This window comes from Drosophila miranda, assembly GCF_003369915.1.
Source record: "Drosophila miranda strain MSH22 chromosome Y unlocalized genomic scaffold, D.miranda_PacBio2.1 Contig_Y2_pilon, whole genome shotgun sequence".
Taxonomy (NCBI): Eukaryota; Metazoa; Arthropoda; class Insecta; order Diptera; family Drosophilidae; genus Drosophila; species Drosophila miranda.
In genome coordinates, this window is record NW_022881614.1 from 7,609,148 (window position 1) to 7,670,095 (window position 60,948).

The 60,948-nt window shown below is 45.1% G+C and overlaps 2 protein-coding genes, 2 long non-coding RNA genes and 1 pseudogene across 4 annotated transcripts; all 5 read right to left on the minus strand.

Moving 5' to 3' along the window:
* Positions 1-8,101: 8,101 nt before the first annotated feature.
* LOC108160831 lies at positions 8,102-9,958 on the minus strand. The gene has a single exon (XM_033397714.1). The coding sequence runs from the start codon at positions 9,956-9,958 to the stop codon at positions 8,102-8,104; it is 1,857 nt and encodes a 618-aa protein (XP_033253605.1).
* A 28,125-nt stretch (positions 9,959-38,083) lies between these two features.
* On the minus strand, positions 38,084-41,058 carry LOC117193735. The gene is made up of 2 exons (XR_004474671.1): positions 40,082-41,058; positions 38,084-38,833 (listed from the first exon to the last, which is right to left on the minus strand). It is a non-coding gene; the product is annotated as an uncharacterized LOC117193735 (long non-coding RNA).
* A 2,502-nt stretch (positions 41,059-43,560) lies between these two features.
* Positions 43,561-45,360, minus strand: LOC117193728 (annotated as a pseudogene).
* An 860-nt stretch (positions 45,361-46,220) lies between these two features.
* Positions 46,221-47,780, minus strand: LOC117192986. Its single transcript, XM_033397715.1, has one exon. It carries the CDS (start codon positions 47,778-47,780, stop codon positions 46,221-46,223), a length of 1,560 nt encoding a protein of 519 aa, XP_033253606.1.
* A 6,636-nt stretch (positions 47,781-54,416) lies between these two features.
* Positions 54,417-55,166, minus strand: LOC117193732. Its single transcript, XR_004474668.1, has 3 exons — positions 54,763-55,166; positions 54,553-54,706; positions 54,417-54,473 (listed from the first exon to the last, which is right to left on the minus strand). It is a non-coding gene; the product is annotated as an uncharacterized LOC117193732 (long non-coding RNA).
* Positions 55,167-60,948: the final 5,782 nt, after the last annotated feature.

A 60,948-nucleotide genomic window follows, 5' to 3' on the forward strand; every position in this document is an offset into this window, starting at 1 on the left:
TCGCAGATTTGCGAGAGAAGTTAAGAGAGCTTGCGTTGCAGACGACGGGACGAAAGCGCGATTTGCAAGATAGACTATTAATACATCACGGCTTTCCAGTTGAGAATGAAGAAGAGTCAGAGGATGAGTCCGTAGTAACAGCAGTTGATGATACCGTAGCAGTTCAACCAGGTACGCGACAGGCAGAGTATAAATCTTGGTTTACGCTAAAAGACGTGAAAGGTAGTGTGTCACAATTTTCTGGTTCTAATAACCCCGACATCAATCAATGGATAGAGGAATTAGAAGAATGCGCAGCTACTGTTCAATGGAGTCAATTACAATTATTCATTTATGCCAAGCAGTTGTTAGTTGGTGCAGCAAAATCTTTCACTCGTAGTTTGCGTGATATTCGTAACTGGAATTCGTTGAAGGCAGCTCTGTTGGTTGAGTTTAGTGTTAAACTGTCGTCCGTAGAAGTACATAGAATGTTGCAAAAGCGCCAGCAGAAAAAAGGAGAGTCGTTGCATGAGTTTTTGTATGCGTTAATGGAGATAGCCAAGCCAATTAAACTAGATGATGAGAGTTTAATCAAATATTTTGTGGATGGTATACCAGACGCTAGGGCAAGTAAGGCAATGCTGTACCAAGCTAGAAACTTAAAGGAGCTTAAATTTCAGATCGATGTTTACCAGAAAGCTAGAGGCGGATCCAAGCCGATGAGTAAGAATTGGCCGCTGAGTAATAAAAGTGAGAATTCGGTGAAAGGGTCGATGGCAGAGAATTTTAGGAAATGTTTTAAGTGTGGAGACAAATCGCATTTGAGGAAAGATTGTCCCAAAAATGATTTTTGTTGTTTCAAATGTGGCCAACCAGGACACCGTGCTGCAAGCTGTAATGTCAAGGTCGAAACCAGACAAGAAAAGAGATCGAATACGAACATTTTTCGAGATAAGGAAGTCGTTGATAAGCCGTCAGGCATTTTCACTCCATCAGGTTTGGAATTAAAGGATATTAAGTACTCGAATTTGGTATTCCAAGGTTTGATTGATACTGGAGCAGATTTGTGTTTAATTCGCAGGAGGGTATTTTTGAAATTTGGAAATCTTGAACTGATCGGCCAGGAGAAATGTTTAACAGGTATTGGAGATAGTCAAGTTGTAACTTTTGGTAGCTTTTCGATACCAGTGAAAATCGATGAGATTGAAATAGAGGTAGAATTTCATGTCATTCCAGACGAGGATATTGGTTTTGAAGCCATTTTAGGAAGGACTATTCTGGATCATGTTGACATGCAAGTTTCTAAGACAGGAACAAGATTTGTTCGTAGAGTTTGTGGAGAGGATAAAGATAAGAAACTTGATCAGGTAGCATCGTCCTCATGCGTGGAATTGTTTAATGAATATAAAGGCATTTGCATGTCAAGTATTGACGAAGTTGAGAAGGAGTTTTTAATTGATGTTGGTCATCTCAGTGAAGCACATGCTAGAGAGGTTAGGGGTATGGTAGGAAAGTACCAACCTCAGAGAAATGTAGATGCGCCGATAAAAATGAAAATTGTATTAGTGGATGAGATACCAGTTTTCCAGCATCCGAGACGATTACCGTTGTGTGAACAGGAAATCGTGGACAAGCAAGTGGAAGAGTGGCTGGCTCAGAAGATTATAAAGCCAAGTACATCGGAGTATGCATCACCAGTAGTGTTGGTACCCAAAAAGAACGGTAGCAAGAGACTATGCTGTGATTACCGAAAGCTGAATGAGAAAATAGTTCGCGATAACTTTCCAATGTCACATATGGATACAGTGTTGGAGAAACTGCAGGGTGCAAAGTATTTCACCACGTTGGATTTAACGAATGTTTTTTTCCATGTGCCTGTAGAAGTCGAGTCTCAAAAATATACGTCTTTTGTGACTCAGAATGGTCAGTTCGAATTTTTATATGTACCATTTGGAATTTCAAATTCTCCAGCGGTGTTTACCAGATTTATAATGGCTGTGTTGAGAGATTTGGTAAAGAATAATGAAGCAGCAGTCTATATGGATGACGTTATTAGTTGTAGTCAAGATATAGAAGAGGGTTTGTTAAAGTTGAAAAAAGTACTGAAGATAGCGGAAATCAAAGGGCTACGTATAAATTGGAGAAAGTGTCAGCTGTTACGACAAAAGGTTAACTTTCTGGGGTATATAATAGAAAATAATACGATAAGACCAAGTTCCCAGTGCCAGTTGATAAAAAAGCAGTGCAGCGTTTCATAGGATTGACTTCTTATTTCCGAAAGTTTATTGAGGGTTATGCTGTTATTGCAAAACCATTGACAGATCTGCTGCGGAAGGATGTTAAATTTCAATTTAAGGAGATACATCAGGTTGCGTTTGAACAACTAAAGGTAGCTTTGATTAGTAGACCTGTTTTAGAAATGTACAACCCGAAGTTGGAGACAGAAATCTATACTGATGCATCAAAATGGGGGTATGGAGCCGTGTTACTGCAAAAGAGTTTGGAAGACAGCCAATTCCATCCAGTTCAATATATGAGCCGTAGGACTAAGCCATGTGAAGAGAAATATCCTGCTTATGACCTTGAGGTTCTGGCAATTATCGAAGCTTTAGCGAAATGGCGTGTATACGTTTTGGGTATAAAGTTCAAAATTGTCACAGATTGTAATGCATTTACAATGACGATCAAAAAGAAAGACGTTCCTTTGAGAGTAGCACGTTGGGCCATGTACCTACAAGATTTTAATTATGTTATAGAACATCGCTCAGGAACGAAGATGAGGCACGTTGACGCGTTGAGTCGTGTATCTTGTTTTATGGTGACCGAAAGTATAGCTCATCGTTTGAAAGAAGCTTAGCTAACCGACGATTGGGTTAAGGCTGTTAAAAGTATTGTGGAGGACAAGAAATATGAGGATTATTATATTCAGAATCAGATTTTATCGTAGTACCAGCTCAGTTGGAAAATGAGATTATATCAATAGCACATAAGCAAGGACATTTTTCAGCTAAAAAGACACAAGATATCATTGATATCGTATTATATTCCGAAGTTAAAAGACAAAGTATGGCGCGTAATAAATAGTTGTGTCGAGTGTATCATTGTCAATGAAAAGACAGGAAAACGTGAGGGTTATTTGCAACCAATAGACAAGGGTGATAGGCCGTTACAAACGTATCACATTGATCACGTTGGACCAATGGAAATGACTAAAAAACAGTACAATTATATACTGGTTGTCGTTGATGGATTTTCTAAGTTTGTTTGGTTATATTCTACACGTAGTACAGGCGTTGAAGAGGTCGTTAAGTGTTTGGAAATTCAGGGGACTAGTTTTGGTAATCCGAACAGAATAGTGACGGATAGGGGTGCAGCGTTTATGTCCAATTTGTTTCGTGAATATTGTGAGAGAGAGAAAATACAGCACTTAATGATTGCCACAGGCGTTCCACGTGGGAATGGTCAAGTCGAAAGGATGCACAAGATAGTGGTGCCTATGTTGTAGAAATTGTGTCAGGGTAATTCCGGTAGTTGGTATAAGCATCTAGGAAAAGTACAGCAAATGATCAACAGGGCTGAGCCGCGAAGTACCAAGGTAACACCTTTCAAGATATTGACTGGGCTAGACATGCGTATAGGAAAATAAAAGAAATATTGGAAGAATCACTTATCGAAGAGTTGACCAAGGACCGCGAAAAAATTAGAAAGGAAGTAGTTGAAAACATTGCACGGTTACAGCAGGAAAACAAGAAGAGTTTTGACTTAAAAAGGAAACTAGATAGACAGTATGAGGTTAATGAGCTAGTAGCTATCAAGCGTACTCAGTATGGTACTGGATTAAAGCTAAAAGGAAAGTATCTAGGGCCGTATAAGGTGGTTAGGGTAAAGAATCATGGAAGGTACGAAGTCGAGAAGATTGGGGATACTGACGGTCCCTATAAAAACTCTACAGTTTCAGAATATATGAAACCTTGGCTAGACCCATCCGAGGCGAATGGTCCGTCAGGACAGCCGAATGTAGGAAACGAAGGAAAGAGAGAGACACGAAGCGGTCGTGTTTTCGTCGTGTCGTCGGGATAGAGCAGTAATCGGCTCTGAGAGAGCCGATAGCAAGAGAGAGAGAGATCAGTCAGTTGTCAGACGTACCAGCATATAATTAGTCACAAAAGTTTTTCCCTTTCTGATGCCCACTGTGCCTGGACCTCCTGTCATAAGCGGCTTTTGGCCAAAAATGGTTTAAATGCGAGAGAGTCTGCTTCAAGCAGTTCCCCTCCCCTCCAGCCCCCTCTAAGCGAACCATCGATTGCGTGTTGCAACAAACGTTGATTATGTAAATCCTAAGCAGCAGGCAGTCCGTATATATATGTAGGAATATAGGCATAATGTGCGCCAGACAGAGGCGGGCGACCACAAAACCCACATGCAATTCCACTCCGATGTTGCACGCAATTAAAATCTTCATTAGCCGTGTTTTGTAAGCTCGTATTTTAAAGCCCGATGCTGTCAGAATAGCGGCCAAGAGCTCATGTCTTACAACCAAGTAGTGGCTATAAGCATAAATAAAATATTTGGGGCAGCCTACACAGTACGCAGTACGCAGACATTCGCTTGAGATAAAGATACATTCTATAGTGGAAATTATTACATATTTATTTGTTTCCTAGTGGCACAGTTCTTTGTTCTCAGGAATTTTTTAATTGGTTTTCTTTTAACACAAAACTTGCTGATGGCCAAAACTTTTTGGCCTACTTCGGACATGTTTATTGCTTTGGCCACAATTAAGCGATATTTCTTAGACAAAAGCTGCAGAAACATCTCCTTCCTGGAGTGACAGACTCCGGCTCCGGCTCTGCCTCCGGCCTGCAGTTGTGGGGCAGTGGATTACTTTTTCAGGCTTCTCGCATTGTTTTAATACCCGATACTCAAAATGAGTATTGGGGTATATTATATTTGTGGTAAAAGTGGATGTGTGTAACGTCCAGAAGGAATCGTTTCCGACCCCATAAAGTATATATATTCTTGATCAACATCAATAGCCGAGTCGATTGACCCATGTCTGTCTGTCCGTCTGTCCGTCCGTCCGTCTTTCCGTCTGTCCGTCCCCTTCAGCGCCTTGTGCTCAAAGACTATAAGAGCTAGAGCAACGATGTTTTGGATCCAGACTTCTGTGATATGTCACTGCTACAAGAATATTTCAAAACTTTGCCCCGCCCACTTCCGCCCCCACAAAAGACGAAAATCTGTGGCATCCACATTTTTAAAGAAACGATAAAAACAAAAACGCAGAATCGTAGAAGATGACTATATCTTCTAGAGTGCAAAATCTGAACCAGATCGTATAATTATTATAGCCAGAATCAAGAAAACAATTTCATTCTTTCTCGCTCTGTCTCTCTCTAACACACAGGTTTCATGGTCTGTTTTGCCAATTGCAAAATATGAGTTCAAGGATCTCAGAACCTATAAGAGCCAGAGCAACCAAATTTGATATCCACACTCCTGTGATATCGGACCTTGACCGTTTCGTGTCCAAATTTCGCCACACCCCTTCCGCCCACGCAAAGTACGAAAATCTGGGGCATCCACAAATCTCAGAGACTATTAAGGCTAGAGTAAGCAAATTTGGTATCCGCACTTCTGTTAGATCTCACTATAAAATGTTTATCTCAGAATTTCGCACCACCCCCTTCCGCCCACACAAAGGACGAAAATCTGTTGCATCCACAATATTGCACATTCGAGAAAACTAAAATCGCAAAATCATAGATAATGACCATATCTACCAGATTGCTGAATCTGGATCAGATCGGATCATTTTTGAGGCCAAAAGCAAGAAATCAATTTGCAGTGGCTACGCAGCGCCCGACGTCACGGGCACGGGGTAGTAGTATCTCCTGTACGGCAAAAGCGTTTATGTAAAGTTGAAATTTGGCCAAAAGCATAAGCTCTTAACAAATGCGCAACAAATTATCTACTCAAGGGATAAGGGGGGGGGGGGGGGGGGGGGGGGGGGGGGGGGGGGAAATGGCAAATTGAGGTTCGTTTTGGCATTCGAAGAGGAAGTTTGCAACTATGATTTATTCTAGAAGATCCAATTCAGAAATGTTCCACCAGCAAAAAGTTCATTAAAAGACCATCGAAACGGGTTGTGGGGATACACCTTTTTTTGTGGAAAAAGATGGTTCTTTATGGTCTAAGAATTCCTTTGCGATTAAAGATGTTTTCAATCAGCAGAGACAAGCTTTTCCAACGGCACTTCCCCAAATAAAACCGACCATCTTGACCATTAAAATTCTATCTATTAATGTGCCCAAAACTCCACACTCCACACTCCATTCGGCTGTGAGATTGCCAAGCCCTGAAGAAAAGCAGCCCCACGTCGTTGGGGCTTGAGTGGAGTGGAGTGGAGTGGAGCCTCCTCCATAAAGCATATATGTTGATGCATATGTAAATAGTTTTACAAACGCTATGCATCATTAAAAATCTTTTCGACTTCATATTAAAGTCAGACAAAAAAACGGCCAGAAACGAACAGATATGAACAGTAAAGAAACCATTTATACTTAGCCAATAAATTTGTCTCACCCGGAGAAATTCGTAAACATTTCCTACTCAAAGTCGTAAAGAAGTCTCAAAAACACAAGAAACCAAAACCAAAACCAAAACCAAAACCGAAACCGAAACGGAAAAAAAAAAGAAGTTAAAGTACTGCCGCCGACCTGCATGGATTTCCAGCTAAACGACAAATAACTTGGCATTTAATAACTCTCCTCTGTGGCCCCTTCTTGCCCCCCAAAGGCTCGCTCCCCGCTCCCTTGCATTTGGAGGCTTCATTATAATGCAGCAAAAGTCTCGACTTTATTTCTGGTTCCATAATTTCTGCGGCAAAGCGAATTTATGCCTTGAAACTAAAGCTCCGGCTGCGGACTTTTCGGCCATGTCTGATCGTTTTAGTGTGTGTGTGTGTGCTTGTGTGTGTGTGGAGGCGAGAGATGATGGGAGTTTCGAGTTGGATAGAGTGCGTGAGGAAGGAAGGAGTACAGAACGTATAGCTAGCAGAAAAGCAGGGAAAGTTGAAGGAAAACTGAGACACTTACCGGCCTTAAGGGGGTTAGGAAAGGGCCTGAAAGGTAGGTCCATAAATGAGAGGGTTTTCTGCTTTAGAATATCTTAAATCTATCAAGACTTTTCCCAGAATCGAGGGCTTCTAATCGAAACTTAGGCTCTAAAAAATATTTCTACCCCACTCTGACTTCTACCCTTACAGGTAGGCGCACCAAATCGATGTCATCTCAGGTTCAGAGTCCCCAAAAAGACATCATTGAACATCAAATTTAATAATCGACCCGTCATGTTCATAATGAAAGCTCTTGGGGGGACGAGTCCTCGGCAAGAAACACATTTCTCAGAAGGCAAAACATGACACATCTCATTATGATGACTCCCAAAAGATCTCGGCCGCAGCACACACACGCTCCAGAGCCAGGGGGCTGTCAGAGCATTTTGTTTATGATTTTGTAGCTGTCATAAAGTTATTAAAAGTATGTGACATTTTTATGGCATTATGACGTCTTGCCAGAGCCACAGGCACAGAGAGAAAGAGAGATGTGTGGCAGGGAAGTGATGCTTGCTGTTTGTTTCGTTTTTCGGTTGCCTGCTTCATCTTGTTATTTGGTGGCTCATAAAACTTGTAAACATCCGACTGATTGTGCCCCTGTCTGGCTTTGGTCTCTCCCTCGCCCTCGCCCCGAGAGTGGGTGCTTGTTTCGATTCGAATTGGTAAGATATTTCCAGATTGGCCCTCGTAATGGTGCACTGAGGGCGTGAGAGATCAAAAGCCGATAAGCGGCCTGCCTGTGCCCGGACCATAGGTCCGAAATGATGGCCCTCTAAAGAAATATTTCAAATGGAAAAAATGGTTAATGGTCCGCCCATAGAGAAGGTGCTGTGGTTAGAGGTGTTCGAGAAGAGAATAGATAACAGATGAGGCTGGTGCTCATATAGATCTAAAGATACAAGTTTTATGAGCGAAAGCTGAACTCCTAGAATGAAAGTGCATCACTTTTTTGTTGTACTCTGGTTTCCGTTTCATTCTTATATACATCATATTATAAACAAAAACTTATTCCTTTTGGAGGGTGAGCTTGGATTTGCGGAAATCGTAGCTGCGGCGCTTGGCTGCCGACTGTGTGGCTGTGCGGCGCAGCACCTTCTGGTCGATGTACTCCTCATCGTCGTCGTCGTCGGCTACGGCAAAGTCCATCAGCTCGTCCTCCTCGCTCATCAAGATCTTCTGCCCTGATTTCTCGTTTTCGTCGGGGAAGACCTCGACATCGGCCTCCTTCATGGACTTCTTGGGCAATGGTTCGTCGCCAGTTTCTCGATCAACTCCCTGCAGACGATTCTTTGTCGTTTTCTGTGCCCTTATCCCTTGGGGCAGCTTTTTTTCCTGCTTGGATTTCTTTACAAACTTGTAGGTGCCGTTGTTCTCGTTCAGAAACAGCTCCAATGACGGGGAAGCTCCTTCGTCTTCGTCTTCGCTGGAACTGGAACCGGAGCTGGAGCTAGACTCCAGGAGCGCGTTCAATTTCGAGCCTTTGTTGTACTTCTTTTTTTTGGACTTGATCGGTTTGGGCTTCTCCTTGGGCTTGGATGTGCTGCCGCTGCCACTGCCGCTGCCGTCGCCATCGTCGTCGCACAGCTGCTGCATGACCTCCTCAAGGTCAAAGGCATCCTTCTTGGCATCTGCGGCAGCATCGTTCTCCTCGTCGGAGTAGTCCACACCAATGGGTAGGTTCTGGTTGAAGTCGCCCGACTTGTTGTGGCCGTCGATCACGATCTGCTTGTAGCCGCTGATCTTGATGCCGTAGCGGGGCATGTACTCCTGGAAGAAGTCCTGCAGCTTCGGGGGCGGCACGTTGCCGTAGTAGCCGGCAAACGAGGGCACCTGCTTGGTGAGTATCTTGGCCACCGACTCGTACGGATTCACGATCTTGTCCGTCTTGGCCACCAGCTGCTGCTCCACGGTGGTCTCCAGGATGGCGGCCGGCCGGCCCCCGCGTTTGGCCACCGGCCTGTTCGAGGCATTGGCGTGTTCCTGCAGCAAAGCCACGTCGGAATGGTAGCTCAGCTCCGTGCGGAGGCGGCAGCGTGCCATCTGCAGGGGCGACAGATAGGAGTTGAAAGAGAAGCAGAGGTCCTTCTGCTGCTGCTTCTGTTGCGGTGTGGGTGTCTCCTTTTTCTCTTGCGGTTGCAGGTTTCTTATGTGGCGGATCTTTTTCGGCACACCCATTACGAAGTTGGGATTCTGGAAGACCAAGACTATAGAGCTCTTGGGCAGATCCTGCAGGTCGTGGTCCAGCACACGCACAAAGCCGTGGTTCAACAGCTGCTTCGTGAACTGGAGGACGCTGTTGCAACGGAACAGGGACCGAGATCCCATCAAATGCTCCTGCAGCGCCACATACTCGAGCAGCAGGTGCTTGCCCTTCTTCGACCAATTGAGGAAGTCAATGCGGCGGCTGTTGGTGGCCAGATACAGCTTCTGGACAAACGAGTAGGCAGCAAGTCGGCGACGCAAGATGCGTCTCGTCACGCGGGACTTCTGCTGTCGCATTCCGGCCGTCCTCTTTTCCTTCAACTTTCCTCCGGCCCGCTTCTTCAACAGCTTCTTTTTCATCTTCTGGCGGACTCTAGTGAGGATTACCTCATCGTCGGCGATAGTTCCCGGCTTTGGGACAATCTCCACCTCCGGGACATCGCCCAGCGCATTCGCACCGTCTTCATCATCGAGGGTGTCCAGAAACTGCCGCAGCTCCTGATCGTGGGCACCTTCGGCCAGCACGATGCCGGGGGTGGGAGGCTCTCCGTGCAGTATCTTCTGCCAGTCGTCCGTGTCGTAGGTGCCACTTCCCGCGTCACGAGCCTCGTCCAGTGCAGCCTGTTCTCCGATGCGCGGAGAATTTTGACGACCGGACATTGCGTTTTGTTCCTTTTTTTTTTTGTTTTTTTGATTACAAATTTATTCCTGGACTTTGATTTTGTCGGCTTGCCGGCACGAAAATAATTGTACACTTTGACGTCAAATGGCAGGAGAAAGCTGCCATACTTTCCAAAGTTAAAGCATCAGTGTTGCAAAACGTTTCTGGTATTTTTAATTTCTCCTTCAAGTGTTGTAGAATTTTGTTGAATTTGATCGTGATATGTCATTAAATTCATAGAAATAAACTTTAACCCTGCAGAGGAGGTGGGGGGGGGGGGGGGGGGGGGCCCTCTATAAATGCAAATTTCCAAAGACACAAAGAATATCAAATACCAAACAAAACTCGAATTTCATTCCATTTGAATGCATTTCATGTATTGTTTGCAATAAATCTATTGTTCCGCAACCCCCCAGTCAGGTAGACCAGTCAGGTAGAAAATTAATTCATCAATCTTATAAAACTATGTGGGCATGGCTAAATGTTCTATCTAGCTAGTAATATTCGACGGATGATAAAAATCAAGGAATATGAATAATTCGTAGGTATATTCTGAAAATGAGACCGTATATTTCGTTATTTATTTAAATTGGTAATAACCGGTTGACAATAATGATTACAGGCAACACTAATTTTTATACCCTAGGGAAAAAGATGTTAAAGACTCCGTAGGTATCAGGATCGAGATGAATACATACAAGATACTAATAATGTACTTGAATATGTCCAAAGAATATCAATTTGAGAAAAGGTCTTCATAAACTACGTTTTATCTTCATATCAAATTAACGAAATAGGGTGTAGGCCTATACACGCATCATGTCTTCAAATACTAGCAGCATTGCGACTGTTTTTTTGTTGAACTATTTTGTTCAAACCTTGTTGTAGCCAATCTTGAAGAAAATGTATTCATCAACGGCATAAAATTATGTGGGCAGAACTAAAGGTTTTAGTTATCCAGAAATTTTCAACGGAATCTCTAAATTGAGCAATATGAACGACTATCTTCTTTCGTTTTTTTCTTTTGACCTATTTCGCTAAAACATCTTTCTGTTTGACCTATTTCGTTAAAACCTTTGTTTAGACAAGATCCAATAAAAGCAAGTATTTAGAATAAGGCAGTTAAGTAAAAAATTGTTCTGGGCGGTTTTGGAGTGAAGCGATAGGTATCAGGGCTGGAGAAGAAAGAGACAGCGGCATCTATAGTGGATGCAAACGAGTCGTGGTGGAGTTGCGTGGGAGAAAAGGAAACGGGCGAGGAAGAAAAAAAGGAAGTTTCCGGTGGAGAATAGTGGAGGCCGCACGTGCCCTGAAAGAAAAAAGGAAACAAAATTGGTGATCGTGGAGACGACGATCCCACCAAGACATCAGCGGCAGGCATCAACATCAGCGGAAGCGGCGGACATCGGCAGCAGCAGCCCGGTACTGGCCAGGCCGGAAAACTGGTGCGAGAACCGTCAGCGGAGCACCGACTGGAGACACGTTTCTGTCCCCACACACCAACCCCCAATAATGTTCAAGAAGATAAATAAGAAAATATAATGGATATAAAATGAAAATTTGAAAAGAGTCATGAGTGAATAGAAAACGGTAGTTGGGTGGGACGAGAGCGAGAAGAAGAGCGGTACCCTGAATATTAAAAGGGAGCGAATTCAAAAGGTGGCGCTCATGGAAGGGTGGGAACCTGCTAGGGATAACGAAACCAACTATCCCCGCTGACGAAAGTGCCAACGAGGACAAGTCTGCCCTATAAATTAGATTTGTTTTTTTTGTATGTTTTTTGTTTGTTTTTGTTTTGTTCAATCCGTCCCCTGGCTTATCGGGTCGGAAGCACCCCTGACTTCCCCGTGAGCTAGCTAGGAACGATAGGCCAGGGTGGCAAAGAGGCGGATCATAGCAAATGGCGCCCAAGGGTAATAGAAGGGATCGATTTTAAGCGCGAGTCTTAAAGACCCGGTGTAAAATGGAACCCTGGTAGAACGAAACTCAGCCGGTCCGAGAGTCCGGGTCCGGGTTATGTCCAGAGGCATTAACGTCGTTGTCCGATTCTGGGGGATCCACGGTGATCTGAGGGAGGAAACAGCAAAAGGAGTTGGCACTCAGAAAAAGTAAGCGAAGGTAAATAGAAAGGGGAAAAGAAGGGGGTCCGCTCACCTGCAAAACAATTAATGCAGTTGTCTCTCGTCCCACCAAACAAATTAAAGGTGAATTTTTGTCTGAAGCAGTTTGGGAATTATATGTTTTTTTTGTTAGTGATTTAGCAGACTATTGGAAAGCCGAAGCAAGAAAACCCAAAGGGAAATCATTTTTTTTTGAGGACTGACGATCCTCGCTAGCATTGTTTGGAAGCAATTTTAGAAGTAGGCATTAGGCAAGTCATCGGAAAAAGAGTTTTTGTTTGGGAGAGGAAGTATTTAGTTATTTAGTGTTGCATTTAATTAGGCGATTAATTGTAGATGTAGGTGTTTATTTATTTGATTGAATCAGTTTGGATATTTAGATTTATCAATTTATTGATTTAAATTAACCGATTTATGTATTTAAATTTATTTATTTGGTTATCTAAACAGGGAATTTATTATTCGCTTATTTATTTATTGCACTATTTATTTATTTGTTTTCTCGTTACGATTGAAGGTATTGAGGATTAATTAGCCAGGAACTAGGTGTTTAGTGGAGTAGGGTAGTCAGATAATAAACAACCCAATTTATTTATCACCAAGACAGTTAAGTAAATAGGGAATAGACGAAGGAAAGGAGTACGTTAGGAAAATTGGTTGATGAGTGACTCGGAGATTTTTAAAGGGTCGGGAAAGACAAGGCGTAGCCCAGAGGCACAGCGCAGGTACCAGCCGTACAACACCGGGGCCGACGACTCGGTCCCAGGACGGTAAAGCCGGCAGTAGGCCGGAAGGGCCGTCGCAAGTGGCGAAAAACGTACATGCGGGGTTGTACCAGGAGGACCCAGAGGCCGGAGCGGTAGGAGGTCAACAGCGAACCCGTAAGGACCTGGTGTTACCGTCCGAGTTAAGCTCAGCCGTGAACGCAGCCTTAGCCCAAGCACAGGAGACCTACCGAGCGTCGCTCGGGCAGCAAATGGAAGCGCTGAGATCGTCAATGCAAGCGGACATGCTAGAGTTCATGCGAGAGATCAACGCTGTGGTGGGTTCGTTAAAAGCGGAGCGAACGGCGAGTGATGCGAATGGAAGGAATGAGAGATCAAATGCAACCAGTCTGGGAGGAGGTCAACAGGAAGCACCCGCGAACCAGCAAGCGCATCCAACGCACTTGTTCGTGGACAACCGAACATTGGAGGCCGATCAGAGGACCCAAGCCGATCAGAGACCCGTGGAGGAGTGGCTGTTCAACGGGATGGGCGCAAGAGCAAACCCTAGCAGGAATCGACCGAGTTTCGGAGAGGCTAGGCAGGAGCAAGTGCAGATACGAAGATGGGGACTTAGCTTCGACGGCGATCCAAAGGGGATGCCGGGTGGAGCATCTACAGACGTCGTATCAGGTACCGTGGGCGGAGGTGTTGAAAGCCTTTCACACATTGGTCAGTGGCCACGCAAGGGATTGGTACTGGATGCATGTTCGGACGGCAGGAATGCCGGACTGGCCGAATCTGAGATATGGTCTCCAGCAGCAGTTTCAAGTTCGTCGGACAGAGTTCGAGCGAGAGCAAGAGCTCAGGGAACGCCGACAACACCACGGGGAGTCGGCGGACCAGTACATCCAGGAGATGTTGGTGTTGAGGTCGAGATTGCTGAATCCGTTCTCGGATTATGATCTAATAAAGATCATAAAGATCAATATTAGGGATGCAATTTCGAGGGTGATTTATCCAATGCAGATACCAAATCTCCAGAAGCTGCGAGAAGAGTGTGCGGACGCCGAGAAACTGCTGGCGACGCGATGGACAAGGAGCGGTCCAGACCATGGGGGTAGTAGGCGCAGGGAAGATCACAAAGTACATGAATTGGATGCGAACACTCACGACCCGGAGGAACAGACCGAGGCATTGGATGCTGTCCATAGGACGAGGGAATCCGGAGGCGACCGCACCCAGCTGAAGTGCTGGAATTGCGCTCAGCCGGGTCACACCTATTTTGAGTGTGAGTCGGCCGTGCGTAACCTGTTCTGCTACAAGTGTGAGTCGGCCGTGCGTAACCTGTTCTGCTACAAGTGCTGGCCCGGGCTGGCCGGGGTCATCCTCCCTAAATGCCCTAAATGTCGGCCCGGAAACGCGAAAAGGAGCACGACGCAATTGGAGGAGTCGAGTACCACGTCGCCGCGAAGCAGCCAATAGAAAGGCCCTCCAACGTTAAATTAGATACCCCTAAGGAAAGAAGTAGCAATAAAAATATTTACACTACCATATATAAGATTAACCAAGCGGTATTACCCGAAGCTAGATGGTCCGAGCGCAAGCCGATAAAGGAAAGACAGCGGCAGTACGAACAGGCCAGGAATCGGATAATGGGGGACGAACTCGATGAAAGTTTCTGAACGGGAGCAGTCAGAGCACAGCGGGCTCGGGACAGGTTTCAGGGGCGCAAGAGGAGGCGGCTCCAGGTGTGTGCTGCAGTCCATTTGGCAATTCGTCAGGATGACAGGCCATTCGCACGAGGGAAGTTGGGCCCGAGGACGCTGATGGGACTACTGGATACAGGGGCATCGGTGAGCCTTCTGGGGAAAGGTGGCCTGGAACTGATAGGAGAATTGGAGCTGAAACTTCAAGACATAAAGAAATTCTCAGTACAAACAGCGGGCGGCACTCCTCATAAAATACTGGGACATGTGTCGACGGTGATGACGTATGGAGGCCAGAAGCAGACTATGGAGTTGTTCCTGTGTCCGTGTCCCTCGCTGAAACAACCGCTGTACCTAGGGGTCGATTTCTGGCGGAAGTTTGGTCTGGCTCCGCATATAGTAGGCCTAGAACGACACAAGGAATTAGCCGAAATTGATGCTGAGGTGCTGACTAGGAGTAGACCAACGGAACCGCACGAGTTGACGCACACGCAGCAGACACGTCTGGACCAGGTGAAGAACAACTTCAGGGCATTCGACACACATGGTTTGGGAAGAACGACGCTCGAAAGGATCGAAATTCAATTAATCGAGGGAGCCGTACCCGTAAAGGAGCGATTCTACCCGGTATCTCCCGCGGTGCAAGAGCTGTTGTTTGCCGAGGTGGACGAAATGTTGCGTCTCGGAGTCATCGAAACCAGCGAGAGCCCGTGGAGCAACCGCGTGACGCTGGAACGGAAGCCGGGAAAAAACCGATTGTGTCTGGATGCGCGGAAACTAAACAAATTAATCGTGAAGGATGCTTACCCGCTGCATAGCATTGAGTCAATTCTGAGCCGCGTAGAGGATACTGTGCATCGATTTAAAGCACGCATTTTGGCAGATAGAGCTGGAGCCTGAAAGTCGGAAGTACACAGCATTCACGGTGCCGGGCAGACCACTCTATCAATTTAAATCGATGCCCTTCGGGTTGTGCAATGCAGCCCAACGGCTGTGTCGGTTGATGGATCGAGTAATTCCACAACGTCTCCGCAGGCTGGAGCGAAGCCGGACAAACTAAGCCAGAAAGATGACCCCACAGCCCGCACCGCGAAGTAATGCCTAGCGGCATTTATATATAAAAGAAAAAAAATGTAACTAAATTATATATATATACATTATATATGATGATAATTATTGTTTAAACTGAGCATTAAATATATATATATATATAGTGACATATCTATAGTCCATGCTCCGCATACCCTTGTCTATGTCTATTACCCTGCACCCACAATACTATAAACAATACGACACCCTCAGCTTCGAACCCTCATAAACAATCTCACGCTCGAAATGGACCACGCGCAGCCGATTGCAGGCAATGTAAACAAACACCCTAAACTGGAAGTTGAACATAAAACAATAGATGCCGCCCTAGAACCCCGCCGCACTAGAACCCAGCCGCACCAGAATCACGCCACTCTTCAGAGATCAATTACGAATCGATTCTCAAGAATCACACCATCCTAGCTGACCAATCAGAGGCCCTATTCTCAGCCACCCCCAAGTAATGCAACACCGATCATACGCAGCGGAAGCCTTTCATCAAAAGCCGCCTTTCCCACATATCGATCGAGTCACGTACTCCATCTCCGAAGCCGAAGTCGAAGCCAACGCCTCCGAATCCAAATCCGAATCCCAAACCGAGCATCATAATATAAATAGTCTGCATCTAAGAAGCCAACTCAGTTCTGTTCAAGACAAACGTCAATCGCGACACCGTCGGAGAATTCAACCAAAGTTAATTCCGTTCAAGACTTCAGACCTCAGTCATCGTCGGGGAAATAACTAATCAATGTACGCTAAAGTTTAAGTGAAGAATAAAACCTTTTTTAAAACGTAAGCTGAAGTGTCGCATATTTAATTGGCGCAGCCGGTAGGATCTCAGTTAAAAGTGAATCCTTTTTTTTAAGACGATCAATTGGGGTAGTGACAGTTACAGTGCGTAATAACCTACAGTGATCAGAGAAAAAAGTAACGCTAATACTAAAGAGATCCGCCAAAGAATCTACACACGATTGAACTCAATTAATATTAGGAAAAAAAGCAAATAAATAAAAAGAAATCAACATGCCGCTAACAGAAATACACCTGAACCAAGCCTTGAAGTCAATCAGGCAAATTCCACCATACGACGGATGCCAAGAACGCCTAAGCTCGTTCATAAGTAGGATCGAGTACATCTCCGAATTGTACTCAACAGAAAACATCCGGCAACAAAGCATCATGTACGGAGCCACTGAGGGTCAACTGTGCGGACGAGCACAACTTTTATCACAAAGCCTTCAACCCAACACCTGGACCGATCTAAAAGCAGCCCTAATCAGCAAATTCAACAACCACACTCCATACGAAACGCTGCTACAACAATTACACGACACCAAATTCAATGGGAATATTCGTAAGTTCGTAGAGGAACTAGAAATTAAGTCAAATGTTATAGTAAGTAAACTAAATCTGGAGACTAGCCCAGAAAATAAGATAATCTTTAAAAACGCTCTGGCAAATGCCACCAGACATACCATAGAAGATGCTCTACCCAATAAACTGTTCATCATTTTAGCAAAGAAAGACATTTCTACTATGGCTAATCTAGAAAAATCAGCTCAAGAGTTAGGAATCTACGAAAATTTCGTAACTGATAACAAGAATCACGAGCATTCAAGAAACGGAAATAACAATCGTAGGAATGTTAGAACTTATTACCCTCGCTATAGTAGTAACGATTATAACAATCAAAACCCAAGTACTTCCAGAAATAATCATGGTTCGAATCGAAATAATTCAGGAAATAATGCCGTAAATAATAAAGGATTATTTAACGAATTTAGAAATTCCTTAAACCAGGGCAGAGTACAGAATCCCAAAAACTATCAAATCAATCAGACACAGGCAGGTAGCAGTGCACCAATTCAGCCAGTCAAACGATCTAGGGAAAGCCAAAGCGGACAAATGAAAATGGATGTAAATTTTCAGCAGAGTGCCTCGGAAGAAATCGAGGAAGACCATATATAGAAATAATCGTAAATAATAAAAAATTAAGAGGTATCGCGGACTCGGGATCGTCAATAAATATAATAAAAGAAAACTATACAGATTCCAAAGTCGATAGCGACAACCTCACCGTCCATACCATCAATGGACCCGTCCGTCTGACTCAGAGCATTACACGTAATGCAACCAAAAACTGTCCGACAAAACAAAAATTTTATATTCATAATTTTTCTGAAAATTATGACATACTCTTAGGCAGAGAATATTTGATGGCCAGCAAAGCCGTCATCGATTACCGAAATGAAACGGTAACGTTAGGAGAAAGGTCATACCCAATCATCCAAAGTGGAGAAGCAATTGCCGTCGGCAAGACCGCACACAAAGGTGTTAAGCCATCTTCAAAGGAAGATATAACTACACCTAAGTGCCTTGACCCATCTCCTGAAGGAGAGCAATACTTCGCTTCCGCATTAGAGAATGAATTAAGGGAATGCAACCAGCTAAGGTTGGAACATTTAAATGACGAAGAAAAGGAGAAACTAAAGAAAGTTCTCTATGAATTTAAAGACGTGCAGTATAAAGAAGGTGACATTTTGACCTTCACTAGTACTATAAAGCACGAAATTAAAACCTATCACGAAGATCCTGTATATCGTCGACCATATAAATATGCTCAAATACACGATCAAGAAGTTACTCAACAAATCAAAGATATGATTAGACAGGGAATCATTCGTAAGTCGAACTCTCCCTATTGTGCACCCATCGCTATGATACCAAAGAAAATAGATGCTTCAGGAAAGCAGAAATATCGTATGGTAGTAGATTATAGAAGTCTAAACGAGGTGACAATAAAGGATAAATTTCCTACACCCAGAATGGATGAAATACTAGATAAACTAGGTAGGTGCCAATATTTCACAACAATCGATTTAGCTAAGGGATTCCATCAAATTCCTATGGAACCTAGCTCAATCCCAAAAACAGCTTTCTCCACGAAGCATGGTCATTACGAGTTCACTCGTATGCCCTTTGGGCTAACCACTGCCCCCGCTACCTTCCAAAGATGTATGAACAATCTGCTAGAAGAGTTAATCTTCAAAGATTGCCTCGTATACTTAGACGACATCATTATATTTTCCACTTCATTGGAAGAACACCTGTTGTCACTAAGGAGAGTATTTGGAAAGTTGAGAGACGCCAACTTAAAGCTACAAATGGATAAGTGTGAATTCCTGAAGAAAGAAACGGAATTCCTAGGCCATGTAGTAACAACTAACGGCATAGTTCCTAATCCAAAGAAAACATCTGCCATAATAAACTTCCCAATACCCAATACAACCACAAAAATAAAATCATTCATAGGTTTATGTGGATTCTATAGGAAATTCATTCCCAACTTCGCTAATATAGCAAAACCTATGACACTCAAATTAAAGAAACGAGCAGTCATAGACCCAACAGAGGAAAAATACGTCGAGGCCTTCGAAAAATTGAAAGTACTTATCACCTCAGACCCCATCCTCGCATTCCCAGATTTCAACAAAATGTTCACGGTAACAACCGATGCAAGTAACATTGCATTAGGAGCAGTGTTGTCGCAAGACCACAAACCAATCTGCTATGCAAGTAGAACCTTAAACGAACACGAAATCAATTATTCAGCAATAGAAAAGGAATTACTAGCTATAGTTTGGGCAACTAAGTATTTCAGATCATACCTGTTTGGTAGAACGTTTGAGATATTAAGTGATCACAAACCCTTGATTTGGTTGAATAACCTCAAGGAACCAAATATGAAGCTACAACGATGGAAGATCAAATTAAATGAATTTGACTTCAAAATAAAATATTTACCCGGAAAGGAGAACCATGTAGCCGATGCGCTATCAAGAGTAAAGATTAACGAAAACCTACTCGGGGAAACCATTAATAGTGATTGTGCAACGGTCCATAGCGCGCAAGAAGATAATACAAATTATATTCCACTTACAGAGAGACCAATCAATTACTATAATAGGCAAATATAACTGATTAAAGGTAATGAGGATAAGGTAGAAACATCCCACTATTTCCACAAGATACTGATAAAAATCACATATACCGAAATGACAGAATCATTAGCAAAAGATATAATAAAGGAATATGTGTGTACCAAAAAGAGTGCACTATATTTCCATAACGAAGTAGACTTCCCACTGTTCCAAAGGGCATTCCTGGAGATAATCAGTCCAAATCACTTCACTAAACTGATTAAATCCAGTACCAAACTCATAAATATTCCGAACTACTCCGAATTCAAAGAACAAATATTGAAGAATCATAAGGAGCTACTTCACCCAGGTATCGAAAAGACCACTAATTGGTTTAAAGGAAAATTCTACTACCCCGATTATCAAAAGTTAATCCAAAATATTATCAATGAGTGTCCTACGTGCAACGTTGCTAAAACTGAGCATCGTAACACCAATCTAACCTTCGAAATCACCCCTGAAATACAAAATATCAGAGAAAAGTATGTCATGGATTTCTATTTGGTAGGCAATCAACAATTCCTATCATGCATTGATGTATATTCTAAATTCGCTACCCTTGTAGAAGTTAAGAGTCGCGACTGGTTAGAAACCAAGAGAGCCATCATAAAAGTCTTTAACGAAATGGGCAAGCCACAGGGAATTAAAGCCGACAAAGATTCAGCCTTTATGTGCGCAGCATTGCAAGCATGGTTGAATGCGGAAAATGTGAAAATCGAAATCACCACCAGTAAAAACGGAGTTTCTGATGTAGAACGACTACATAAAACGATCAATGAAAAATTAAGAATCATTTCAAGTGAGGATAACATAGAAAACAAGCTCACAAAATTCGAGTTAATTCTATACACTTATAACCATAAAACGGTTCATAATACTACAAAAAGATCCCCAGCTGATATCTTCCTGTACGCCGGACTACCAGATTATAACACTCAACTGAATAAAGTTAGGAAGATCAATCATTTGAAAAACGATAGAATCGACTTTGAAGTAGACACACGCTACAAGAATGCACCCCTAGTTAAAACAAAAACAACCAACCCGTTCAAAAGAACAGGGGAAATTAGGCAGGTAGACGAAAAGCACTTTGAAGAGAAAAATAGAGGGAGGAAAATCACCCACTATAAAACGAAATTCAAAAGAAAGAAAAAATCGAATACAAGTAAATACGATAATTGCAGAGTACCCGAAGAGAGTACTGGGAATCCGGAGCTACAACATGATTAAGATTATAATCTTACTAATGTTCACCGTCCTACAGTCTTCCGGACAGAATATAGAGATAGATCCCATCAACTCAAGGAATGGATATCTCATATTCAAAACAAATACCATTAACATACCCATTAATTATGAATACCATTATCTAACAATTAATATAACAAGAACAGATGAAACATATCAGAGTTTACTAGAACAGGCAACCCAATTTAATAACGAAATCCAAGTTCAATATTTAGTCGAGAAATTGCAACGTGAATTCACCGGCATCAAAATAGCCAAAAGAAACAAAAGAGGCCTTATAAATGCAGTAGGCACAGTATATAAATATCTATTTGGAACATTATATCAAGATGATAAAGTCGAATTAGAAGGAAAAATAAACAATCTGGCTAGCCACAGTGTTCAAGCTAACGAATTAAACTTAGTAATTCAAGCAGTAAATTCTGGCATAGAAGTTGTCAATAAATTAAACAAGGATAATGATAGAAGTGAGCAACTAGAGATATTAATATTTAACCTCCAACATTTTACAGAGTACATAGAGGATATTGAATTAGGCATGCAGCTAACAAGATTAGGGATCTTTAATCCAAAATTATTGAGGCAGGATTACCTGAAACACACCGATTCAGAGAAATTATTAAATATCAAAACATCTACCTGGTTGAAAACAGACACTAACGAAATACTAATAATTTCCAACATCCCACGAGAGATCAGAAATATTCCTATCTTTAAAATTGTCCCATATCCAGATGAAGATAATAACATCCTCACTGACCTAACGCAAAACAATTATTACGTTCTAGAAAACGAGGTATATGAAAAAGAATCAAAACGAAAAATAAATGACGAATGTATTTCAGGAATAGTCAAACAAGTAGAAACAAAATGTCCATACACCAAAGCACACCAAAACTTTCAAATAAGTTTCATAGAACCCAACCCAATTAACTTGGAAATTACCAAAAACCATATTAAACCAAGATTGCCTAAACCAAGAAATAAAAGTAGAAGGTAACGCATTTGTTCGGAGCAGAACCCAGCCGATTAGCTGCTTGCCAAATAGAACCTAATTCTTCGGCCCTCAGCCGCTTATTTTGTTTGTTACTTATGTCTATGTCACTCATTTGTTTGTTAAAGCTCTGCGCTTGCTTGCCCTGCTAAACGCTCTCTGCCAGCTCGCTCTTCGCTATCTCCGCTTTGCGTCTGCCTACCGACGTCGGCCGAGCGAAGCTGCGCTTAACGATCGGAGCGGCAATGTAAAGGGCAGGCAAGCCACACTTGCAATTTGGATGTCACGCATTAAAGAACATATCGTAATTTTATTTCTGCGCCGAGTTTTATTTAATTCGAAATATTGGGGATTGGGGCCGATTGGGGATAAAAAACATTATCTCCACATAAAATTTGGTGACCCCGACGTGATCTCTGAGTTGCAGTGTCAATTAATAATCATTCGCGATCGACATTCGTTAGCCCTAGCAAATTTTCGGCGGTTAAGCACAATTCGGTGCTAAAACACACTTACATACACCTACATACACGCATTGCTGGCTATTAATTTCTCTGTCGCGACAATTCGGTCAGTGCAGTGCGGTAGGCAGTGCAGCGAACTCACTAATACACACAAGCGGAGTACAGAGCCGCACAGCTAAAGGCATTAGCTGTAATCCCTTTGCTTTCGGTTCCCACGTTTATACGTATACAGGGTGTCTTTTTCGGTCGTGCTGAGTGACTCTTTTAAAACCTCAACATGGCAGCACCTGAGCCTACCAATGTCGCGAACGCAGCAATGCCGAGTGATGTAGATTTCTACAAGCACAAGGCCGAGTCCATCGCGCGCCAACTAAAGGCCATGGATCGCTTTCTCACCAAGGGAGAGCTTGCCGAGTTAGATGAGGCAGAACTTCAAGCTCGCTTAGAGCAGATCGAGCGAATGAATGCGGATTTCGATGCCGCTCAAACGAGCCTTGAAAGGCTGGATTTCCTGCAGTTAGCCCATGATGCCCGGCTGGACTTTTCGAATGTTTATGTCAAGGTAAGGTCCAGGCTGTCGCGGGAGTTGATGGCTGCTCGCACGGTAAATGTTGCCAATTCAACGGCTCGGCATACTCTCGAGGGGAATTCGTCGTTGTTCGCCTATAATAGTATAGGCCGTTCTCGAATGCCCGAGTTGCAGCTTCCGCGATTCGGTGGGAGCTACATGGATTGGCCAGAATTCCACGCGATGTTTTCGACAATGGTGCACAAAGACCATCGTATACCAATCATCGAAAAATTCCAATATCTTCGTGGATGTCTAGATGGTGCTGCGCTGGATACGATTCGTTCCTTGGAACTTTCTGAGGAGAATTACGACAAGGCGTTGAATTTACTAATTTTGCGATTCGATAATAAACTGTTACATTTTCAGGCACACGTCAAGGCTATTTTCGGGCTGCAAGGGGTGGAGAAGGGCTCGGCTATCGGCTTGCGGCCGCTCAGCGATAAAAAAAATTCGCACTTGCGTGCACTTCAGACCTTGGCGACCCCGCAGGAGATTTCCGATGGGTTGCTGATCTTCATCATAGGCACGAAATTGGACCACAAGACCAAGGAGAAATGGGAAGAGAACTTGCCGACGTCAGGATTGCCTCGGTGGTCAAGCATGGCCTCATTCTTGGAAGCAAGATGTCGGATGCTGGAAAATTTGGGATCGGCTATGGTAACAATTCCTAGCCAGCAGGTGGGAGAAAGTAAACCTAGCACCCTAAACACCTCCATTAACGATCATAATAGCTCAACATGCAAGTATTGCAAATCCTCCGATCGCTACATATCCCGATGCCAGGCATTTATAGATCTCCCTGTTTTTTCTCGATACAAGGAGGTGAAGAAGCGCCATTTATGTCTAAACTGCCTCAACAAAGGCCATTCATTGCAACGCTGCAAGTCAGGGGCATGTAGAAATTGCCAAGCCAAGCATCACACACTGCTCCACATGCAGTCGGGCGCTGACGCTGAGTTGCCGTCGCCGAGCACGGAATCGACCCAGCATGATCCTGCAAGTGCCCTAGGAGCAAGCCCTCCCCCCTCGATTGCCCCTGCAATCGTATATGTCAGGGGCCGTTTTGGATCGCTTATTCCATGTCGTGCCATTTTAGATTCCGCTTCTCAGGTTAACTTTATAACATCGAGACTCGCCAATCAGCTGCAGTTAGATCCTCACCCGTCTCACGTTAAAATCGCCGGTATTGGAGAGTCAATTCTACCATCCAGCAAGGCTGTGGACATCGTCCTGCAATCTCAAGACGAAAGCTATCGCGGTTTCTTCTCTGCAATTATCACTGCCTCAATCACAGGAATGCAGCCTAACTTCGGCCTAGACGCAAAGGATTGGCCAATGCCAAATAATCTAAAACTGGCTGATCCTAATTTCGCCAAGCCCCAGCGTGTCGATCTGTTGATAGGTGCTGGTTTGTTTTTCGAATTAATGTGCGTTGGACAGATTCGACTGTCAGACCAATTGCCAACATTGCAGAAGACGAAACTTGGCTGGATAGTGTCAGGAAGTATTAAAAACTCTGAGAAAGCCCGTGCGGCGCTAGCAGCCGTTGAAGATCCCCCTGTCATCTCCGCTTGCGAGACTAATTTGTGCGATATTGTAAGGCGGTTTTGGGAAGTCGATGGAGATTATTCGCCCTCATCAATTTCGGAGGAAGATGTTCATTGCGAACAGCATTTCGTCACAAACTGCATTCGCCTAGAGTCCGGAGCTTACTCCGTGCTATTGCCAACCAAATTCAGTCTAGAGGAATTAGGAGAATCGTATCAGCAGGCGCTACGTAGATTTCTCAATTTGGAGAGGAAGCTAGCAAAAAATGCACAGCTTAAGGCAAAATATATGGAGTTTCTTCAGGAGTATCGTGATTTAGGACACATGTCGCCAGCTTCGCGGCAGTCAGACCTCCCGCAGTACTTCTTGCCTCACCATTGCGTCCACAAGCAGGATAGTACAACCACCAAATTACGCGTAGTGTTCGATGGATCTGCCAAAACAGCGTCTGGAGTATCACTGAATGATGCGCTTATGGCTGGACCCACCATCCAACCTAAAATTCTGATAACTCTGCTTCGTTTCCGCTTTTTTAAAGTCGCCTTGTGTGGCGATATCTGCAAAATGTACCGCTGTGTACGCGTTTCCCATCCCGATACGCACGTGCAGTGCATCCTATGGCGCAATGACCCGAAGGAGGAGATTCAGGTGTTCAAGTTGGAGACTGTTACTTACGGAACCAAACCTGCCGCTTTCTTAGCAATTCGTGCTATTCATCAATTGGCAATTGATGAAGAGTTGCGTTTTCCGCTTGGCGCTGATGTTGTTCGAAGAGATTTCTATGTCGATGATCTCATATCTGGAGGGGACAGCATTGATTCTGTCATCAAGATTCGTCAGCAGGTAAAGGAGCTACTTTCGAAAGGATGTTTTCCCATACGTAAGTGGTGTTCCAATGAACCCGCTGCTTTGGAAGGCGTATCGGAGGCGGAACGCGAAAAGTTCCTTACCTTTCATGACGGGACTGAAGTAACCAAGGCGCTTGGTCTAGTTTGGGATCCCACCACGGACAATCTTCTGTTTAGCTTCGCTCACGTCGGAACCGCTGCAGGCCCAATATCGAAGCGTTCGGTCCTGTCTACACTAGCTAGGTTCTACGATCCTCTAGGGCTCATCTCTCCCATCATCACAAAAGCTAAAATATTTATGCAGTCGCTATGGAACGAAAGCCTAAAATTGAATTGGGACGAAAGCCTGCCCCAGGATCTACATACGACTTGGATTGAGCTGACTTCGCAGTTGTCGATGGTTAAAAACTTTAAGTTTCCACGTTACGTGCTTCGGCAGCAAGCCAGATTAGAAATGCACGCGTTTTGTGATGCGAGCCAAGCAGCATATGGCGCCTGTGTATACATGCGTTCGGAAGCTCTTGGCATTGTGCAAAGTCATCTCTTATGCTCTAAATCCAGAGTCGCGCCCTTGAAAAGTATGACTATTCCCAAGCTTCAGCTGTCCGCTGCCCTCGTATTAGCCGAACTAGTGTCCACCATAGTTAAGGGATTATCAGCTCGATGCCAAATACATTGCTGGTCGGATTCGTCCATAGCCCTTGCCTGGATTCGAGAATCACCATTGAATTTTATCACGTGCCCACAAAGTTGAATCCTGCCGACATCATATCACGTGGAGCCACGCCCGCTGAACTAATGGATAGCAGCCTTTGGATCTCTGGACCACCATTCTTGCGTCTTGAGAGCTCAGAGTGGCCTGCAGGCTTGCAATTGCCGACCGATGTACCAGAACGTCGTCATGCAGCATTGGTTGTTTCAAACGAAAGGGATGTATCGTACGATTGCAAATTTCAAAACTCATTCGGATCCATGCAGCGCGTCTTTGCTTACATATATCGATTCTACATTCTCAAGGACAAAGGCATAGCGCGGTCGAAGGGTCAACTTACCGTAATCGACATCAAAAATGGTACGCATTTGCTCATAAGGGCAATACAGCAGCAACAATTTTCGGAAGAGATAAGGGCCCTCTCCAGCAAACAGGCCCTACCCCCAAAAAGCACGATGGCCTCACTGAATCCATTTCTGGATAGCTTTGGATTGCTGCGTGTTGGAGGATTGGACTACGACGCGAAGCACCCGATCCTGCTTCCTAAGGGACATCCTGTCACTGTCTCTATTATTATCTTCTTTCACGAAAGGTTTCTCCACGCAGGAGCTCAAGGATTGCTCGGACTGCTTCGGCAAAAATTCTGGCCTATTGGTGGACGCAAATATGTTGCGGGAATCATTCGCAAATGTGTTAGATGCTTTCGTTTGAAGCCAGTGCTGAGGGAACATATCATGGGAAACTTGCCTGCGGATCGCGTAAGGACTAATCCAGCATTCCACACAACGGGCGTTGATTTTTGCGGACCCTTTTATCACAAGTCGGAAGTCAGAAGCAGGCCTCCTATCAAATGTTACATCGCTGTCTTCGTATGCTTTAGCACCAAAGCAACTCATTTGGAAGTCGTTCGGGATCTATCTACAGAATCCTTTCTGGCAGCATTAAGGCGTTTTATAAGTCTACGTCCCAAACCTCGAATCATCTGGTCAGACAACGCTACAAATTTTGTAGGAGCAAAAAATGAGCTTTTGGAGCTTCGGCAAATGTTCCTCAGCGATCCTCATACGTCGGCTGTGTCACATCTCTGCGTTTCTAGTGGAATCGACTGGAAATTCATCCCCCCTCGCTCACCTCATTTTGGGGGTTTGTGGGAGGCGGCTGTTAAAGCAGCTAAATATCATTTTCATCGCATCGTCGGGACCTACATTTTTACTCTTGATGAAATTCAGACCTTGGCTTGTGAAATCTCTGCTTTGTTAAATTCCCGTCCGCTTTATGCAATTACAGAAAGTCCCGATGATCTAGATGTGCTCACGCCAAACCACTTTCTCAATGGAGCCCCGAAAGCTGCATTCGACGAGCCAGATGTGGCGCATCTCCGGGTCAACCTACTTAGTCGATGGCAGCGGCTGTGTCAAATGAAGCAGGCGTTTTGGAGAAAATGGAGCACGGCGTATCTTTCGATTCTTCAGGAGCGGAGCAAGTGGCGGTCATCGTCTCCAAACATCAAGCTAGGAGCGCTCGTCATGATCAAGGAGGAAACGCTGCCACCATTAAGGTGGCCGCTTGGCCGCATTGAGAGCGTCATCCCAGGAAAAGATGGAACCATCAGAGTAGCCGTCATCCGCACTCAAAAAGGCCTTTTCAAGAGGGCCGTTGGAAAAATAGCGGTTCTGCCCCTTCAGGATGGATCTGTTGAAACCCTTTGCCTTCCAACGGGGGGTGAATGTTCGGAGCAGAACCCAGCCGATTAGCTGCTTGCCAAATAGCACCTAATTCTTCGGCCCTCAGCCGCTTATTTTGTTTGTTACTTATGTCTATGTCACTCATTTGTTTGTTAAAGCTCTGCGCTTGCTTGCCCTGCTAAACGCTCTCTGCCAGCTCGCTCTTCGCTATCTCCGCTTTGCGTCTGCCTACCGACGTCGGCCGAGCGAAGCTGCTCTTAGCGATCGGAGCGGCAATGTAAAGGCCAGGCAATCCACACTTGCAATTTGGATGTCACGCATTAAAGAATTTTGTTTGTTACTTATGTCTTTGTCACTCATTTGTTTGTTAAAGCTCTGCGCTTGCTTGCCCTGCTAAACGCTCTCTGCCAGCTCGCTCTTCGCTATCTCCGCTTTGCGTCTGCCTACCGACGTCGGCCGAGCGAAGCTGCGCTTAGCGATCGGAGCGGCAATGTAAAGGGCAGGCAAGCCACACTTGCAATTTGGATGTCACGCATTAATTATCGTAATTTTATTTCTGCGCCGAGTTTTATTTAATTCGAAATAATTAGTCGGCCGATTGGGGATAAAAAACATTATCTCCACATAAAATTTGGTGACCCCGACGTGATCTCTGAGTTGCAGTGTCAATTAATAATCATTCGCGATCGACATTCGTTAGCCCTAGCAAATTTTCGGCGGTTAAGCACAATTCGGTGCTAAAACACACTTACATACACCTACATACACGCATTGCTGGCTATTAATTTCTCTGTCGCGACAATTCGGTCAGTGCAGTGCGGTAGGCAGTGCAGCGAACTCACTAATACACACAAGCGGAGTACAAAGCGGAATCGGACAGCTCGCACAGCCGCACAGCTAAAGGCATTAGCTGTAATCCCTTTGCTTTCGGTTCCCACGTTTATACGTATACAGGGTGTCTTTTTCGGTCGTGCTGAGTGACTCTTTTAAAACCTCAACATGGCAGCACCTGAGCCTACCAATGTCGCGAACGCAGCAATGCCGAGTGATGTAGATTTCTACAAGCACAAGGCCGAGTCCATCGCGCGCCAACTAAAGGCCATGGATCGCTTTCTCACCAAGGGAGAGCTTGCCGAGTTAGATGAGGCAGAACTTCAAGCTCGCTTAGAGCAGATCGAGCGAATGAATGCGGATTTCGATGCCGCTCAAACGAGCCTTGAAAGGCTGGATTTCCTGCAGTTAGCCCATGATGCCCGGCTGGACTTTTCGAATGTTTATGTCAAGGTTAGGTCCAGGCTGTCGCGGGAGTTGATGGCTGCTCGCACGGTAAATGTTGCCAATTCAACGGCTCGGCATACTCTCGAGGGGAATTCGTCGTTGTTCGCCTATAATAGTATAGGCCGTTCTCGAATGCCCGAGTTGCAGCTTCCGCGATTCGGTGGGAGCTACATGGATTGGCCAGAATTCCACGCGATGTTTTCGACAATGGTGCACAAAGACCATCGTATACCAATCATCGAAAAATTCCAATATCTTCGTGGATGTCTAGATGGTGCTGCGCTGGATACGATTCGTTCCTTGGAACTTTCTGAGGAAAATTACGACAAGGCGTTGAATTTACTAATGTTGCGATTCGATAATAAACTGTTACATTTTCAGGCACACGTCAAGGCTATTTTCGGGCTGCAAGGGGTGGAGAAGGGCTCGGCTATCGGCTTGCGCGCGCTCAGCGATAAAATCAATTCGCACTTGCGTGCACTTCAGACCTTGGCGACCCGGCAGGAGATTTCCGATGGGTTGCTGATCTTCATCATAGGCACGAAATTGGACCACAAGACCAAGGAGAAATGGGAAGAGAACTTGCCGACGTCAGGATTGCCTCGGTGGTCAAGCATGGCCTCATTCTTGGAAGCAAGATGTCGGATGCTGGAAAATTTGGGATCGGCTATGGTAACAATTCCTAGCCAGCAGGTGGGAGAAAGTAAACCTAGCACCCTAAACACCTCCATTAACGATCATAATAGCTCAACATGCAGGTATTGCAAATCCTCCGATCGCTACATATCCCGATGCCAGGCATTTATAGATCTCCCTGTTTTTTCTCGATACAAGGAGGTGAAGAAGCGCCATTTATGTCTAAACTGCCTCAACAAAGGCCATTCATTGCAACGCTGCAAGTCAGGGGCATGTAGAAATTGCCAAGCCAAGCATCACACACTGCTCCACATGCAGTCGGGCGCTGACGCTGAGTTGCCGTCGCCGAGCACGGAATCGACCCAGCATGATCCTGCAAGTGCCCTAGGAGCAAGCAAATATATTAGCCCTCCCCCTCGATTGCCCCTGCAATCGTATATGTCAGGGGCCGTTTTGGATCGCTTATTCCATGTCGTGCCATTTTAGATTCCGCTTCTCAGGTTAACTTTATAACATCGAGACTCGCCAATCAGCTGCAGTTAGATCCTCACCCGTCTCACGTTAAAATCGCCGGTATTGGAGAGTCAATTCTACCATCCAGCAAGGCTGTGGACATCGTCCTGCAATCTCAAGACGAAAGCTATCGCGGTTTCCTCTCTGCAATTATCACTGCCTCAATCACAGGAATGCAGCCTAACTTCGGCCTAGACGCAAAGGATTGGCCAATGCCAAATAATCTAAAACTGGCTGATCCTAATTTCGCCAAGCCCCAGCGTGTCGATCTGTTGATAGGTGCTGGTTTGTTTTTCGAATTAATGTGCGTTGGACAGATTCGACTGTCAGACCAATTGCCAACATTGCAGAAGACGAAACTTGGCTGGATAGTGTCAGGAAGTATTAAAAACTCTGAGAAAGCCCGTGCGGCGCTAGCAGCCGTTGAAGATCCCCCTGTCATCTCCGCTTGCGAGACTAATTTGTGCGATATTGTAAGGCGGTTTTGGGAAGTCGATGGAGATTATTCGCCCTCATCAATTTCGGAGGAAGATGTTCATTGCGAACAGCATTTCGTCACAAACTGCATTCGCCTAGAGTCCGGAGCTTACTCCGTGCGTTTGCCAACCAAATTCAGTCTAGAGGAATTAGGAGAATCGTATCAGCAGGCGCTACGTAGATTTCTCAATTTGGAGAGGAAGCTAGCAAAAAATGCACAGCTTAAGGCAAAATATATGGAGTTTCTTCAGGAGTATCGTGATTTAGGACACATGTCGCCAGCTTCGCGGCAGTCAGACCTCCCGCAGTACTTCTTGTCTCACCATTGCGTCCACAAGCAGGATAGTACAACCACCAAATTACGCGTAGTGTTCGATGGATCTGCCAAAACAGCGTCTGGAGTATCACTGAATGATGCGCTTATGGCTGGACCCACCATCCAACCTAAAATTCTGATAACTCTGCTTCGTTTCCGCTTTTTTAAAGTCGCCTTGTGTGGCGATATCTGCAAAATGTACCGCTGTGTACGCGTTTCCCATCCCGATACGCACGTGCAGTGCATCCTATGGCGCAATGACCCGAAGGAGGAGATTCAGGTGTTCAAGTTGGAGACTGTTACTTACGGAACCAAACCTGCCGCTTTCTTAGCAATTCGTGCTATTCATCAATTGGCAAACGATGAAGAGTTGCGTTTTCCGCTTGGCGCTGATGTTGTTCGAAGAGATTTCTATGTCGATGATCTCATATCTGGAGGGGACAGCATTGATTCTGTCATCAAGATTCGTCAGCAGGTAAAGGAGCTACTTTCGAAAGGATGTTTTCCCATACGTAAATGGTGTTCCAATGAACCCGCTGCTTTGGAAGGCGTATCGGAGGCGGATCGCGAAAAGTTCCTTACCTTTCATGACGGGACTGAAGTAACCAAGGCGCTTGGTCTAGTTTGGGATCCCACCACGGACAATCTTCTGTTTAGCTTCGCTCACGTCGGAACCGCTGCAGGCCCAATATCGAAGCGTTCGGTCCTGTCTACACTAGCTAGGTTCTACGATCCTCTAGGGCTCATCTCTCCCATCATCACAAAAGCTAAAATATTTATGCAGTCGCTATGGAACGAAAGCCTAAAATTGAATTGGGACGAAAGCCTGCCCCAGGATCTACATACGACTTGGATTGAGCTGACTTCGCAGTTGTCGATGGTTAAAAACTTTAAGTTTCCACGTTACGTGCTTCGGCAGCAAGCCAGATTAGAAATGCACGCGTTTTGTGATGCGAGCCAAGCAGCATATGGCGCCTGTGTATACATGCGTTCGGAAGCTCTTGGCATTGTGCAAAGTCCTCTCTTATGCTCTAAATCCAGAGTCACGCCCTTGAAAAGTATGACTATCCCCAAGCTTGAGCTGTCCGCTGCCCTCGTATTAGCCGAACTAGTGTCCACCATAGTTAAGGGATTATCAGCTCGATGCCAAATACATTGCTGGTCGGATTCGTCCATAGCCCTTGCCTGGGTTCGAGAATCACCATTGAATTTTATCACGTGCCCACAAAGTTGAATCCTGCCGACATCATATCACGTGGAGCCACGCCCGCTGAACTAATGGATAGCAGCCTTTGGATCTCTGGACCACCATTCTTGCGTCTTGAGAGCTCAGAGTGGCCTGCAGGCTTGCAATTGCCGACCGATGTACCAGAACGTCGTCATGCAGCATTGGTTGTTTCAAACGAAAGGGATGTATCGTACGATTGCAAATTTCAAAACTCATTCGGATCCATGCAGCGCGTCTTTGCTTACATATATCGATTCTACATTCTCAAGGACAAAGGCATAGCGCGGTCGAAGGGTCAACTTACCGTAATCGACATCAAAAATGGTACGCATTTGCTCATAAGGGCAATACAGCAGCAACAATTTTCGGAAGAGATAAGGGCCCTCTCCAGCAAACAGGCCCTACCCCCAAAAAGCACGATGGCCTCACTGAATCCATTTCTGGATAGCTTTGGATTGCTGCGTGTTGGAGGATTGGACTACGACGCGAAGCACCCGATCCTGCTTCCTAAGGGACATCCTGTCACTGTCTCTATTATTATCTTCTTTCACGAAAGGTTTCTCCACGCAGGAGCTCAAGGATTGCTCGGACTGCTTCGGCAAAAATTCTGGCCTATTGGTGGACGCAAATATGTTGCGGGAATCATTCGCAAATGTGTTAGATGCTTTCGTTTGAAGCCAGTGCTGAGGGAACATATCATGGGAAACTTGCCTGCGGATCGCGTAAGGACTAATCCAGCATTCCACACAACGGGCGTTGATTTTTGCGGACCCTTTTATCACAAGTCGGAAGTCAGAAGCAGGCCTCCTATCAAATGTTACATCGCTGTCTTCGTATGCTTTAGCACCAAAGCAACTCATTTGGAAGTCGTTCGGGATCTATCTACAGAATCCTTTCTGGCAGCATTAAGGCGTTTTATAAGTCTACGTCCCAAACCTCGAATCATCTGGTCAGACAACGCTACAAATTTTGTAGGAGCAAAAAATGAGCTTTTGGAGCTTCGGCAAATGTTCCTCAGCGATCCTCATACGTCGGCTGTGTCACATCTCTGCGTTTCTAGTGGAATCGACTGGAAATTCATCCCCCCTCGCTCACCTCATTTTGGGGGTTTGTGGGAGGCGGCTGTTAAAGCAGCTAAATATCATTTTCATCGCATCGTCGGGACCTACATTTTTACTCTTGATGAAATTCAGACCTTGGCTTGTGAAATCTCTGCTTTGTTAAATTCCCGTCCGCTTTATGCAATTACAGAAAGTCCCGATGATCTAGATGTGCTCACGCCAAACCACTTTCTCAATGGAGCCCCGAAAGCTGCATTCGACGAGCCAGATGTGGCGCATCTCCGGGTCAACCTACTTAGTCGATGGCAGCGGCTGTGTCAAATGAAGCAGGCGTTTTGGAGAAAATGGAGCACGGCGTATCTTTCGATTCTTCAGGAGCGGAGCAAGTGGCGGTCATCGTCTCCAAACATCAAGCTAGGAGCGCTCGTCATGATCAAGGAGGAAACGCTGCCACCATTAAGGTGGCCGCTTGGCCGCATTGAGAGCGTCATCCCAGGAAAAGATGGAACCATCAGAGTAGCCGTCATCCGCACTCAAAAAGGCCTTTTCAAGAGGGCCGTTGGAAAAATAGCGGTTCTGCCCCTTCAGGATGGATCTGTTGAAACCCTTTGCCTTCCAACGGGGGTGAATGTTCGGAGCAGAACCCAGCCGATTAGCTGCTTGCCAAATAGCACCTAATTCTTCGGCCCTCAGCCGCTTATTTTGTTTGTTACTTATGTCTATGTCACTCATTTGTTTGTTAAAGCTCTGCGCTTGCTTGCCCTGCTAAACGCTCTCTGCCAGCTCGCTATTCGCTATCTCCGCTTTGCGTCTGCCTACCGACGTCGGCCGAGCGAAGCTGCGCTTAGCGATCGGAGCGGCAATGTAAAGGGCAGGCAAGCCACACTTGCAATTTGGATGTCACGCATTAAAGAACATATCGTAATTTTATTTCTGCGCCGAGTTTTATTTAATTCGAAATAATTAGTCGGCCGATTGGGGATAAAAAACATTATCTCCACAGCATTAATAAAAATACATAATTGCAGTGTACAGTTAAACGAATTCTTAATATCCAACTCCATACCAGAATTTGCACAAAGCATCTACATCAACAATAACGTAACAAAAATTAAACCATTGTCTTATTTGCAAACCAAAGAAATCGTAATAGAAAATACGCGATTAAATAATGTATTACATGTAAGCTTATTACTACTATTTGTCATAGTCATAATAGGATTAAACTACAAATTGTTTAATCTAAGTAAAAGCAATAAGCCTAAAACCGACCCGCACATAGAAACACCTTCAGACGAAGACGAGGAATCCCCAGCAGGCACAGTTTTAGACGCACCCGAACTATATCAAAGGATAATCGCCTGTGGACAGGCTTAAATCTAACAATGGGGGAGTGACATATCTATAGTCCATGCTCCGCATACCCTTGTCTATGTCTATTACCCTGCACCCACAATACTATAAACAATACGACACCCTCAGCTTCGAACCCTCATAAACAATCTCACGCTCGAAATGGACCACGCGCAGACGATTGCAGGCAATGCAAACAAACACCCTAAACTGGAAGTTGAACATAAAACAATAGATGCCGCCCTAGAATCCAGCCGCACTAGAATCCAGGCGCACCAGAATCACGCCACTCTTCAGAGATCAATTACGAATCGATTCTCAAGAATCACACCATCCTAGCTGACCAATCAGAGGCCCTATTCTCAGCCACCCCCAAGTAATGCAACACCGATCATACGCAGCGGAAGCCTTTCATCAAAAGCCGCCCTTCCCACATATCGATCGAGTCACGTACTCCATCTCCGAAGCCGAAGTCGAAGCCAACGCCTCCGAATCCAAATCCGAATCCCAAACCGAGCATCATAATATAAATAGTCTGCATCTAAGAAGCCAACTCAGTTCTGTTCAAGACAAACGTCAATCGCGACACCGTCGGAGAATTCAACCAAAGTTAATTCCGTTCAAGACTTCAGACCTCAGTCATCGTCGGGGATATAACTAATCAATGTACGCTAAAGTTTAAGTGAAGAATAAAACCTTTTTTAAAACGTAAACTGAAGTGTCGCATATTTAATTATATATATATATATATATATATATATATATGTATATATTGTTGTTCTAGCTTGTTCAATATTGGTTTTTTGTTTCTTTTTCAACTCGTTTAACTAAGTATTCCATTTGCTTATTTAATGCTCAGTTTCAACAATAATTATCATCATATATAATGTATATATAGATTGGTTGGTTTTCCCTTTCTTTATAAATGATGTGGCATCCAATAAATTCGTTTTGTTGTTGTTATTTGTAATTGTTCTTGGTTTTTTGTTTTTTGTTTTTGTTTTTGAATTCCTTTTCCTTTAGCTAATGGTTCGTTTGAAGCCAGTGCTGAGGGAACATATCATGGGAAACTTGCCTGCGGATCGCGTAAGGACTAATCCAGCATTCCACACAACGGGCGTTGATTTTTGCGGACCCTTTTATCACAAGTCGGAAGTCAGAAGCAGGCCTCCTATCAAATGTTACATCGCTGTCTTCGTATGCTTTAGCACCAAAGCAACTCATTTGGAAGTCGTTCGGGATCTATCTACAGAATCCTTTCTGGCAGCATTAAGGCGTTTTATAAGTCTACGTCCCAAACCTCGAATCATCTGGTCAGACAACGCTACAAATTTTGTAGGAGCAAAAAATGAGCTTTTGGAGCTTCGGCAAATGTTCCTCAGCGATCCTCATACGTCGGCTGTGTCACATCTCTGCGTTTCTAGTGGAATCGACTGGAAATTCATCCCCCCTCGCTCACCTCATTTTGGGGGTTTGTGGGAGGCGGCTGTTAAAGCAGCTAAATATCATTTTCATCGCATCGTCGGGACCTACATTTTTACTCTTGATGAAATTCAGACCTTGGCTTGTGAAATCTCTGCTTTGTTAAATTCCCGTCCGCTTTATGCAATTACAGAAAGTCCCGATGATCTAGATGTGCTCACGCCAAACCACTTTCTCAATGGAGCCCCGAAAGCTGCATTCGACGAGCCAGATGTGGCGCATCTCCGGGTCAACCTACTTAGTCGATGGCAGCGGCTGTGTCAAATGAAGCAGGCGTTTTGGAGAAAATGGAGCACGGCGTATCTTTCGATTCTTCAGGAGCGGAGCAAGTGGCGGTCATCGTCTCCAAACATCAAGCTAGGAGCGCTCGTCATGATCAAGGAGGAAACGCTGCCACCATTAAGGTGGCCGCTTGGCCGCATTGAGAGCGTCATCCCAGGAAAAGATGGAACCATCAGAGTAGCCGTCATCCGCACTCAAAAAGGCCTTTTCAAGAGGGCCGTTGGAAAAATAGCGGTTCTGCCCCTTCAGGATGGATCTGTTGAAACCCTTTGCCTTCCAACGGGGGGTGAATGTTCGGAGCAGAACCCAGCCGATTAGCTGCTTGCCAAATAGCACCTAATTCTTCGGCCCTCAGCCGCTTATTTTGTTTGTTACTTATGTCTATGTCACTCATTTGTTTGTTAAAGCTCTGCGCTTGCTTGCCCTGCTAAACGCTCTCTGCCAGCTCGCTCTTCGCTATCTCCGCTTTGCGTCTGCCTACCGACGTCGGCCGAGCGAAGCTGCGCTTAGCGGTCGGAGCGGCAATGTAAAGGGCAGGCAAGCCACACTTGCAATTTGGATGTCACGCATTAAAGAACATATCGTAATTTTATTTCTGCGCCGAGTTTTATTTAATTCGAAATAATTAGTCGGCCGATTGGGGATAAAAAACATTATCTCCACAGCATTAATAAAAATACATAATTGCAGTGTACAGTTAAACGAATTCTTAATATCCAACTCCATACCAGAATTTGCACAAAGCATCTACATCAACAATAACGTAACAAAAATTAAACCATTGTCTTATTTGCAAACCAAAGAAATCGTAATAGAAAATACGCGATTAAATAATGTATTACATGTAAGCTTAATACTACTATTTGTCATAATCATAATAGGATTAAGCTACAAATTGTTTAATCTAAGTAAAAGCAATAAGCCTAAAACCGACCCGCACATAGAAACACCTTCAGACGAAGACGAGGAATCCCCAGCAGGCACAGTTTTAGACGCACCCGAACTATATCAAAGGATAATCGCCTGAGGACAGGCTTAAATCTAACAATGGGGGAGTGACATATCTATAGTCCATGCTCCGCATACCCTTGTCTATGTCTATTACCCTGCACCCACAATACTATAAACAATACGACACCCTCAGCTTCGAACCCTCATAAACAATCTCACGCTCGAAATGGACCACGCGCAGACGATTGCAGGCAATGCAAACAAACACCCTAAACTGGAAGTTGAACATAAAACAATAGATGCCGCACTAGAATCCAGCCGCACCAGAATCACGCCACTCTTCAGAGATCAATTACGAATCGATTCTCAAGAATCACACCATCCTAGCTGACCAATCAGAGGCCCTATTCTCAGCCACCCCCAAGTAATGCAACACCGATCATACGCAGCGGAAGCCTTTCATCAAAAGCAGCCTTTCCCACATATCGATCGAGTCACGTACTCCATCTCCGAAGCCGAAGTCGAAGCCAACGCCTCCGAATCCAAATCCGAATCCCAAACCGAGCATCATAATATAAATAGTCTGCATCTAAGAAGCCAACTCAGTTCTGTTCAAGACAAACGTCAATCGCGACACCGTCGGAGAATTCAACCAAAGTTAATTCCGTTCAAGACTTCAGACCTCAGTCATCGTCGGGGAAATAACTAATCAATGTACGCTAAAGTTTAAGTGAAGAATAAAACCTTTTTTAAAACGTAAACTGAAGTGTCGCATATTTAATTATATATATATATATATATATATATATGTATATATTGTTGTTCTTGCTTGTTAAATATTGGTTTTTTGTTTCTTTTTCAACTCGTTTAACTAAGTATTCCATTTGCTTATTTAATGCTCAGTTTCAACAATAATTATCATCATATATAATGTATATATAGATTGGTTGGTTTTCCCTTTCTTTATAAATGATGTGGCATCCAATAAATTCGTTTTGTTGTTGTTATTTGTAATTGTTCTTGGTTTTTTGTTTTTTGTTTTTGTTTTTGAATTCCTTTTCCTTTAGCTAATGGTTCTATATATCATTCTGTTCTTGTTTTTTCTTGTGTTGCGTGTTTCTTTTGTTATACATATATATTCATGTTCAATGTTCATGTTCTTTTCACGTCATTCGATCATTGCTTGATCCTCTGCCTATTGGGATAACGCTTATTCTAATTGATTTTAAAGAAAACATTATCTCATAAGTAATATTTGACACAGACACCGGACTCAAGGTGCCGCTTTAGGTGGGAGCTTTGTGAAAATGCTTGCCGCACATCAGACAGCGAAATTTTTTCTGTCCACCACATTCATATCTAGGGAAACGTTGATATAGATAGATAGATATAGACATATGCATATGGTATGCCCGACACTCACCTGATATGTCGTTGCAAGGAGCTGGCGTCCTTGAAGCTCTTCAGGCAATTGAATCTCGGGCACTGATACCGTCCGTCCGGGTTGATGAACGTGAACAGATCGGAGAACTTCAGCTCGTACCAGTAGTCGCGGATCAGGGAGTGCGCCAAAGTGCCAGTCGGCGGCGGGGTCTGGCTCGAGTTGGATGCGTAGCTGCTTGGAGCTTTAAAGGAGGATGTTTAAGCAAATATATAGAAGGAGAAGAAAGAGAGAGATATATATCTTATGAGTCTGGGGCGTTCTGCTTACACAACTACAGAGGAAATTCGTATATTTCGATAAATTCGTATTTATTTTGAAAAATTAACAAGAGTTTCAGTAAAGTTTTTGGTTTTTTTTTTTAAGTTTAGAAAAATATTTTGCAAGAAAGTTAAGTTTTGTATAAGTTTTCAGTATAAACAATAATATGAATAATAACGAGGTGGAACGTTGTGAGTTGCTGCGGACACCGCAACTCTACAGTTATACCCGATACTAAGTCAGTATGGCTCTCTCCGGCAGACGCCGCTAATATTAAACGACACGACAAAGAGTGCGTGCGAGAGAGACAGAAAATCAGTCTGAGCGTGACGTCGGGGGCTGCGTAGCCACTGCAAATTGATTTGTTCCTTTTGGCTACAAAAATGATCCGATCTGATCCAGATTCAGCAATCTGATAGATATGGTCATTATCTATGATTCTGCGAATTTTAGTTTTCTCGAATGTGCAATATTGTGGATGCAACAGATTTTCGTCCTTTGCGGGGGCGGAAGGGGGTGTGGCGAAATTTGGACACGAAACGGTCAAGGTCCGATATCACAGGCTCTTATAGGTTCTGAGATCCTTGAACTCATATTTTGCAATTGGCAAAACCGACTATGAAACCTGTGTGTTAGAGAGAGACAGAGCGAGAAAGAATGAAATTGTTTTCTTGATTCTGGCTATAATAATTATACGATCTGGTTGAGATTTTACACTCTAGAACATATAGTCATCCTCTACGATTCTGCGTTTTTGGTTTTATCGTATCTTTAAAAATGTAGATGCCACAGATTTTCGTCCTTTGTGGGGGCGGAAGTGGGCGGGGCAAAGTTTTGAAATATTTTTGTAGCAGTGACATATCACAGATGTCTGGATCCAAAACATCGTTGCTCTAGCTCTTATAGTCTTTGAGCACTAGGCGCTGAAGGGGACGGACGGACGGACGGACGGACGGACGGACGGACGGACGGACGGACGGACGGACGGACGGACAGACGGACAGACAGACAGGGCTCAATCGACTCGGCTATTGATGCTGATCAAGAATATATACTTTATGGGGTCGGAAACGATTCCTTCTGGACGTTACACACATCCACTTTTACCACAAATCTAATATACCCCAATACTCATTTTGAGTATCGGGTATAAAAAGTTTGTGATATTTACAGTTAGTGTGTGTTGCGGGGTGTTTGGTTGAATTTTAATATTTTGTATTTTGTGTGGGCGTGGGCGTGGCATGGTGGCATGGTGAAGCGTGAGCTAGCAGCATTGCAGATTGGCTTTTTTTATTTGATTGGTTGGTTGGTTGGTTTGAATGAGCGCTGTGGGATGATGCTTGTCTGAAGATGATCATGATAATGGTGCTTGATATGGGTCGGTCTGCAAAGAAACATGTTTAGTAAACTTGGCCAACAAGAGATAAATAGAGAGAGAGAGAGACGGAAAGAGAGGAGAGTAGAGTGGAGTGGGGGAATGATGCAGCGACAGATCCCTAGTCATTGAAACGATTTCTTTTTCAATACTATTTTATTCGAGTTACAAAAATATTCATATAAAAATACTTAGTTACGGCTCTCGAGTATAAAAATATATATAAATATCTATATATATGTGGTTAAGTGGCTTACATCACTAGCTATATATCGTTTCGGTTTCTATACTCTGGTTTGGTCACAAATTCGTTTCACATTTTTTTGCTTTTTGTTTTTTTTTTTAAAGGTTCACAAAATATATATCTTTGTATATATGTATATAGTATGCATGTGTATTTAACTGTAGAGTTGGGCTTTAATTTTGTTTTTGGCTGCTTTGTAAATATATATTTGAACTATTTGTGTGTGTGTGTGTTTGATGTTGTTCAGTTATGTTTAGTTTTTGTTTAGTTAAGTTGCAATTTTACTGTTGGTTACGATTCATTTGTCTTTTGTTTGAGATCCTTCTTGTCTATAGGTAATCCATAACCCTAGCTAGCAAAGGAACTTAGATCGTCTACGAACTATCATCTACAAAGTTTTGTTAGTCAGTTAATTTTCTGAAATTTCGCTGTTTTGGCATTGCCGCTTACTAAGGACTAGGACTATGTATCGAAAAATGTTTCGTTCACTTTTGTTTCGTTCTTTCTTAGGAATGCAAAGTGGGTTGGCAACCCAGCCCCCCCCCCCCCCCTTCCCCTTCCCCACCCACCCGACTACTCTCAGTAGTGTTGTGTTTCTCTCCCTGACTTAGTTTTGTTCACGTTTTGGTTTCGGTTTTGTGTGGACTTTGGCTTACTTGGCTAACAACTTAAGTTAACTTAAAGGAAATGAGAGACAGACAAGCTGAAGTTAGAAGCATAAGTTAGTGGTGGCTGAAAAAATCCGTGCTTAACTTAATCTAAATTACGAATGTTTATGAGATCCGAACGCGACTGCAATGATATCAGGAATTGGGCAAAACAAACTGAAATCCCGAATAGAAACCCCGCCCGAAACTGTCCCTTGAGGGCCATTCTGAGCAGTGGATCATTGCAGTCGGTCCTGGCTAGTTCGCGCTTGAAACTTAGGGTATAATACTAATGGTATTTGCATGTGCAAATGGCGTAAAAACTAAACCTCAACGAAAGCGGAAGGTTTTGGCGGACTGGCGCGTGTAGCATAGCCCCTTTATGCGGTGGCCTCCCACTTGGTCTGAATGCCGGAGGCCTGCATCTGGAAGGCCAGCGGCAGGAAGTCCTTCTTCACCTTGGCAAAATGGGTCTTGATGTGCTTGGTGAGGTTGTCGCTCCGCTTGGCCGCATAGTTGCAGCTGGGACACTGGAAGATCGGCCGCTCGGTCGTGAAGCGGCACTCGAATCGACGATGGCGGCTGAGACTCTTGCGGGTCTTGTAGGATTTGCCGCACTGGTCGCAGGCGTGCTGGTACCAGGTCAGGACGAAATCTGTAAATGTAATTGGGTGTGCATGACAGAGAGAGGTGGGAGAGACAGAGATAGAGGGGGAGCCAGAGGGGACGTTGGTGGGGAGCAGGGACACGCACAGAGGAGTGGGTGGAAGTGAGTGAGTGGGTGGGTGGAAGTGATTGAGTTCGTGAGTTGAGTCGCATGTTTCACAATGATTCGTTGTTTATTGATTCCTGAATATATTCTAAATTATTAGCAGATAATCGTGATTGACTGACTGTATTATCTGTCTGAGTGGCTGATATTTTCTGCGTTTCTTAATTTTTTTTTTTTTGAGCAAGTCAAGTTTGTTAATCTACAAATAAAATATCAGGAAAAAAAAAAACAAAAAACAATTAATATAAATTCATAAATATAAAATGACTTAAAAACATCTCAAGCATTCCAAAAGAAAGTTTATTAACTATTTAGACGGGGAAAAAAACGAAAAGGAAAACGAAAAATGTATGCATACATATACATATATATATAAAACACATTTATATAGCTTAAAACTATAAAAAGATCATCCCAGCAATAGATATGACATAGACATACGTATATGTGTATGTATATGTTATGTATGTAGATGATATAAGAACCCAGATGGAACCTTCTTAAGTATTAGAATAAGTCTGTGTAAGAAAAAACATCAAGTGTTAAATAATTTATTTTTGTTTAATATTTCATCGAAAGACACACAAATACATTATCAAATGGAGATGTAGATCTAGGTGTAATTTTAAAGATAGAAATTGGAAGTTAGAAAAACGCTCGGCAGAACAAAAAGCGCATAAAGGACACTCACACGCAACACACACAACAGAGACGCCACAGAAAGCAGACACATGAGAGAACCCAAGCAAGAGAGTGAGAGCAAGAGAGAGAGAAATAGACAGATACACGAGGTATGTTTGGGAGCATGCTTACAGGGTACAATACAATGCGAAACAGAACTAGAGATTCAGTTTTATATGGATAGGATATAGAATTCCTTCTAGTTCCGTTTCGCACAGTACCGGGGGGGTGTTTGTGTGTGTGTGTTTTTTTAGGTAGTTGGAACCCAGACAAAAAACAGTTCGAGGCGAGAGTTTTACACAGAACAAAGATATATGTATATATATATCGTGGAATATATATTAAAAAAGATAGTAGATATAGTAGATAATACTGTAAGTGACAGACTTTTGTTTTCTTTGCGCTTCGATCGCTGCAGTAGACGGACGTCCCCAGACAGAGATGCCTTCTGGCCGCCGCCGCCTCACAGATAGTAGTATTTGAGTAGTAGGTAGTGGTTTTTTTGGAGTAGTAGTAGATGTAGAGTAGTGGAGTGGTAGTACAACAGTTTTTGTAGAGACATCTAAAAGAAATTTAGTAATAAAATAGGTTAGTGAAAATTCGCACAACAATCGCCAGAAAACGAAAGAAAACTGAGCGGTAGGGGAATGTGAACAGAATGTGGAACCAAAAACAAAAGCATTGTGGAGCAGGAGGAATGAACAAAAGATGGAAATGATGATGATGATAGGGGGGAGAGAAAAATAGAAGAGAAAAATGCCTAAAAAGGGAACAATAAACATCCCGTTTGGCTGTAATTAAATACATACATGTAATATATTTCTGTGGTTCTTTAGTTTGTTTTTTGTTAAAAAATATAATTTTTTTTTTATTTCGTTTGGACTTTGGATAAATTAGGCATTAAGTGTAGAAGTAAAAGTAAAGTGTAAAAATAACTTAACTAGTCGTACAATTTGGTGGCATATCATTTGGAATAGGTGCATTAAAATTACAAAATACACCCCCGCACCGTCCTCTTCTTCTTTTGCGAGAGGACAGGGGGGGAGCTGGGTTCGTTGGTTGAGTATTTTGGAGTTGTTTTTCTTTTTTGGATTCAATCAAACTGGAATTACTCAACTTGTAGTAAGAAGATTTGATTCCTGTCTCGTTTTTGGTTTCGTCCTTTCTCTTACGTGACTAACAAATATTTCGATACATATACATACAAACATACATGTATCCCATTCCATCCTATCGCTGGATGTGGGCGGGCGTATAGGAAATCCTTATATAAATACAAATTCGTGACGGTTCAAGTTCGTTTCGGTTATAGGAAAGATTTGATTATCGATTTCCAATTTTCAATTTTCGATTTTCGAGATGGCGTGTTTCAACATTGTAATAAGAGAATTGTAAGACACATTTCGCTTGCGACAAAAGAATACATAGTCTACATAAATTAAAATGGATCTTCGAAAGAGGTTCGTCTTTGAAGATCGGAATGTCTGGAATGTCTGGCTGAGATTCACACAAGCTTACATGGTAGGGGGACATACGAGTTACAAATCAAGTTAAAATACATTTAAATATACATTTATAGCCTACAAATATGGCGAGCTGACTCTTTGACAAAATTAGATGAGAAGTTTCGAGATTCGAGTTTCAATAAATTAAGTATAGTAGACAGGGGGGTGGGGGGACAGAACATATGACTTTGGTTGCTCTGATAGGCGATCTCCTTTTAATTGTTGTTATAAGCAATGGCATGGTGTTCATCAATCGCTCCTTGAGCAACGAGTTCGAGATGATCTGCAGGCCCAGCTTCATGTTCCAATCCTCGCTCATCAGGTGCTGCACCTTGCTGGGGGTAACCGGTTCCGGCTTGATGTTCAACTCTGTTGCAGATCCCCCCACGGCGCCTTCTGCCGCCTGCTCGCCTGCTCCTCCTCCGACATCGTTGTTGTTCTTGGCTGCCGCTTCAGCGGCTGCGGCTGCAGCTGCAGCAGCGGCGGCGGCTGCGGCCGCCTGCTCTTCGACCACGGCAGCAGCTGCCGAGATGGCCGTAATGACTCCAGTCAGCCCGTAGGTCGGTATCGACACCATGTGTGGCGGCAGTGGTGAAGTGCAACGCCGGACAAATTCTCGTTCTCGTAGTTCTCCTTGCGCAGCGATAGGTTCTCGGGATTGGGGCTCTCGCAGTCGTTGAGCGAGCCCACGCTGCCCACACTCGCACCGCAGTCGCCGCCCATGTGAAGGCCCAGATTTCCGGCCTTCAGGTCCATGACACTTCCGCTCGTGCTGTCGCGACCGCTCGAGGTGCGCGACCAGCTGCCTGTCGTCAGCTGTGCGATGGCCGGCGGTATGCCGTGCTTTGAGACCAGATGCCGCACCATGTGGTACTTGCGGCGGAAACGGGAGCTGCAGAATTTACAGTTGAAGCGCGGCGGAATGCCGATGCACTCGTCGCGCATGTGCCGCTGCAGGTGACGCTTGCGCAAATAGCTCTTGTTGGAAGCGCTCCCTGTTATTGTCCGAGTCCTGGTCCACGTCATCGCTGCCGAACACACTGTGCTTGAAGTCGTAACTCAGGTTTGAGGTCGAACAGATCAATCAGATGAAAGGAGATCCCGTGGTTGGTTGGTTCATTGGTTCATTGGTTAGTGGGTGGTGATCGTGGGTGGTGATCGTGTGTGGAGGATGTGTGATTTTTGGAGGATTAGGTGTTCGGTGATTGATTGGGTTAGTGATTATGGTCAATTTTCATTGATTTGCTATTTGTGATGGGAGGATTCGATTCGATTCGATTGATATTTTTGTGGTTTTTTTTTAGTTTATTTTAGTTTATTTTTTTTTTTTGGTTGTATGAAATGAAAGTGAAAAGAAAACGAAAAGAAACGTGTGAAAAATCATAAACAAAGGTCCAGATTAGGCTTAGTCTGAAACTCCATTTGCTGCAAATGTTGCTCGTAATTTTAGCTTAAACTAAACTTAATCATCAATCGTTCAGTTCATTCGTTCATTTCTGCGGTCTGAGAAGTTGAAGGAAAACTAATGCAAATCATACATTGTTCGGTTAAATTCAAATGTCTAATCAAGTTTACATAAGTGGTTGTAACAAAGGACTACAGAGAGAGGACTACTCTCCATCAAAGACAAATAAACAAATTACAACAACTTAGTAGATAATACAAATAAAATAATTAAGAAATTCTCTAAGAATTTTGTTTAATTTAACAATACTAAACTATAATATATAGATGTAAAAAAAAAGAAAAACTATACATTAAAACAGATTTCTTTATGTAGGTATATTTTGGTTTCCTCCAAGGGAGGCTCTGGACATCACTGGCTCTAAAAATACATAAACTTTCATGGAATAGATGGTAGGCATATATTTGAAAACAACAACAATCAACTTTTTCGTTTCAATAAATATTTGTACACATATATTTAACTTCAGATTTGTTTGACTAAGCGCAGACACAGACTTCGGGCTCTCTCGCCAGGGCGGGTGGTACACAGTCCAGAGAGATTGAACAACATTTCTTAACTATATAACAGCCGGATTTGACCTCGATCTCTTTCGGAATTATATTCCCCACATCCTAGAGCCTAGACCTTCTTCAGCTGGTGGATTTTTTCCTGCTTGGATTTCTTTACAAACTTGTAGGTGCCGTTGTTCTCGTTCAGAAACAGCTCCAATGACGAGGAAGCTCCTTCGTCTTCGTCTTCGCTGGAACTGGAACCGGAGCTGGAGCTAGACTCCAGGAGCGCGTTCAATTTCGAGCCTTTGTTGTACTTCTTTTTTTTGGACTTGATCGGTTTGGGCTTCTCCTTGGGCTTGGATGTACTGCCGCTGCCACTGCCGCTGCCGTCGCCATCGTCGTCGCACAGCTGCTGCATGACCTCCTCAAGGTCAAAGGCATCCTTCTTGGCATCTGCGGCAGCATCGTTCTCCTCGTCGGAGTAGTCCACACCAATGGGTAGGTTCTGGTTGAAGTCGCCCGACTTGTTGTGGCCGTCGATCACGATCTGCTTGTAGCCGCTGATCTTGATGCCGTAGCGGGGCATGTACTCCTGGAAGAAGTCCTGCAGCTTCGGGGGCGGCACGTTGCCGTAGTAGCCGGCAAACGAGGGCACCTGCTTGGTGAGTATCTTGGCCACCGACTCGTACGGATTCACGATCTTGTCCGTCTTGGCCACCAGCTGCTGCTCCACGGTGGTCTCCAGGATGGCGGCCGGCCGGCCCCCGCGTTTGGCCACCGGCCTGTTCGAGGCATTGGCGTGTTCCTGCAGCAAAGCCACGTCGGAATGGTAGCTCAGCTCCGTGCGGAGGCGGCAGCGTGCCATCTGCAGGGGCGACAGATAGGAGTTGAAAGAGAAGCAGAGGTCCTTCTGCTGCTGCTTCTGTTGCGGTGTGGGTGTCTCCTTTTTCTCTTGCGGTTGCAGGTTTCTTATGTGGCGGATCTTTTTCGGCACACCCATTACGAAGTTGGGATTCTGGAAGACCAAGACTATAGAGCTCTTGGGCAGATCCTGCAGGTCGTGGTCCAGCACACGCACAAAGCCGTGGTTCAACAGCTGCTTCGTGAACTGGAGGACGCTGTTGCAACGGAACAGGGACCGAGATCCCATCAAATGCTCCTGCAGCGCCACATACTCGAGCAGCAGGTGCTTGCCCTTCTTCGACCAATTGAGGAAGTCAATGCGGCGGCTGTTGGTGGCCAGATACAGCTTCTGGACAAACGAGTAGGCAGCAAGTCGGCGACGCAAGATGCGTCTCGTCACGCGGGACTTCTGCTGTCGCATTCCGGCCGTCCTCTTTTCCTTCAACTTTCCTCCGGCCCGCTTCTTCAACAGCTTCTTTTTCATCTTCTGGCGGACTCTAGTGAGGATTACCTCATCGTCGGCGATAGTTCCCGGCTTTGGGACAATCTCCACCTCCGGGACATCGTCCAGCGCATTCGCACCGTCTTCATCATCGAGGGTGTCCAGAAACTGCCGCAGCTCCTGATCGTGGGCACCTTCGGCCAGCACGATGCCGGGGGTGGGAGGCTCTCCGTGGAGTATCTTCTGCCAGTCGTCCGTGTCGTAGGTGCCACTTCCCGCGTCACGAGCCTCGTCCAGTGCAGCCTGTTCTCCGATGCGCGGAGAATTTTGACTACCGGACATTGCGTTTTGTTCCTTTTTTTTTTTGTTTTTTGATTACAAATTTATTCCTGGACTTTGATTTTGTCGGCTTGCCGGCACGAAAATAATTGTACACTTTGACGTCAAATGGCAGGAGAAAGCTGCCATACTTTCCAAAGTTAAAGCATCAGTGTTGCAAAACGTTTCTGGTATTTTTAATTTCTCCTTCAAGTGCTGTAGAATTTTGTTGAATTTGATCGTGATATGTCATTAAATTCATAGAAATAAACTTTAACCCTGCAGAGGAGGTGGGGGGGGGGGGGGGCCCTCTATAAATGCAAATTTCCAAAGACACAAAGAATATCAAATACCAAACAAAACTCGAATTTCATTCCATTTGAATGCATTTCATGTATTGTTTGCAATAAATCTATTGTTCCGCAACCCCCCAGTCAGGTAGACCAGTCAGGTAGAAAATTAATTCATCAATCTTATAAAACTATGTGGGCATGGCTAAATGTTCTATCTAGCTAGTAATATTCGACGGATGATAAAAATCAAGGAATATGAATAATTCGTAGGTATATTCTGAAAATGAGACCGTATATTTCGTTATTTATTTAAATTGGTAATAACCGGTTGACAATAATGATTACAGGCAACACTAATTTTTATACCCTAGGGAAAAAGATGTTAAAGACTCCGTAGGTATCAGGATCGAGATGAATACATACAAGATACTAATAATGTACTTGAATATGTCCAAAGAATATCAATTTGAGAAAAGGTCTTCATAAATTACGTTTTATCTTCATATCAAATTAACGAAATAGGGTGTAGGCCTATACACGCATCATGTCTTCAAATACTAGCAGCATTGCGACTGTTTTTTTGTTGAACTATTTTGTTCAAACCTTGTTGTAGCCAATCTTGAAGAAAATGTATTCATCAACGGCATAAAATTATGTGGGCAGAACTAAAGGTTTTAGTTAGCCAGAATTATTCAACGGAATCTCTAAATTGAGCAATATGAACGACTATCCTCTTTCGTTTTTTTCTTTTGACCTATTTCGATAAAACATCTTTCTGTTTGACCTATTTCGTTAAAACCTTTGTTTAGACAAGATCCAAAAAAGCAAGTATTTAGAATAAGGCAGTTAAGTAAAAAATTGTTCTGGGCGGTTTTGGAGAGAAGCGATAGGTATCAGGGCTGGAGAAGAAAGAGACAGCGGCATCTATAGTGGATCCTGGGAAGCAGTGGCAGAGTTGCGTGGGAGAAAAGGAAACGGGCGAGGAAGAAAAAAAGGAAGTTTCCGGTGGAGAATAGTGGAGGCCGCACGTGCCCTGAAAGAAAAAAGGGAACAAAATTGGTGATCGTGGAGACGACGATCCCACCAAGACATCAGCGGCAGGCATCAACATCAGCGGAAGCGGCCGGAAAACTGGTGCGAGAACCGTCAGCGGAGCACCGACTGGAGACACATTTCTGTCCCCACACACCAACCCCCAATAATGTTCAAGAAGATAAATAAGAAAATATAATGGATATAAAATGAAAATTTGAAAAGAGTCATGAGTGAATAGAAAACGGTAGTTGGGTGGGACGAGAGCGAGAAGAAGAGCGGTACCCTGAATATTAAAAGGGAGCGAATTCAAAAGGTGGCGCTCATGGAAGGGTGGGAACCTGCTAGGGATAACGAAACCAACTATCCCCGCTGACGAAAGTGCCAACGAGGACAAGTCTGCCCTATAAATTAGATTTGTTTTTTTTGTATGTTTTTTGTTTGTTTTTGTTTTGTTCAATCCGTCCCCTGGCTTATCGGGTTGGAAGCACCCCTGACTTCCCCGTGAGCTAGCTAGGAACGATAGGCCAGGGTGGCAAAGAGGCGGATCATAGCAAATGGCGCCCAAGGGTAATAGAAGGGATCGATTTTAAGCGCGAGTCTTAAAGACCCGGTGTAAAATGGAACCCTGGTAGAACGAAACTCAGCCGGTCCGCGAGTCCGGGTCCGGGTTATGTCCAGAGGCATTAACGTCGTTGTCCGATTCTGGGGGATCCACGGTGATCTGAGGGAGGAAACAGCAAAAGGAGTTGGCACTCAGAAAAAGTAAGCGAAGGTAAATAGAAAGGGGAAAAGAAGGGGGTCCGCTCACCTGCAAAACAATTAATGCAGTTGTCTCTCGTCCCACCAAACAAATTAAAGGTGAATTTTTGTCTGAAGCAGTTTGGGAATTATATGTTTTTTTTGTTAGTGATTTAGCAGACTATTGGAAAGCCGAAGCAAGAAAACCCAAAGGGAAATCATTTTTTTTTGAGGACTGACGATCCTCGCTAGCATTGTTTGGAAGCAATTTTAGAAGTAGGCATTAGGCAAGTCATCGGAAAAAGAGTTTTTGTTTGGGAGAGGAAGTATTTAGTTATTTAGTGTTGCATTTAATTAGGCGATTAATTGTAGATGTAGGTGTTTATTTATTTGATTGAATCAGTTTGGATATTTAGATTTATCAATTTATTGATTTAAATTAACCGATTTATGTATTTAAATTTATTTATTTGGTTATCTAAACAGGGAATTTATTATTCGCTTATTTATTTATTGCACTATTTATTTATTTGTTTTCTCGTTACGATTGAAGGTATTGAGGATTAATTAGCCAGGAACTAGGTGTTTAGTGGAGTAGGGTAGTCAGATAATAAACAACCCAATTTATTTATCACCAAGACAGTTAAGTAAATAGGGAATAGACGAAGGAAAGGAGTACGTTAGGAAAATTGGTTGATGAGTGACTCGGAGATTTTTAAAGGGTCGGGAAAGACAAGGCGTAGCCCAGAGGCACAGCGCAGGTACCAGCCGTACAACACCGGGGCCGACGACTCGGTCCCAGGACGGTAAAGCCGGCAGTAGGCCAAAGGGCCGTCGCAAGTGGCGGAAAACGTACATGCGGGGTTGTACCAGGAGGACCCAGAGGCCGGAGCGGTAGGAGGTCAACAGCGAACCCGTAAGGACCTGGTGTTACCGTCCGAGTTAAGCTCAGCCGTGAACGCAGCCTTAGCCCAAGCACAGGAGACCTACCGAGCGTCGCTCGGGCAGCAAATGGAAGCGCTGAGATCGTCAATGCAAGCGGACATGCTAGAGTTCATGCGAGAGATCAACGCTGTGGTGGGTTCGTTAAAAGCGGAGCGAACGGCGAGTGATGCGAATGGAAGGAATGGGAGATCAAATGCAACCAGTCTGGGAGGAGGTCAACAGGAAGCTCCCGCGAACCAGCAAGCGCATCCAACGCACTTGTTCGTGGACAACCGAACATTGGAGGCCGATCAGAGGACCCAAGCCGATCAGAGACCCGTGGAGGAGTGGCTGTTTAACGGGATGGGCGCAAGAGCAAACCCTAACAGGAATCGACCGAGTTTCGGAGAGGCTAGGCAGGAGCAAGTGCAGATGCGAAGATGGGGACTTAGCTTCGACGGCGATCCAAAGGGGATGCCCGTGGCGGAATTCATATTCCGGGTGGAGCATCTACAGACGTCGTATCAGGTACCGTGGGCGGAGGTGTTGAAAGCCTTTCACACATTGGTCAGTGGCCACGCAAGGGATTGGTACTGGATGCATGTTCGGACGGCAGGAATGCCGGACTGGCCGAATCTGAGATATGGTCTCCAGCAGCAGTTTCAAGTTCGTCGGACAGAGTTCGAGCGAGAGCCAGAGCTCAGGGAACGCCGACAACACCACGGGGAGTCGGCGGACCAGTACATCCAGGAGATGTTGGTGTTGAGGTCGAGATTGCTGAATCCGTTCTCGGATTATGATCTAATAAAGATCATAAAGATCAATATTAGGGATGCAATTTCGAGGGTGATTTATCCAATGCAGATACCAAATCTCCAGAAGCTGCGAGAAGAGTGTGCGGACGCCGAGAAACTGCTGGCGACGCGATGGACAAGGAGCGGTCCAGACCATGGGGGTAGTAGGCGCAGGGAAGATCACAAAGTACATGAATTGGATGCGAACACTCACGACCCAGAGGAACATACCGAGGCATTGGATGCTGTCCATAGGACGAGGGAATCCGGAGTCGACCGCACCCAGCTGAAGTGCTGGAATTGCGCTCAGCCGGGTCACACCTATTTTGAGTGTGAGTCGGCCGTGCGTAACCTGTTCTGCTACAAGTGTGAGTCGGCCGTGCGTAACCTGTTCTGCTACAAGTGCTGGCCCGGGCTGGCCGGGGTCATCCTCCCTAAATGCCCTAAATGTCGGCCCGGAAACGCGAAAAGGAGCACGACGCAATTGGAGGAGTCGAGTACCACGTCGCCGCGAAGCAGCCAATAGAAAGGCCCTCCAACGTTAAATTAGATACCCCTAAGGAAAGAAGTAGCAATAAAAATATTTACACTACCATATATAAGGTTAACCAAGCGGTATTACCCGAAGCTAGATGGTCCGGGCGCAAGCCGATTGCCGCCGACAGCGGCAGTACGAACAGGCCAGGAATCGGATAATGGGGGACGAACTCGATGAAAGTATCCGAACGGGAGCAGTCAGAGCACAGCGGGCTCGGGACAGGTTTCAGGGGCGCAAGAGGAGGCGGCTCCAGGTGTGTGCTGCAGTCCATTTGGCAATTCGTCAGGATGACAGGCCATTCGCACGAGTGAAGTTGGGCCCGAGGACGCTGATGGGACTACTGGATACAGGGGCATCGGTGAGCCTTCTGGGGAAAGGTGGCCTGGAACTGATAGGAGAATTGGAGCTGAAACTTCAAGACATAAAGAAATTCTCAGTACAAACAGCGGGCGGCACTCCTCATAAAATACTGGGACATGTGTCGACGGTGATGACGTATGGAGGCCAGAAGCAGACTATGGAGTTGTTCCTGTGTCCGTGTCCCTCGCTGAAACAACCGCTGTACCTAGGGGTCGATTTCTGGCGGAAGTTTGGTCTGGCTCCGCATATAGTAGGCCTAGAACGACACAAGGAATTAGCCGAAATTGATGCTGAGGTGCTGACTAGGAGTAGACCAACGGAACCGCACGAGTTGACGCACACGCAGCAGACACGTCTGGACCAGGTGAAGAACAACTTCAGGGCATTCGACACACATGGTTTGGGAAGAACGACGCTCGAAAGGCACGAAATTCAATTAATCGAGGGAGCCGTACCCGTAAAGGAGCGATTCTACCCGGTATCTCCCGCGGTGCAAGAGCTGTTGTTTGCCGAGGTGGACGAAATGTTGCGTCTCGGAGTCATCGAAACCAGCGAGAGCCCGTGGAGCAACCGCGTGACGCTGGTACGGAAGCCGGGAAAAAACCGATTGTGTCTGGATGCGCGGAAACTAAACAAATTAACCGTGAAGGATGCTTACCCGCTGCATAGCATTGAGTCAATTCTGAGCCGCGTAGAGGATACTGTGCATCGATTTAAAGCACGCATTTTGGCAGATAGAGCTGGAGCCTGAAAGTCGGACGTACACAGCATTCACGGTGCCGGGCAGACCACTCTATCAATTTAAATCGATGCCCTTCGGGTTGTGCAATGCAGCCCAACGGCTGTGTCGGTTGATGGATCGAGTAATTCCACAACGACTCCGAAGCCATGTCTTTGTATACTTAGACGATCTACTAGTTATTTCCCGGACGTTTGAGGAGCATATACACCTGTTAGAGGAAGTGGCCAAGTGTCTCGAGGAGGCAAACCTGACAATTGGAAGAAAAAAATCGAAATTCGGCTATAAATATTTAAAGTACATCGTAGGCGACGGCGCACTTAGGACAGATCCGGAGAAAGTACAGGCGATCACCCAAATACCAATGCCAAGGAACGTGAGAGAAATCCGGAGATTTTTGGGGATAGCTGGCTGGTATCGGCGGTTTATCCGAAATTTCTCGGCACTCTCGGCTCCTCTGACAGACTGTCTGAAAGGAAAAGGGCAATTTAAGCTGACGGAGGAGGCAGGAAAATCGTTCGAGGAGCTCAAAAAAGCACTTACCAGCGCCCCCGTGCTACATCGCCCAGACCTTAAGAAGCACTTCTTCATCCAGTGTAATGCGAGTCACGTGGGGATTGGAGCAGTTCTCTTCCAGAGGGATGATGAAGGAGCAGAGCACCCGATCGCATTCTTTTCGGCGAAGCTAAGAGGGGCACAGCTCAACTATAGCGTGCCAGAGAAGGAGTGTCTGGCGGCGGTAAGAGCCATAGAGAAGTGCCGTGCATACGTAGAACTGATGCCAATCACGCTGATAACAGATCACGCGAGTTTGCAGTGGCTCATGCGATTCAAAGCACTGGATGGGAGGCTAGCCAGGTGGTCGTTGGCTCTCCAGGCTTATGACTTCGAAATCGAGCACCGCAAAGGAAAGGAAAATATCGTCGCCGATACGCTGTCACGTCCCTTTGACGTTGACGCTATCGACTTCCTGGAGTTCGACACCACAGCCTTCGAGGATGAAGAATACCGAAGAAAAATCGAGTCGGTCCAGTGCGATGCGGATGAGTTCCCAGACCTGAAGGTGGAGGAAGGACTGCTGTTTAAGCGCACACAATTTGGCCGGCCGGAAATAGAGGAGTTTTCGTGGAAGCTATGGATCCCGGAAGCCCTGACGAGCACACTGATCCAACAGGCTCACGACAGCGATGTGGCAATGCATGGAGGAATCACGAGGACACAGGGACGGCTGCGACAGCTCTATTATTGGCCCCGGATGACCGTGCAGGTGAAGGCATATGTGGCTGATTGTGACACCTGCAAAGAAACAAAAAATTCAACACAGGTTCACCGTCCACTCATGGGGGCCGAAACCAGAACCGAGAGGCCGCCATACTTTGTGTTGTTTGGGCAGCACATGTTTATAGCGGCCGAGATTATAAATTGGCACGCAGACTGGGCGCCCTAAATGATGCACAAATGTCCCCCTTGGCGAGGAGTGACAAGATGGAAATAGTCCGAGATGAGGTCCGAGGAAACTCTCATGAAGCCTACAACAGAGCGAAGAACAGGTATAATCGAAAAGATCGAGAAATTAGGTACTCACCGGGTCAGGAAATATATAAGCGGAATTTCGTGTTGAGCAAATTTAAAAACAACATCAACGCAAAGTTCAGCCCAAAATACGTCAAGTGCCGAGTGATCCGGAGTATGGGCAACAGTCTGTACGAGCTGGAGACGTTGCAAGGCTCACGTATTGGGGTGTTTCACTCAAAGGATCTGAAGCAGTAGCCCAGGCATCTCAGTCGATGGAGCCAGAGACTCTCAATCTCAGGGTGTGGGCGATGGCCTACGTTTGGGGCCCCTTAATTAAAAAAGCTCGCCTGCTTGGCACTCCCGTTTCGGCGGAGTAATCCTGGAAACGGTAGTGTGGTGTTATGGGCGGTTTTGGAGAGAGCCGATAGGTATCAGGGCTGGAGAAGAAAGAGACAGCGGCATCTATAGTGGATCCTGGGAAGCAGTGGCAGAGTTGCGTGGGAGAAAAGGAAACGGGGCGAGGAAGAAAAAAAGGAAGTTTCCGGTGGAGAATAGTGGAGGCCGCACGTGCCCTGAAAGAAAAAAGGAAACAAAATTGGTGATCGTGAAGACGACGATCCCACCAAGACATCAGCGGCAGGCATCAACTTCAGCGGAAGCGGCGGACATCGGCAGCAGCAGCCCGGTACTGGCCAGGCCGGAAAACTGGTGCGAGAACCGTCAGCGGAGCACCGACTGGAGACACGTTTCTGTCCCCACACACCAACAGGAAGCAACAACCTCTATCGAAGGGGGCTGCAAATTCGGCCGAAATAGGGTTTATTTTTTTTGTTAGTATTTTTGTGTTAGTATTTGTTTCCTTTATATAAACCTAGATTATTAATTAATAATGTTCAAGAAGATAAATAAGAAAATATAATGGATATAAAATGAAAATTTGAAAAGAGTCATGAGTGAATAGAAAACGGTAGTTGGGTGGGACGAGAGCGAGAAGAAGAGCGGTACCCTGAATATTAAAAGGGAGCGAATTCAAAAGGTGGCGCTCATGGAAGGGTGGGAACCTGCTAGGGATAACGAAACCAAGTATCCCCGCTGACGAAAGTGCCAACGAGGACAAGTCTGCCCTATAAATTAGATTTGTTTTTATACCCGATACTCAAAATGAGTATTGGGGTATATTAGATTTGTGATAAAAGTGGATGTGTGTAACGTCCAGAAGGAACCGTTTCCGACCCCATAAAGTATATATATTCTTGATCAGCATCAATAGCCGAGTCGATTGAGCCATGTCTGTCTGTCCGTCTGTCCGTCCGTCTGTCCGTCCCTATTAGCGCCTAGTGCTCAAAGACTATAAGAGCTAGAGCAACGATGTTTTGGATCCAGACTTCTGTGATATGTCACTGCTACAAAAATATTTCAAAACTTCGCCCCGCCCACTTCCCCCCCCACAAAGGACGAAAATCTGTGGCATCCACAATTTTAAAGATACGGGAAAACCAAAAACGCAGAATCGTAGAGAATGACTATATCTTTTAGACTGCAGAATTTGAATAAGATCGTATTATTATTATAGCCAGCATTAAGAAAACAATTTCATTTTTTCTCGCCCTGTCTCTCTCTAACACACACGTAGCATAGCCGGCTTTGCTTAGAGTAAAACATTAGCGCCTAGATCTCAGAGACTATAAAAGCTAGAGCAACCAAATTTGGTATCCACACTCCTAATATATCGGACCGAGACGAGTTTGTTTCAAAATTTCGCCACACCCCCTTCCGCCCCCGCAAAGGATGCAAATCTGGGGATATTCACAAATCTCAGAGACTATTAAGGCTAGAGTAACCAATTTTGGTATCCGCACTCCTGTTAGATCTCACTTTAAAACGTATATCTCAAAATTTCGCACCACCCCCTTCCGCCCCCACAAAGAACGAAAATCTGTTGCATCCACAATATTGAGGATACGAGAAAACTAAAAACGCAGAATCATAGATAATGATCATATCTATCAGATTGCTGAATCTGGATCAGATAAGATCATTTTTATAGCCAAAAGGAACAAATCAATTTGCACTGGCTACGCAGCCCCCGACGTCACGATCAGACTGATTTTCTGTCTCTCTCGCACGCACTCTTTGTCGTGTAGTTCAAATTAGCGGCGTCTGCCGGAGTGGCTCTCTCTCCTACTGACTTAGTATCGGGTATAGCTGTAGAGTTGCGGTGTCCGCTGCAACTCACAACGTTCCCCCTCGTTTTTGTATGTTTTTTGTTTGTTTTTGTTTTGTTCAATCCGTCCCCTGGCTTATCGGGTCGGAAGCACCCCTGACTTCCCCGTGAGCTAGCTGGGAACGATAGGCCAGGGTGGCATAGAGGCGGATCATAGCAAATGGCGCCCAAGGGTAATAGAAGGGATCGATTTTAAGCGCGAGTCTTAAAGACCCGGTGTAAAATGGAACCCTGGTAGAACGAAACTCAGCCGGTCCGCGAGCCGGGAATAAATCCTAGCCGTCGTAGCCGCTGAGAGGAGTAGATGAGAGGAAAATGGACATGGTAGTTATGTATCGAAAGTAGAAGGGAAGGAAGTGCGTGTCCCGAGTTGTGGTCCAGGTATTACCAGGTGGTAGTAGCATCGTTGTCCGACTCGTGGAGCTCGCTGTCTGGATCTGAAAAGAGGAGGAGGTGCCGGAGGATCTATCGAGTCGTGGTCCGGGTAATGTCCAGAGGCATTAACGTCGTTGTCCGATTCTGGGGGATCCACGGTGATCTGAGGGAGGAAACAGCAAAAGGAGTTGGCACTCAGAAAAAGTAAGCGAAGGTAAATAGAAAGGGGAAAAGAAGGGGGTCCGCTCACCTGCAAAACAATTAATGCAGTTGTCTCTCGTCCCACCAAACAAGTTAAAGGTGAATTTTTGTCTGAAGCATTTTGGGAATTATATGTTTTTTTTGTTAGTGATTTAGCAGACTATTGGAAAGCCGAAGCAAGAAAACCCAAAAGGAAATCATTTTTTTTTGAGGACTGACGATCCTCGCTAGCATTGTTTGGAAGCAATTTTAGAAGTAGGCATTAGGCAAGTCATCGGAAAAAGAGTTTTTGTTTGGGAGAGGAAGTATTTAGTTATTTAGTGTTGCATTTAATTAGGCGATTAATTGTAGATGTAGGTGTTTATTTATTTGATTGAATCAGTTTGGATATTTAGATTTATCAATTTATTGATTTAAATTAACCGATTTATGTATTTAAATTTATTTATTTGGTTATCTAAACAGGGAATTAATTATTCGCTTATTTATTTATTGCACTATTTATTTATTTGTTTTCTCGTTACGATTGAAGGTATTGAGGATTAATTAGCCAGGAACTAGGTGTTTAGTGGAGTAGGGTAGTCAGATAATAAACAACCCAATTTATTTATCACCAAGACAGTTAAGTAAATAGGGAATAGACGAAGGAAAGGAGTACGTTAGGAAAATTGGTTGATGAGTGACTCGGAGATTTTTAAAGGGTCGGGAAAGACAAGGCGTAGCCCAGAGGCACAGCGCAGGTACCAGCCGTACAACACCGGGGCCGACGACTCGGTCCCAGGACGGTAAAGCCGGCAGTAGGCCAAAGGGCCGTCGCAAGTGGCGGAAAACGTACATGCGGGGTTGTACCAGGAGGACCCAGAGGCCGGAGCGGTAGGAGGTCAACAGCGAACCCGTAAGGACCTGGTGTTACCGTCCGAGTTAAGCTCAGCCGTGAACGCAGCCTTAGCCCAAGCACAGGAGACCTACCGAGCGTCGCTCGGGCAGCAAATGGAAGCGCTGAGATCGTCAATGCAAGCGGACATGCTAGAGTTCATGCGAGAGATCAACGCTGTGGTGGGTTCGTTAAAAGCGGAGCGAACGGCGAGTGATGCGAATGGAAGGAATCGGGGATCAAATGCAACCAGTCTGGGAGGAGGTCAACAGGAAGCACCCGCGAACCAGCAAGTGCATCCAACGCACTTGTTCGTGGACAACCGAACATTGGAGGCCGATCAGAGGACCCAAGCTGATCAGAGACCCGTGGAGGAGTGGCTGTTCAACGGGATGGGCGCAAGAGCAAACCCTAACAGGAATCGACCGAGTTTCGGAGAGGCTAGGCAGGAACAAGTGCATATACGAAGATGGGGACTTAGCTTCGACGGCGATCCAAAGGGGATGCCCGTGGCGGAATTCATATTCCGGGTGGAGCATCTACAGACGTCGTATCAGGTACCGTGGGCGGAGGGGTTGAAAGCCTTTCACACATTGGTCAGTGGCCACGCAAGGGATTGGTACTGGATGCATGTTCGGACGGTAGGAATGCCGGACTGGCCGAATCTGAGATATGGTCTCCAGCAGCAGTTTCAAGTTCGTCGGACAGAGTTCGAGCGAGAGCCAGAGCTCAGGGAACGCCGACAACACCACGGGGAGTCGGCGGACCAGTACATCCAGGAGAGGTTGGGGTTGAGGTCGAGATTGCTGAATCCGTTCTCGGATTATGATCTAATAAAGATCATAAAGATCAATATTAGGGATGCAATTTCGAGGCTGATTTATCCAATGCAGATACCAAATCTCCAGAAGCTGCGAGAAGAGTGTGCGGACGCCGAGAAACTGCTGGCGACGCGATGGACAAGGAGCGGTCCAGACCATGGGGGTAGTAGGCGCAGGGAAGATCACAAAGTACATGAATTGGATGCGAACACTCACGACCCAGAGGAACATACCGAGGCATTGGATGCTGTCCATAGGACGAGGGAATCCGGAGGCGACCGCACCCAGCTGAAGTGCTGGAATTGCGCTCAGCCGGGTCACACCTATTTTGAGTGTGAGTCGGCCGTGCGTAACCTGTTCTGCTACAAGTGTGAGTCGGCCGTGCGTAACCTGTTCTGCTACAAGTGTGAGTCGGCCGTGCGTAACCTGTTCTGCTACAAGTGCTGGCCAGGGCTGGCCGGGGTCATCGTCCCTAAATGCCCTAAATGTCGGCCCGGAAACGCGAAAAGGAGCACGACGCAATTGGAGGAGTCGAGTACCACGTCGCCGCGAAGCAGCCAATAGAAAGGCCCTCCAACGTTAAATTAGATACCCCTAAGGAAAGAAGTAGCAATAAGAATATTTACACTCCCATATATAAGGTTAACCAAGCGGTATTACCCGAAGCTAGATGGTCCGAGCGCAAGCCGATAAAGGAAAGACAGCGGCAGTACGAACAGGCCAGGAATCGGATAATGGGGGACGAACTCGATGAAAGTATCCGAACGGGAGCAGTCAGAGCACAGCGGGCTCGGGACAGGTTTCAGGGGCGCAAGAGGAGGCGGCTCCAGGTGTGTGCTGCAGTCCATTTGGCAATTCGTCAGGATGACAGGCCATTCGCACGAGTGAAGTTGGGCCCGAGGACGCTGATGGGACTACTGGATACAGGGGCATCGGTGAGCCTTCTGGGGAAAGGTGGCCTGGAACTGATAGGAGAATTGGAGCTGAAACTTCAAGACATAAAGAAATTCTCAGTACAAACAGCGGGCGGCACTCCTCATAAAATACTGGGACATGTGTCGACGGTGATGACGTATGGAGGCCAGAAGCAGACTATGGAGTTGTTCCTGTGTCCGTGTCCCTCGCTGAAACAACCGCTGTACCTAGGGGTCGATTTCTGGCGGAAGTTTGGTCTGGCTCCGCATATAGTAGGCCTAGAACGACACAAGGAATTAGCAGAAATTGATGCTGAGGTGCTGACTAGGAGTAGACCAACGGAACCGCACGAGTTGACGCACACGCAGCAGACACGTCTGGACCAGGTGAAGAACAACTTCAGGGCATTCGACACACATGGTTTGGGAAGAACGACGCTCGAAAGGCACGAAATTCAATTAATCGAGGGAGCCGTACCCGTAAAGGAGCGATTCTACCCGGTATCTCCCGCGGTGCAAGAGCTGTTGTTTGCCGAGGTGGACGAAATGTTGCGTCTCGGAGTCATCGAAACCAGCGAGAGCCCGTGGAGCAACCGCGTGACGCTGGTACGGAAGCCGGGAAAAAACCGATTGTGTCTGGATGCGCGGAAACTAAACAAATTAACCGTGAAGGATGCTTACCCGCTGCATAGCATTGAGTCAATTCTGAGCCGCGTAGAGGATACTGTGCATCGATTTAAAGCACGCATTTTGGCAGATAGAGCTGGAGCCTGAAAGTCGGACGTACACAGCATTCACGGTGCCGGGCAGACCACTCTATCAATTTAAATCGATGCCCTTCGGGTTG

Excerpts from the sequence above, each read along its gene's own strand:
- LOC108160831 (XM_033397714.1), bottom strand. The coding sequence starts at position 9,958 with ATGTCCGGTCGTCAAAATTCTCCGCGCATCGGAGAACAGGCTGCACTG.
- LOC117192986 (XM_033397715.1), bottom strand. The coding sequence starts at position 47,780 with ATGTCCGGTAGTCAAAATTCTCCGCGCATCGGAGAACAGGCTGCACTG.